Source organism: Gymnoscopelus braueri (genome assembly GCF_963280865.1).
Source record: "Gymnoscopelus braueri genome assembly, chromosome: 24".
NCBI classification, from domain to species: domain Eukaryota; kingdom Metazoa; phylum Chordata; class Actinopteri; order Myctophiformes; family Myctophidae; genus Gymnoscopelus; species Gymnoscopelus braueri.
The window spans coordinates 25,084,199-25,156,287 of record NC_137626.1 but is presented as its reverse complement, the minus strand read 5'-3'; the positions used below and the strand labels follow the sequence as shown (position 1 = coordinate 25,156,287).

Below are 72,089 nucleotides of genomic sequence, written 5' to 3'. Positions count from 1 at the left end.
TCCACTGTAAACTTTGTGTCAAGAGTTTTAGTAGCCTCGATCTCCAGGCTTTTATTGTTTAGTGTTGCTAAAAAATAAAAGCCTGGCCCAGCGCGTCGGTGTACTCGGTATAAGGAAGTGTTTCACTTCCCAACCAACCAGAGTGCAGTGGGCGTCGCTCGTAATGTTGTGTTAACGGGGCGGGGGTTGACGGACAGATCGGTGAACCAATGGGATCAGCCGCAGTCTCTCGCCGGCTCTGTACACCCGCCCCTCTATACACGAAATCAGGAGCGTTGGGGCAGTCTAGAGGTTTAGTGACTCAGGTATTCTTAAGAAACACCAGGTTGTTCACACAGGAGAAAAACCTTTCCACTGTAAACTTTGTAACACGAGTTTCAGTCTGTCATGTAACCTGAAGACACACCTTTGTGTCCACACAGGAGAAAAGCCTTTCCACTGTAAACTTTGTAACACAAGTTTCAGTCAGTCATGTAGCCTGAAGACACACCTTCGTTTCCACACAGGAGAAAAACCTTTCCACTGTAAACTTTGTGACAAGAGTTTCTGTGCGTAAATAGACATCAGCGTATCCACACTGGAGGAAAAAACATTTAATTGTAAACATTGTGACAAGAGTTTCAAGTATGCTGAAGACACACCTTTGAGTACACACAGGAGAAAACCATTTCCACTGTAACATTTTAACAATTCTTTCAGTCAGTCATGTAACCTGAAGTCACGCCGGCGTATCCACCCTGGGTAAAAAACCTTTAATTGTAAACGTTGTGATAAGAGTTTCAATGTTCCAATGAACCTGTAGGCACACCTTCGTATCCACACTGGAGAAAAATCTTTCCCTCGCTCATTTCACCTGAAGAGACACCATCGTGTCCACACAGGGGAAAAACCTTTCCACTGTAAACATTGTGACTAGGGATGTAGTGACTCAGGTTATCACAATAAATACCACCTTGCCCACACAGAAGATAAACATTTTAATTGTAAATATTGTGAGAAGAGTTTCAGTTTGTCACTTAACCTGAAGAGACACCAGTGTGTACTTGCTGTCAAGAAAAAACTTTCCACAATAACCAGTGTTAGTGAGTCAGAAGAATATGAGATAAATTCCATTACGGCTGACTACCCATGTAAATCCTCTGCTTTTGTCAACTTTCTGAACATTTTAGAATGTGTCCCCCCCCCCCCATCCAAAATGTATTATTTTATTTCAATCAATTGTTTGACAGACTTTTTATGTGTGTATATATATAATGTATGTATAATTGTATATTAGTTTAAAATATTTCAGTTTCAGACATGATTTCAAAGATTTTTGTCCAGCACAGCTTAATTTAAGAACAGGACCGAGAAATATGAAAAAGTGTTACAGGTGAATCTTACAGCAGTCACAATGTATCAATGTTCAGATCCATTTTTGATCATTTGTATTTGGTCCAGTTGGTATACTAGTTTTAATTGGATCAGTCCATTTCATGCATAGATAATAACTGAACTCTTTCTTTTGTAATGTTTAATCCCACTGTCCATTTGAAAATACATGGTTCAAATCCTCTTCCCACTTTGTATTAATTTTCAGAATAGGTGAGGAGTGCATTAATGAGACAGATGAATATATATACTGTACATCTTCTACTCTGGCCGTATTATCAATGCCATATTGCAAGACCATATCCATCATTGATAGAGGTAGCAATGACAGAAATATACTAAAGGTCTTACTTTCAATGCTGTTTAGCTACTGTTGCGAACGTTCAGGGCATACTTCCAGCACTGGCCTATATATGGAGATCCCCATAAATGGAGACGATCGACCTACGAAGTCGTCATAGAGACCTAAGACGTGCGATAGATACGGGGTCTGACATCAGCGAACCCTTCTCAGAGACTCCATATATGGAGATGGCCGTCACGGTCCAGGACTGACGTCATGGTCCCATATTTGGGCATAACTGACATGGGCAGCTCCATGTATGGAGATGTCTGACACTATCTGACATCACCGTGGTGACATCAGGGGCACAGCCAGCAGTATAAGGGTGGCTGGATGCCCTGGTTAAGGCAGTGTCCTCGGCGACGCTCGAAGAGCATCTTAACTCTCTCCAGAGTACCAGGAGATTAGCTGGCCTTACAACCCAGTTAATCACGGATTGCATATTCAGGACGACTAGCTGGCCTTACAACCCAGCTAGGCCTTCACAGTGGCTCTTGAGTCCGGTTCTAAACAACCAGCCGATTATCTGTACTACAGCTACAGATATCTAAAAAAATGTGTTTCAGCAATTTCTGAATTAGGCACAGATACCATGTACAGTAACTACCATATGTCAGATGCAGAGTGAAAAAAATAATTCTAAACTGAAGACAAATCCTCAGTGACTGTTGTAGTGAGATTGTAGATAGAAGTGTACTGCTGTGCTATTAGTCTCTCGTAGCCAGACAACTATTCCACAATCTCCGAATGCTATATAGTCTGGAACTACACCTCCCGAAATCCGAGAGAGGAAGCTGGCACTTCCGTTAACGAAAATATATTTGAAAATATCTGTACATTTTATTTTTTAATTTCCATTTCTGCTTGGCATCAAGCTATATTATGCTTAGATGATTTTGATTTATATTAGGATACATTTGCGCGACTGTAAAGACGAAAAGGAAGTGGGGAGAAGGCTTCACATCCGCTTTATATTTTAATCATGATCAGAGCTTCCGAGTCCCAGACTGTATGACCGGAAACATTTGAAAATTGTGAGAGGCAACAGTCTGGCCACGCGAGACTACTGTGCTATTGAACAAGGACATGGTACACTTAATAGAGTGGCTAAAGATGAGGATGTGCAGGAGGACTCTTCAATCTTGTCTGAAGTTTATAACAATTGAACTAGTAGGCTACATGTCATGTTTCATGATTTTTTTGTGTGCTTTGTAAGAAGACCTCTCAGTATTGTGGAGTTTTCTTATTGCAAAGGAAGTTACAAGTTAAGCAGAACTGTCTTGTCTTTATGTTAAACACACTTCTAATCTCAACCGTCATCCCTTTAAAGGTCCCATAAAAATTGTCCCATTAAATTTCACTTTTTCTTAGTTTTTGCATATTTTGGGGTGTTCTGTGGTGTGCATTCTACAAACGATTTGAAATAAAATGTGAACATTCGATTGTATTTTATTTTTCTGGGCTGGTTATATCTTAAAATGTGTACTTGTCAGGCTGTTTGATTTGCTGGCCCTTGTTACCTAACTAGGGTCTCCTTGTAATAATCCCAGCCACTGCAGGTAGAGAATATTTCATTGTAGCACACATTAGGGTTGGCAGTATGGGAGCAGTTACAGAGAAAGCCTGATCACCTTTGGTTTTCAGTCGTGTTTGAGGGACTTTTAGAGGAGCTGTTGAGATAACCACCTGAGTGCCCTGGGGTCAGGGTATGGAGTTAGCAGATCAGTGATAAACTGTAGAGCTTATCCATTTAATAACAAAAAGTAGAACCACTCCTGTGTGTGTGTGTGTGTGTGTGTGTGTGTGTGTGTGTGTGTGTGTGTGTGTGTGTGTGTGTGTGTGTGTGTGTGTGTGTGTGTGTGTGTATATATATATATATATATATATATATATATATATATATATATATAATCTTTAGAATGTATTATAATTGAACACACTTAGTCCAATTAAGACAAAGTATTTCTCTTTGCATGTTATTTCTTCGGCTACTTAACACCCTGCATTTCAAAACAAAAATATAAAAACAACAAATTAAGACACAAAATATTACGGTGTTAATGTCAGATCCCTAGCTAGAAGCAGATGCTCCATGAATGCAGCAGGTTATTGGTGGATACGCAGCTGCTTCAGGCGGGCTCTTTAAATCCTCAGGATTTCCCACCCCTACCACCTGCACTTGACACACAGGTGTTTGAAACAAACGCCTTCATACTTGCAATTAAACAACTTATAATGTAACGTACACAACATGCAAGTACATAAGCGTTGTCAGTGTTGTCCAAAAGTTAAAACTAATACCATAAAGTACATCTGGGACAGTTGAAAGAGAAGTTATCTTCACAGTGAACTGCATTGGGTCATTTTCTTTCCAAAGGGATTTTCAGGTGAGTTAGCTAAACAGCTGTTTAGCATTAACATTTCAAGTGAATTGAATGTGTGTGTGTGTGTGTGTGTGTGTGTGTGTGTGTGTGTGTGTGTGTGTGTGTGTGTGTGTGTGTGTGTGTGTGTGTGTGTGTGTGTGTGTGTGCGCGCGTGTGCGTGTGTGTGTGTGTGTGCACGCGTAAGATAGTGTTTCAGTTGTGGTTATATCTGACTGATTGATTATTTTGAAATTGAAATTATAAGTCTAGTAAGGTGCTCTGGTCTACTTCTAAATAGTAGGCTATGCTAACAATGTTGGATTGTCAGTGTCACTGCGCCAAATATCTTTGTATGAACCTGTATGTTCCTATATGAATAACGAGCATCAGCTCTCTGCTCACAACAATGTGATAAAGTAGAGGGTTCTCAAACATTTTCATGTCAAGGACCCCCAATCTGATAGGCTTCGTATTTTCCCACGGACCCTTCCACTTCCAAATACTTACAAAAAAAAAAAAGTCAACAAGCTACAAGCTCAACAATCAACAAGCTCACTACTATTTTCGAATATCTGAAGTGCCTACAAAATAGGGTTGAAGTGGTTAAATTGTTCCCCATTTTGATGGGGACCCTCTGGAACCCCATCAAGCACCCCTGCCCTGGGGTCCCCTGAACTCACTTTGAGAACCACTGAAGTAGTAGAGGAGTTTAATGACAGATAAAAGGTTTCTGCTGTAAAACCTGTCATAAAATAGACTCTGCTGCCATCTAGTGGAAACTGAAGTCCAGTAGCTCAACAGACCAATCTCTCATTAACCAATAGACCAATTATTTGTTTACCAACATTGAGACTGGATGCACAGGTGATTGTTTCATGCAATCAATTCTCAGCCTGTTGTTTCGGGGTGCGCTGGTTTCAGCACACCCGACCCCCTCTTGTGTGTTGGCTAGTGCTGCGCGCCCTAGAGAGACCTGACAGAATGGGCTTGACGCTTGCGCAGTATGACGCTTGCAACCAGTGTGACGTCGTCTGTTAAGGGGTCTATTAAACCCTACACAGTTGACCGGGGTCCCCCAGAGCAAGTCTTACAACCTGATTAACACAGCTAATTTCTATTTAATTTCTTTCTTCCTTTCTTTTTCGTTCCTCCTTTCTTTCTGATACTCAAGGCTTATGGTGTCCCTCCCAACCTACTCTGGACCATAGGAACCATGTACACGGGTACAAGAGCCATGGTGATGACGCCAGGCGGCATCAGTGAGGAGTTCCGCACTGATGGACAGAATCCACAGAATCCTCTTGATTAAAGTCCTGGATTAAGCACATAGGAAGGCCATCAGTGGGGAGTATGAAGCTTCACCAGTACACCTACAGTAGGTCCTAGGAGGTGTAGACGAATCCCTGCTTTACTCTATCAGACCAAAGACTAAGCTATCTGACCATGTGGAGCAGGCACAGGTGCTCCTGACCAGAGTCGAGACGGAGTGTGCCAAGGTTGGTCTTGTGATAAATGCCAATGAAACCGAGGTTATCACTTATAACACTGAAAGTAAAGTAATTTACTTTAAATACCTGGGCTCATGGGTCTACACAACAGGGTAAGACCTCAAAATGAGGAAATCACTTGAATGAAGGGCATGGACAGCATACGTACAATCATACATCCAACGTCCCCCCACCATATCAAGCTCAACTTCTCAGCGACTGTACTGTTCTCCTTCACGGCTGTGAATGCTGGACCCTATAGCCTATATAGAAATCCCTGGATTGGAGTTACACCAGAATGCAGCCAGGAGAATGAGGCTGGTCTCCACTGCCATCGACACGGGTGAGATATGGGACCCAACACATGGGCATTGATCACAAGGGCGCCCCACGAGGGCGTCCCATATACCTACATGGACGTACTAAAGAAAGATGCTACTGGCAAGCTAGCCAGATGTAAGAAGGATGGAGGAGATGACTGGAGACGCCACTGGAGGGCTCGTCCGTGGATTATCTAGAGAGCGAGGGTCTACGATGAGTTTAGTCCATGAGATCCAATTAAAGTTTGACCCCGGCCATCACTTACACAACTGATGGAGCCAAGAAGAAGACATCTCAGGGTAGGAACAGTTTTTTTTTTCATTCCCTTTTCATTGCTATTGCTGTTGCTGCTGATTGTGTTGAAAGTTGTGTAGGTGATTCAAGCTGTTGTTCTATTGTTGTCATATTGAGTTGTGTACTAATGTTATTCATGAATATGACAACCATATTGGTTGTCCTTTTAGGACTCAATGACTGGGTGGTAAAGCCAATGAAACATTTTCAGTGTTTCTGGCTCTGGAATCAAAGGCTGTCTACAGTGTGTCTGTAGTGTTGTGTCTGTTGTTCAAGGTGTGTGACGGTACAGTATGTGTATACTAGGCTGTGCTGTGTTGTTGTTGCTGGTGTTGAAGGTAGTGAGTTGTGTACACAGTATACGTATACTGGGCTGTGTGTCATTGTTGAAGTTGTGAGATGTGACAGGGTGCAGTATACGTATACAAGGTGGTGAGTTGTGAAAGGGGACAGTATACATATACTAGGTTGTAAATTGTGACAGGGTGGATGTGTTGGTTCATATGATTGGTGTGGTGTCAACACCTCTCTATGTAGGCCTATCCCAGGTCTGCAACCTGCGGCAATGGAGCCACATGTGGCTCTTTAGCCCTTCCCTTGAGGCTCCCTGTAGTTATAGAAAATATATAGAAATTAGCGTTTTTTTATTTGATTTGATTTATCGTTGCTGAAATGTGAGACATTCTTACGTGCTCCAATATTGTAAAAATATGTAGAATAAATAATAACTTTCAACATTTCTGTCAAATTTGCATCAAAGCCTACAACACATTTATTGGCACGGCACCGGCATTAGTGGGCTAAAATAGGTTTTGCGGCTCCAGACAGATGTTGTATTTATTTTTTGGTCCAATATGGCTCTTTTGACTTTAAAGGTTGCAGACCCCTGGCCTATCCCCATGCATGGCCATACTTTCTTTTTCCCCCCCAGAGACTGGTCTTAACGTGATTGGATTTTTTTGGTCTGTTTCTACTACTTTCCATTTGCAGCTACTTTTGTAGTGTGAAGATTGTTTGGCTTTCATGATTGGGTGCTGACTGTGGTTTTGCTGTGGTCTGACAGAGATGTCAGTGGGACGATTCTCTCTCTCTCTCTCTCTCTCTCTCTCTCTCTCTCTCTCTCTCTCTCTCTCTTTCTCTTTCTCTTTCTCTTTCTCTTTCTCTTTCTCTCTCACTCTCACTCACACACACACAGAGGGGTTCTCTGTCTTAAATGGTTATTGACTGCCACCCTGTGGTCAAAACACGGAATGCTTAAATGTCTATTGTGTTACAGTTTTTCACAATTGTTAACACACAAAAAGCGAAGATTCGGCACAATTTTCACAACCTAAATTCATGTACTAATCGCTCGACCCAATTTGGCACTACTTCACACTCCCTTATCTGCATTAGACTCTGACTTTCCTTCTTTACACTCATCACTATCATTACATTATCACCTTGTTGTCCAAACACTACACACAATGTTCAGTTGTTGCACACACTTCTCACATAAAATCTCAAAACATCAATCTACAACACACCTTGTTGTCCAAACACTACACACAATGTTCAGTTGTTGCACACACTTCTCACGTAAAATCTCAAAGCATCAACCTACAACACACAAATAGTAAAATCTCTAAACATTCAGGTCTGGTGAGCAATTTGCACCACCGGGCTGCTCCAGTGCGTGAGTGGTTCCAGGACCACCCACATTTTTCCGTTCTGTACCGTCCACCTTATTCTCCTTTCCTGAATCCCATTGAGGAGTTCTTTTGAGCTTGGAGGTGGAAGGTATACAGTATGAACGGAACCCACAGAGCCGGGTCCCACTGCTCCAGGCTATGGAGGAGGCTTGTGGCGACGTCACTGTTAGGGTGTGAATCTTCTGCTATCTCACGATTTGATTCGATTCCGATTCTTGGGGTCACAATTCCGATTCTTTTCTGATTTTTTCAAAACAAACGATTCTCGATTAGTAAAATATGTTTTCAAATCAAAATCGAAAAATGTCATTATACAAAAATCGTGAAAATCGATTGCAGCCCTAGTCACTGTTGAGGCCTGTCAGGGCTTCATGCGCCACTCGAGGCGTTTCTTCCAACGCTGCTTGGACAGGGAGAACATTGCCTATTATGTGAATGAGGCCCTCTGGCCAGACATGAACCGGAGGCATGATGCCTAAATCATGTAGAGAAATAAAACATTTTTGGCTGCATATTTGTGTTTTGTTTTATGTTTGACTATGCCTACATACACTGAGTCATTTTACAAAATAAATTGTCAATGTCATTCATATGGTGTGTTCCATTTCTATGATTGTGTTTTCAATTTTGCCCTGCAGTGTGCTGTAAATGTTTGGTAGTGTGCAGCACATGCTTATTGTGTGTACTGTAATGAATGGTATGTGTGTGTCATTTGAAAATATGGCTGTGTGTACCAAATGAAAACACGAGTTCCATTTTGTGAACAGTTAAAAGATTTGATGGCAAAGAGTCATCTTGCAAAGGCAGTGTGGGGTTTAGCATTTTGTGTGTGAGGTTTTCAGTTTTGTGTGTGCAGTTTTGAGAAAGCCGTTATTGTTTTGAGAAACGTGTGTTAACAATTGTGAAAAACTGTAAACAGTGAGAATGGTATTTGTGCCCATCAGTGGTTCTGCAAGCGAAAATTATAAGATATAATAATATTCTTTGTGTGTGATATGAGAAGAGAACTGATATTAAGGTCAATGTTTACTCGTTAGAACCCCAACGAGTAAACATTGGGCCCTGGGTTGCCACTAGTTCCGGGTGCCTGACGTAGTGCCCTGCCAGCCTCATCCTTCTCTCTCTGACATTGTCTGTGACCTGTGTAAAGGTCCACATTTCTGAAGTGGTCTGCCTAGTGCCTTTTGTAGCATTCTTGTGCAGACTCCATCCAGGGCCCTTTCCTGTGAGGGTCCAAGTTTCGGCCCCATACAGCAGTACTGACTCCACTGCAGCTGTACAAACTGCCTCCTCTTGAGGTCTTCTCCCATTTTCTGGATTACTGTACCTTATGACAAAGGTGAATGAGATTCTACTGATAACTTGAGGGATTTGTACTGCATGTATGACATTATTTTAGCTTGGAGAGAGTGGGAGGGGTTATTGATATTAAGGTAGGATTAGAGATGAGGTATGAGTGCTTTAAGGTAGGATTAGAGATGAGGTATGAGTGCTTTAAGGTAGGATTAGAGATGAGGTATGAGTGCTTTAAGGTAGGATTAGAGATGAGGTATGAGTGCTTTAAGGTAGGAGTAGAGATGAGGTATTAGTGCTTTAAGGTAGGAGTAGAGGTGTGATTATATGTGAAACTTCAACGTTTCAGTACTTCCTGGTTCTGAAACATTCTCTGTATTTTAGCTCCCCCTGCTGACTTACCACTGCAATAACATTTTGTAGTTTTTTTAATGGTACGACTTACTACTACTAACATCTTTTTAAAAAAGGGGGGGGAAAAATTATATACATCAGCATTTATCAGTAGCTGCCACAGTACCTGTATATTTTGTGTGTGTGTGTGTGTGTGTGTGTGTGTGTGTGTGTGTGTGTGTGTGTGTGTGTGTGTGTGTGTGTGTGTGTGTGTGTGTGTGTGTGTGTGTGTGTGTGTGTGTTTAGTTTATTAAAATAGATACATCTGTATGGTAGATTATGTTAATACAATATAACTTATTTTGTCTCCCTGCTCTTCTATTGAGACATTTAGATCGTGTCAAAGGCCATGTCTCACCTAGACACTGGATCTGACACAAATTTTGACCTGATGGTCAAGATTCAATTAATCCCCCGAGCAAGCAGGTTGGCTCTATTAGCTCAAAGGTAAAAATGACAGCACTTGCGCAGGAAACCGGGTTCAGGGTAGAAGAGGAAAGTTACATAGTGCTGCTTTAAGTTAGTTAACCATTCTTGCAGTAACTTCTAGAGTGACTATTACAGTTAATTCAAAATAAAACCTCAAACTACAGTGATAATCTTGTGAAAATTAATCAGAGGTTTTGGGAGGGGGGGGGGGGGGGGGGTTCTGTTCATGTGTTTTGGTTAAAATTCCTCTTCATGTGTCTAATCCATAGGGTCTATTCTGTGTAAAAAAAATAAAAGAAAAAAGAAATGTAAGGAACATAAAGAAATGAGATAAACCATTAAGTAATTGTTCATTCCAACATAAAACGGATTGACTCCAAGACAAAAAAAAGACAAACACGAATCATGTTTAACATAATTTATATTTATTTTCTTTTGAACAAAATGTTAATAAATGTGTATTTGTTTTTACGTCCAAAAAAGATCATGACTTGTGGGACGCGTTTTATAAATAATTTCATCCAAGTCTTTTTGTAGAAAAAAGAAAGTAAATTAGCAAACTAAAGCATCTCTAGTATGACAATATGACAACAGTATCATAATTTTTTTCTCTATATTTGAACCCTTTTCTCATCTCAAGCATCAGTTTTGTCTTCCTTTTTTTTTCTTCTCTTCAACATCATCTCACGACCTCTTTCGTCTCGTCTTCTTTAACACCCAGCTTAAAGTCCTACCCATGAACTCACACCACTGCTTTTAGACAACAGAAAAATGCAGCAAAAATCTCCAAAGAACCAGACAAAAAAAACAAGGAGGCAAACATAAAACACAGTGAGATTTCAACAGGGAGGGAGCGTGGGGGGGGGGGGGGGGGAGTAAAAGTGTTGGGGCTAAAGTGGGGGGGTCGGGGAGTTAATTTTGAAAGCCCACTTCTTCCGCAGGACATATTTACAACAGAAAGGACAAGGTGACTTGGTGGGGGTTCATCTGCATAGATCCACAGGAATCAGATCGTGAACAGCTGGACACTGGTAGGAGGGGAGGGGAGGGGAGGCGTCGCATACATGAGCATTCTTATTATGGTGCATGGCAATACATCCACAGCTGTCTTCAGATGGAATGTATACGCAGTTCTGTTCTCCTCAACGCCGTCATTCGAAGAAGAAAAGGACATCGCATAATAAGCTTTGAGCAAACCAAAAAGAGAAAAAAAGGGAGGGGTAAGGGGGCACAGGTTGGGGGGGGGGGGGGGGTTGGGGGTGTCAGAGAGGAAAGTATTGGGAATGAGGAGACACCCGTACAGGCCTGCAAGCTGTATCTTGAGAATCCCGAGACACTATGACAGTGGTTCTCAAACTTTTTCATGTCAAGGACCCCACAAATTAATATGTATTTGGCCGCGGACCCCCATACGAGATTTGGGTTGCTAAAATGTTTCAAAAATATTCCAAATTTGTTTGTTTCTTAAATTGTGTTGTGAGCTTGTAGATCTGCTATTTTCAAATAGCCGATGTATTATAAGGTTAAAATGGTAAAGCTGTAATGCTATATTAACACATTTTGCTCGGGGAACCCCTCGGACCCCTTCAAGGACCCCTGGGGCTCTCCGGACCCCACTTTGAGAACCACTGTTGTATGAAGAGCAACTGGGCTTAAAGGCATGTGGAGAAAGATAAACCTGTCAGCATGTTGTGGTTCACCTGTAATAATCAATCCCTATTTTGGTCATTATAATCGAACGTGTTATATATCTAACCTGTTCACACTCGCATCACTTTATCTATCTTTGTTCCCATTCTCTGTACTAATAATTGGTCAAGACAATTGGACCCGTACATGAATTTGACCCATCAATGTACAGTATTTAGACTTCATTAGTTAGTTTGGGGGGTGATTGGACAAACATGATAGAGATATAAGATATTTTCCCCCAGGAAAGTACAGCATACTATCATGCTGTACTTTTTTAATGCGTTATAGCATGTGGCCCTTAATTGGATTTCAGTGATGAAGAAATATGATATGATATACTGATCATCTTTCCTGTTCTAGCTTGGGAATCGGGCCAGTATGTGACATCAGTATATGTATCTGTATCGTACTGTATGTCCCCCTCACAGGCCAGTGGGAATTCTTTCCTCGACCACTGTGTGATCTATCCAGATGTCATTGCCCACTAGTAGCAGCAGCAGCAGTCACACAAAGAAAATTAAGAAAATATGACGAATCAGCCCTTGAAAAAACGCTAACGCTGACACTAACACAGCCCTTTGATAGTCTGTGAAAGCTTGAGGTTAAATCACTACTTGTGGGTTACATAGGAATATGAAAAATATCTAAAATAACCCCAAGCCAACAGAAGTACGATGGTTGATTGATTGATTGATTGATTGATTGATTGATTGATTGATTGATTGATTGATCGATCGATTGGCAAGCTGCTTGCATCGAAGATGCTCCAATCCCCTTCCATTGAAACCAAGGCAGTATATCCTTATGGCAACATGACAACAGCGCGGGCGATTTAGGTTTGACCATTTAGTGGGTGTTCCTCAGCCAAGATCACTACCTGGTCTTTTCTCCTCTCCGATGCTCAGGGGCTGATTGTAGAGCTGACATCACTTTCTGTGCAGCCTTTTTACACGTAGTAAAGAACAGGAGGAGAATGTAGAGGAAGGAGAGAAGAAGACTATGTCTGGCTGAGCAGTGCCTAATTTATGCTGCTATGTTGCTTGACAAAAATAACTTGTTTTGATCAAATAAAACAAAGTCAAGGATCACTGGATTTTCTATTTGGGATGCTTTATATATATATATATATATATATATATATATATATATATATATATATATATATATATATATACATTTATACATACAGTATATATACAGTATAAAACAGCAGAGACAAACACCACGTCTCTGCTCTTTGTAAATGTAAATAATAAGTAAACAAAAATCCAGTGCTGCTTGCATTTCTTTTATATGGATCTTGCACTGTGTCAGTACAAACATCCTATCGTTTTCCACTGATGGCTGAATTCTGTATTCTAAAATATGTCATTTTTGAGGAGCAATATGTCACACATCACACATGTCGGAGCATAATTAAGCACCACTCCCACGAAGCAGTTCTGACCTCTCGCTATATCACAGATCGTGAGCCACCACGAATGCGCAGTGGGCTTCTGTGAGACGGACTGTGCCTCAACACGTGTACTCAGAGGGTGTGTCGGTTATACAGCCTGTCCCTCTTGACAAGGACGGGTGCGTAAGCCTAGTTCGGACCAAGGATTTGCGATGAGTTTCTTTCTCTGTCACCACCAACACCTGCCTTGCTTAATGGAACAACATTAGGAGTTGGCAAGAGTACCGTAAGTATGCCAGACTTAGAGCACTTTAGGTCCAAACATGATGCAGCGGTGCACACACACACACACACATATATATATATATATATATATATATATATATATATATATATATATATATATATATATATATATATATATATGTATATATATATATATATATATATATATATATATATATATATATATATATATATATATATATATATATATATATATATATATATATGTATGTATGTATGTATGTATGTATGTATGGACTGAAATTAAGTCTAGCATGGGATAAGTACAAGCTGAACACTAGACCACAGAAGAATCACATCAATTTTTTTTAGGGTTTTCTTTTTTTTGTCTAGGGAAACAGGACTGAATCATGGGTAAATTCTGGCTAATCGAGATAGGCCTTCAAGCGGCGAGAGCAATTATCACTTTTAAGGTACTAAGACGCTTCTGTATTCCAGGGTGCTGGATGAGAACAGACTGCAGTATCACTGATATGTCAAAATGTTCCTGTGACTGGAACGCGATGCAGCAGGAAAAAAAACTCTTAACAACGAGTGAGAGGGCATACACGTCATCTATGCAACACCCCCAACCCCTCCCTGCCAACATGTACCAGTGATTCTCAACCTTTTTAATTTCAAGAACCCCCAGTTTGATATGCATTCGGTCACGGACCCCCATTTCCTACCTGTCTTATCTCTGGGAACCACAATCTTAAACTGTAAAGTCCTCAATGATAATTTAACTCTGAGAGTGTACACATGGAACCGTAAGGGTCCATTTGGTTCCATTTTTGCACTCTCAGAGTTACAAACCCGTAAGGATCCATTTGGCTCCTAACTCATTTAATTGCCGACCCCCCCTGGAACCCTGTTAAGGACCCCTAGGGGGTGCCCGGACCCCACTTTGAGAATCGGTGCCTTACACTCTATGCATACGTATTCCCCAACAGGAGAGAGGGTGGGAGAGAGAGGGTGGGAGACAGTGTGATATAAAACATTATGGGTGAAATAGAAACGATGAGCGGGTTTCAAGTGGCGAGAGGTCAGTGCTTCTGAGGGGGATGGGGGTGGGGAAGTGTGATTCCTAAAGCCCGACATGTACTTCATCGTCCGGCGGAGTCGCAGCGCCCGAAAATAGCAGCTCCAACAAGCTCAAAACGTGTCACATCCGCGAGCTTGTATAATCGGTTAATTAAGGGCGCGCGACTCCGCCGCACGACAAACTATAAATCCGGCGTCAGACATCTCGGTTTTGGTCCAATGTCCAATCCCAGCATCCCTAGCTTCTGGATACTATATATCCCCTCCCACTTCCTGTGGTTGGATGGTTTCATTGGCGGCAGATTGCGGAGGCGTGTCCAGAATGTCTCGCCGCCAGACGTGTCCCTGGCAGCCATGCGACACTGTAACAGCCATAAAGGAAACATTATTCCTCTTGAAAGACATCATTCTTTACAAGCTTTGTAAAATCTTTGATTTGAACCCTCCCCCTCCCCACCCAACCCTCCCCCCCACCCCGAGGTTCACTCTTCGTTAGAGGCGGCACTCTCCTCCGGCGAGAAAACGGCGAGGGCCGGCGACTCCCCCGCCACCCCTGTGGAATTATGGGAGGCCGTGTGTATGACGATGACAGTGTGTAGGAGGACGAGGGCGAGCAGGCAGATCTTCAGTCGCCCGCCACATAATCGGGGCGTGGCGGCGGAGGTGACCGTGGCCCCCTCCGTGGGTTGGCACGGAGCAGGGGGAGGAGGAGTCCTTTTGTGTGTCCCGCCTGAAGGCTGGTCCACTCTGGCGGCGTCCCATCTGATGTCACAGCACTCCGCCTCGCTCTCCGGCTGCCGATCGCCCAAGAGCCCTGGTGAGGAGAACGGGAATAATAAGGTGCAGTTTGAGGACAGTGGTTCTCAAACAAAGAAGGGACCCCCAAATTGAAACGTATTTGGCCGTGGACCCTCGTTTGAAAGGATTCTGTGCCAGGGCCCCCATAAGAGGAAATTTGTGTTAAAAACATTTTTCAAAATGTTTCAAAAATTGCCAATCTACAAACTCACAATTTGTCACTTTTGACACAATGGCACACCCATTGTGAGCCTGTAGATCGGCTTTAAGTAGCCTAAGTATAAAATTGATTAACTAGGTGAAGTATGTTATTCCATAAAATACTTTCAAGTGGTTAGTTCCTCATTTTCCTGGGGACCCCCTCAAGGACCCCTGGGGGCCCCCTTGACCACATGAGAACCACTGAGGTACAAAGGTAAACGTCTCAGAACAGAGATGCTATGGGTTCACGTGGTTCAGACTCTGCTCTCTGTCCCGACTCTGTCCTTTCCCATAAAGTAGAAATGCCCTAAAATGCCCTTTATGTGATCTTAACATGCTGACGTTTATGTCATCACGTTTGGCCCTGATAATGTCCTGCAGTGAGACGGTCACAACACAACCACCCATAAAGACTGAGCCATTACTTCACCACTTCATGGCTCCTATTTTTCTTATTCCATTTGACCACTTAACCACATAAAAACAAAAACAAAAAATAAATAGCTGCTCTATAAGTTTTTTTCTTTTTGTATTTATTTATTTAGAAGGGGCACTTTTGCTTTTATATTACTTCGATCAGTGGTTCTCAGGGTTCCTTGAGGGGTTTCCAAATTATGGACTCTTACGGGTCTGTAACTCTTATGGGGGGTCTTTGAAATTGAATTGAGCTTGAGAACCACTGACTTAGATAACACAGTGCAGCTTCATCGGGGTGGCCAAGCTTTGTGCAGCATATCTTGTAATCTGGCAGTTGTGCAGAATGAACTGAAGTCCCTATAAAGCCCTCTGGTATTACAATGAACATGGCTTGTGAGATGTCACTGTGTGTGACCTCAAAACACATTCTTCACTAGAAATACTACAGTATATGAGCCTGGACAAACACGCATCTAAACGGCAACTGGTTGTCCAAGGCATTACTCTTTATTAGTATTATTTATTTATTTTCAGTCACATTTAAAATTACTTAAAGGTAGGGTAAGTGATATTTTTGGGTTAAAACAAAAAGTATTTTGGTAAAAGGTTAAAGCACTATATTCTGATTGAAATCATTGCTATAGAGTGTTTGTTCAGTAACAGGAGTCTCCCCGTCTCTCCAGCTCTTTAATAAACAGAAAATACATTTTACGGTAGGTGTCAAAATCTCAGCCAATCAGGAGAAAGTACCAATTTTTAAGCTTCATTTTTATAATGTTCCAGTTCCAATTTTTCCTGCTTATTTCTTAGTGTCATCACTTCCAATTTCACTTGTTTAATCTATATCCTGATTGGGTTCTCTATCCTGATTGGATAAAATTGGAAATGAAACTGAAACGAAAATGCATTTTCTGTTTTATAAAGAGCTGGAGAGACAAAGGAGACTCCTTTTACTGAACAAACACTCTATAGCAATGAGTATTATCAGAATATAGAGCTATTTAACACTTAATTTAATCAAAGAAAATCACTAACCCTACCTTTAAGCCACTTATACCTTCTATACCAGGGGTCTTTAACAGGGGGTCCGGGACCCCTAGGGGGTCCTCAGAGTTACTACAGGGGGGCCGCCAAATATTTGTGTGATATGTTTTTTTTTTACCATAACACTTTAGCTTTAGCAACAAAAAAAAAATCCCTGAAAATAGCAGATCTACAAGCTCACAACGCCTCGCACTGCGAGGCGTTGTGAGCTTGTAGATCTGCTATTTTCCACAATATTTATCTGGGGGGTCCCCAATCCAAAAATGATTACTTTGGGGGTCGCGGCCTGAAAAGGTTGAGAACCACATGCTCTATACTTAGTAAAATGGCCACTTGGTTCTGTACTTCCCTCTACACAAATTCCCTTCACCAAAAATAGCAGATCTACAAGCTTAACAATGTGTTGTGTTGTGAGACCTGCTATGTTTGGCGATTGTCCCCCTCCCCCCAGAATAGGTTCAAGTGGTTAAGGACTGGAGTAGAGGCGCCAACGTTTTCTTGTTATGCACGGTATGGGTTGTCCTGTCTTTCATATACTGTATATAGGCTATCTTTTCTTCTCTCTGTGCGGCTGCATGCAATATTTCCCTCCCGGGGGATCAATAAAGCGTCTACCTAAAGAAAGAGATACTCTGAGTGGAGCAGATTTTAACGTAAGGCAAGGCAGGTGTAGAGCGAGGGGAAAGAAAGAACTGTGATCCCATCTGCCTCCATATAGCACAGGAAACCGTGGGCAGGCCCTTATGACTGATGTTGCTTTGTTGATTCGTTTAAAAAAACCACATCATTATAAATGAGACACGGGATACAATCTATCCACTGTTGTCACAGTGTTCTCAGAATGTGTCCTCGTATAAACCCAGGCATCCCTCACCCGGACCACTATACCTACAGTAAGTAGTACAAGTCATCAGAAAGCACTAACAAAACGGGGAACCTTTGTGCAAGCTTTATCACTTTCTACATTCATATTGTATCGTTGCTGCCGGGTAGAAACCTTGTAACATCGTATTTCAACTGTTTATGTTTTTTTTTTTTTTTTTTTTTACCCATTGAACGCATCTGTCATTTTAGATTTCTTTGGCTAGTCAAAAATATCAGATATACAAGCACAGAGTGCCACGCTATGAGCTTGTAGATCTGCTATTTTTGAAAAAACGTGAAAATGTGAGCAAATCTTTCAATATATATATATTGTTTTTTAAAGCAAACATTTGTAACTCAAATCTTTGCTTCTGAGGGTCCCTGGAACAAAATATAACTTTACAAAAGTTAGCTTTAAATAATACATATTCAAAAATTTGCCCACATTTTCCAAAAATGTTCTAAAGCTCATAGCGCGGCACTCGGTGCCGAGCTATGAGCTTGTAGATCTGCTATTTTTGAATAGCCAAATAAATCAAAAATGACAGAGATGCGTTCCCGGATTGAATGTGTTAAATGAATGGCCTACATTGTCGTATGACGAAGAATGCCTCACAAAAGTTTCAAAAATAGCTGATCTACAAGCTCACGACACGTTTGCGACGTGAAGTCGGTCTGTCTGTGTGGGTTTTATAAATATCTAACCAATGAAAAGTACTAACAAGAGCTTGAGACTACACAATAACTACATTGGATCCATTGGAACACAGGTTATTTTCTTCCATTTCATGAAAGGTAATGGACCCAGACAGCGACGGTATAGATAGAGTTGAAGTGGTTGATGTTGCTTGCATGTTATCATGTTGCTGATCCAGGAAATACACTTTCTTTCCAGTGTTTCACCTTCACCTAAATGCATTAAACTAAATGATATACAGTATTTAGTTTTACCTACCAATCTGTGCTCTGGTTATGTAGCCACATGCTATCGCTTAACCCATTAAAATCAGGAAAGCATCTGTGTAATTTTAGTGGCTATTAAAAAATAGCAGATATACAAGCTCATAGTATGTCTCAAGCTCAAACTTGTAGATCTGCAATTTTTTGAAAAATCTTGAAAATGTGTGAAAATCTTTGAATATATATATATATTTTTTTAATGCATGTTTAACTCAAATCTTTGCTTCTGGGGGTCCCTGGAGCAAAATATTTTGAGATAGCGGCCAAATACATTTAATTTGGGGGGTCCTTGACATGAAAAAGTTTGAGAACCACTGATATAAGCAACATGCGTTTTTTCAGAAAACTGATTTAGAAGACATTCGTAGAATCGGGCCTCAGGTTTTAAGGGGCCAAACCATCACAGAATGAACCAAATTCACAACAACTATCACCTCCGCCTCTCTCTCTCTCTCCCCATACTGACCCGTACAGATGAAGCTGGGACTGCCTCCCTGGATCAGGTCATCGTTGTCGGGCAGGATGTAAGGACAGCTCTGCTGGACCGCCAGACAGTACTGGTGACACGGCACCTTCTTCTGACAGGACGTTTGGCTGGTGGGGAAATACTGAGCACACAGCCAGGGTTTGTAGGCCATCTGAGAGGAAGGGATTGGGGGAGAAGAGCGGAGAGAGAGATGTCATACTGTAGCTCACAAGCCCAGAGAGATGTTATAATGGAGCTCATAAGCCCAGAGAGATGCCATACTGTAGCTCACAAGCCCAGAGAGATGTTATAATGTAGCTCACAAGCCCAGAGAGATGTTATAATGGAGCTCACAAGCCCAGAGAGATGTTATAATGTAGCTCATAAGCCCAGAGAGATGTTATAATGTAGCTAACAAGCCCAGAGAGATGTTATAATGTAGCTCATAAGCCCAGAGAGATGTTATAATGTAGCTCACAAGCCCAGAGAGATGTTATAATGTAGCTCACAAGCCCAGAGAGATGTTATAATGTAGCTCATAAGCCCAGAGAGATGTTATAATGTAGCTCATAAGCCCAGAGAGATGTTATAATGTAGCTCATAAGCCCAGAGAGATGTTATAATGTAGCTAACAAGCCCAGAGAGATGTTATAATGTAGCTCATAAGCCCAGAGAGATGTTATAATGTAGCTCACAAGCCCAGAGAGATGTTATAATGTAGCTCACAAGCCCAGAGAGATGTTATAATGGAGCTCATAAGCCCAGAGAGATGTTATAATGTAGCTCACAAGCCCAGAGAGATGTTATAATGTAGCTCACAAGCCCAGAGAGATGTTATAATGGAGCTCACAAGCCCAGAGAGATGTTATAATGTAGCTCATAAGCCCAGAGAGATGTCATACTGTAGCTCACAAGCCCAGAGAGATGTTATAATGGAGCTCACAATCACAAAGCCAGAGAGATGTTAATGTGTAGCCTGTAAGCAGTGGTGGAAAAAGTACTTTACTTATGTAAAAGTATCAATACTGCATTGTAGACATACTCGGTTAGAAGTAAAAGTCCGGTAATCAAAATTTACTTGAGTAAAAGTACAAAAGTATTGGCAAGAATTTGGCATCAAAATATACTTAAAGTACCAAAAGTAAAAGTACTCATTATGCAGAATGCAGTTATCATATGTCTAAAATGGATAAAACATCTTTTGAAAATAGCAGATCTACAAACTCACTTGTAGATTTTCAAATAGCCAAAGTGTAAATAGGGCTGAAGTGGTAATGTTTTGTAATAATAATCAAAATCTACAAAGTAACTAGTAACTAAATGTTTTCAAATAATTGTAGTGGAGTAAGAGTAAAAGTACTTGAGTACATGTACTCTTTCCACCACTGCCCATAAGCCCGGAGAGATGTGTCATTTAGCTGATAAGCGGATGGAGAGATGTGCTATAATGTGGCTCATAAGCCTAGGCTTCTGGCATTGCAGATTCACTGAGGTGAAATTATTTACAATTTGGCCGCCTGTTTTATATTCACAATGAATTGCAACAACTTGCAACCACTTACAACCATTATCCCCAAAGTTGCATCGGTGTAGATTGGCCTTCAGGCCTATTTTTATGAATAGTTTCAGGCAGTTTTGTGTGTGTGCGTTTCATTGAATTTAATTGAACACTAGTTTGAAACTGCACCGTATAAAAGCTATGCTAAAAGGATGACAGAAAAAGCCCAGGGCTTGTTTCCATTGTGGTCCCTTGTACTCAATTCCTCATCATGACAGACAATACGTTACATATCAACAACAACATATTAAATATTTGCCCATGTGTTGTTTCGTAAATTCTGATACTAATTGTGAATACATTTGAATACATTTAGCAAAAGCCTTTATCCACAGTGTCACACACACACACACACACACACACACACACACACACACACACACACACACACACACACACACACACACACACACACACACACACAGACACCTGCTCACGTGGTATGTTTGGCACACTTTTTCTGTTTCCTCAACACATGATTATGGATTGTTGTCATCAGGCTGAATTGTTGTTCATTTCCCAACATTCAAACCATAGCCAGCCGCCTTCATTTAGGGAGGATTGTTGAACTGTTGTCAAATTCAACTGACATTGGGTTTCAAGTCAAGAGCAGGGGCGGCAGTGGCTCTGGAGGTAGAGCGGCCGCTTGGGAATCAGAAGGTTCCCGATTCGATCCCTGGCTTGACCTGGGTTAGTGTCAAAGTATCCTTGAGCAAGTCACTGTCAGGTTGGTGCCTTGCATGGTTGCCTCCGCCATTTGTGTGTGAATGGGTGAATGAAATTCACATTGTAAAGCGCTTTGGATAAAGGCACGATAGAAATGCACAATTTACATTTTTGCCTGGTAGGCCTATTTTGCTGTATATATCTCTATAAAAATAGATAAAATAATACAAACAGATAAAATATTTGCTGGATGATGGGCCTGTGCATTTGTGAGTGATTTTCTTCCCTATGGTCCTGTCCTGTGTAGAATTTGAGAAATGTGCAGTTGCAGTATATGTCTGGACTGGGCTTGACCATAATTTCCCAACATATTTCAGTACGTTTTTTTGACTTCTGTATCCCCTTTCCCTGCTTTCTGAATCCAAGTACCCCCTTTATCCGACTACTGCATTCTACATAAAAAATATTGACATGAAAAATCTAAAATTTAAGTCAATAAAAAGGGCAAATAAGTATTACTTTATACTCGGTAAAAGTTGTACTAGTCAATGTTGTTGATTTTATTTGGTTTGAAACTTTACAGAGCAGCAGGTTCACACAAAGTTTCTTGATGTTTTATCATTTAATACGACACAGTAAAGGTTTTTCCATTTTCCACTTTCTCTCACCCCCTGTAGTACCTCCGAGTACCCCTAGGAGTACATGTGCCCCCATTTGAGAAACACTGCCTTAGAGCACAACGGAAACACCTCACAGACCAAGTTCAATAAGTACCTGCTTGGTGCCATTGGGAGACGGGTGTCTCTGTGGCAATTGTCAATTTGTAACAAAGGAGATCTGAAACTGTGTCTTCAACATAGTCAGACAAAGGACAATCCCCCACTGCCAAGAAAACTCAATGACTTTAATTTTAAAACTAAATATTCACTATCTGAAGAGAGCCAAGATAACAGAAGGACCGCAGATATGTAACTAAAAACCACTGCAGGATTAGAATAATAATTAGGGTTATTTTTACCTATCCAAAGACGTTTGCTTACAAAGGATTGTTTTTCTGATTTTGAACCACTGAATGCTGAACACCAGAGTGCAGTCCTTTTCTCTGACATAATGTTGTTAATTTAATTGATTCTGTGTAATGCCGCAATGCAACCAATTGTGAGTTTGTAGATCAGCTATTTTCACTTATTTTAAATTGTATTTTTTTTTATTGAAACATTCTGAAATGATTTGGGAAAAAAATCGATTGTAGATTGGCTAAAACATGTTTGCCTCTTTCTTATATTATTTGACAATTTGGCCAATGTTTGGCCAATATAGTTTGTTGATTACTTTTCATGCAGTAATGTTTTTTTATTTTCTTTCTTATTTATTATTTATTTTCTTTCTTATTCTTTCTTAGTATTAAAAAGGTCTTAAAAGTTCTTAAATTGTCACTTCACTGTGATCTGGTGACCCCCCAAAATCATGTGGGGATCCCCCTGGGGGTCCCAACCCACAGGTTGAGAACCACTGGTCTAGAGTGCTACACATGGCGTGTTCAAGGTCATCCCAGGTTCTCCCCCGGAGAGATGAGGCGAGGCGGGGGTCCGCGGCGCTGCCTCATCAATCATTCTGGAGCTATATAACCAAAGGATAGCTGTGGAATAATCTATGATTATGACGGTGGGGTGTTAATGACATGTACCTACTTATGTGGCCTTCTAGCACCATCCAGTGGTGAATGACCGTTTGTTCAGCTAATTGTAGGAGAAGTGACGCACTTCCGGTCTAACGTGAATAATAATAATACTTTCATTAGATTTAGGTAGATTAGCGGCTTAATCCGCACGTAGAAAGTATTGTCCTAGTAGTGGGGTAATTTATGTATTTACTATCTACTTTTCTGTGGGGTATTTAGTTATTTGTTATGCCTGCCAGCGTGACCAAGTGTACTGCGCATGCGTCAACTTCTATAGGACCGGGGCTTTCAGATTAGAAGCTTCAGTAACAAAGCAGAGCCGCGGTGGACAGTTGGTATGTAAACAGAGCTAATTTTACACGACTTAACGTATTTTCTCACATATATATTATACCTTGTGAAGATGTATTTCATGTCGGTAATGATTGTTATGTTCTATGTTTTTATCTCCAGGTTTATAACCTAACTACCGTTGTAACAACCAGTATAGTGTTTAGATAAGAGTGTGATTGTTTGTGTGTGAATGAAACAGAAATAAAACACCAGAAAAGACACTTGTTTGAGTTGTATCCACTGACCACGGCGCTACTACCTTTCCAAAGGGAAATCTACGATTATACAAGGTGTGATTGATTAGATATTTGGACAGTTATAAACCACCGTCGTCTCCGGAGGAGAACGAAAGTGTGGAACAGACGGACGAGGGGAAAGAGGACGCGACGGTCGGACCACTTTCACTCGACGCTGCACGGCGGAGAAGCTGTTAAAGGGAAGTACAATTGTGTTCCTATTGACTACCAGTAGTAAAGAAGGCTGTGAGGGCCAAAAGAAGAGAAAAGCTGTAAGCTAAAAGAAGTAAAAGTGACTGTTTCTGTGGAAGGATCGCTGTGCACTGATGCTAGCCGTGCTAAAGCTAACCAACAGCTGTTGCTTGCTGAAAGAACAGCTGCTGAGCCACTGTTGCTAACAGGATGCTATGCTACAAGCTACATGCTATCATTCTATGGTCTCTTGTTGATGCTACGATACACTGCTACGTACTAGAGAGGATTGTCTCTTGGATGTTTTGCTAGAAGGCTATGCTGAGGATGCTATGCTACACTGCTACATACTAAGGGAGCCCTATCGTGCTATTGTCTCTTGTTGAGATACAACAACACACTGCTGTATGCTAAGGAGGCTGCAGTAGCGCTCGATTGTCTATTGGATGCTTTGCTAGAAGGCTATGCTGAGGATGCTATGCTACAAAGCTACATGCTATCATTCTATTGTCTCGTGTTGATGCAACAACACACTGCTGTATGCTAAGGAGGCTGCAGTAGCTCTCTATTGACTGATGCTATTGACTTTGCTGCTATTTAACTCTTTGCTTCGGGCTGCTAGCTAGTAAACCGTAATCAAGCTATTCCGGGTCCCTATATCTGCGCTGAAAGCTAGTAAAGGGGAGCCATAAGACGGAAAGCAATATGGAGACAATTGAGGAGTTAAAGAAGAAGCTAACTGGTGCATTGGCCTACTGTGAGGAAATAGCAGACCGGATAGATGATGCAATTGATCGTAAGCCAGCCGGGGAACTGGAGAGAGACAGAAGAGCACTCCTGAGTGAGGATGATAGAGTCTTTACGTACCTGAATCAGTATGTGAGGGCCTTAAAAGAGGACGATGAGACTAGAAATGCAACAGCGATTGTCGACACCAAGGCGAAGAGGAAAGCCTGTAACGAAAGATCCTTGGACACGGATCGGAGGGTCCGGGAAAAGCTATGGTCCCGCTTTGCAGGACGGCATATGGACGACCTAAGGGGGGAGTTCGAGGATGCTTTGGGGAAAGTCAAGCTACTTAGCTTGCAGTCAGCATCCAGGGAGGATCGAGAGAGAGAGAGAGATAGACTAAATAGGAGACTAGATGACTATGCTCTAGGAGTAAATGAATGGAAGTACATTGTCCCTGAGCTCAACGTAGCCGAGATTCAGGGAAGGTACAAGATCCAGAAGGAACAAATAGAGGTGCTACTGGTAGACTGGGCCAGGGAAGTTAATGAAGGAAAGAACCATGGCCAAGAGGTCATTGGGAAAGAGGAATCGTTAGTGGTGGTAGACGAGGATCACGACGACCCGCTAAAACATACCACAACCCCAGCCAGCCCGCAAGTGCTCAGCTTTAAGGACCGACCTGCCAGATCCAGTGTCAGTGCCCTCCCTAGCCGCGGATATATGGGGCCACCCGCTCCGACCTCCACACCAGTAAGAGAGGGTGGGTCTCCGCGCTTGTCATTTCCAACCACAGGCATACCACCACAGCAGAGTGACCGCACTGGCGCCACTGATGCATCGCAGGTGGTGTCTGAATCCCACGGTATGTCAGGCATGGCATATGGAGGAGATGGCAGCGCCCAGTACAGGCCTAAAGTAAAGCTGAGGGCCATGAGTCTGCCTAAGTTCTCCGGGGACCGAAGAAGCTATTGGTACTGGCGGGACAATTGGGAGAAAGTCCAGGCGTTGGCAGAACCCTCTGGATTAGAGGTGTGCAAAAAGGCTCACCTACTTGACAGCCTGGATGGGGCACTGAAGACAGAGCTTCGATTAGATACATGCAGAACGTCAATTGATATCTTTAGACTCCTGGATAACCGGTTTGGGAACAAGGGAATAACTGCTCAGATGATCCTGGGGGAACTAGAGGAAATGCCTGCGGTAAAGAACCACCAGCCTAGGAAGGCAATAACCTTAATCCAGACGGTGGAGAGGGCACTGGTGGACCTAGAAGACCTGGGAATGGTGGATAACATGAAGAATCCATTGATGATCAACAAGATAGTAGGGAAGCTTCCCGGGGATATCAAAGAGAGATGGATCACCCTGGAGCAGGATGCCATGAATGGTGTCAACGCAGGGGATCATTTCGATAGTCTCTTGGAGTTTCTGAAAAAGCAGGAGGCGGTCCTCGAAAGGCTAGCAGAGCTGGATCTTGGAACCACCTATACTAATGAGAGGACATCCCAACGAGAGAAGCCGAGAGAGAGACGGCAGGAAAAGCAGTCATTTACCAAGACAGCAGTGAGTGAGATCAAGAGGGAGTTCCGGCGAGAACCGTGCACTATGTGTGGAGATGGAGAACATGGAGGAGAACTATTCCGCTGCCAGGCTTTCAAGAAGGCTAACCTGTCAGTTAAGAAAGCCCAGGTGAAGAAGACAAAAGCGTGTTTCAAGTGCCTGAGTGTTCACGGAGCCGACAGGGCATGTAGACAGAGGTTTCCCTGCCGAAAGGAAGAGTGTGTAGGGCAGTACGCTCCTGCAGACCATCATTACCTCCTCTGTCCCAGCTCAGAAGGAAAAGGGACATCAACCAGAAGGGAAACCAGGTTTGAGAAGAGGAGAGGGCCCCGTGGCCTGACAGAGGAACAGGAAGCCGTCGCAGCCAAGCTTGAAGCTAAGTTGGATCCAAAAGTGATGGAGGAGTTCAAGAAAGCCTTCACTAACAAAGTAACCTCAAAGGTATGCTCCAGGAACAGTCTGGTGGAGAAAAGTGGCTTAAAGGAGCTACCAGTCCTCATGATGCTTGTGGATGTCACAACAAGAGGAGGAGACTATATCGGAGCCCTGATTGACCTCGCCTCTGACACAAACTATATCACGCACCGAGCCGCTAAAAGACTCGGACTGACTGGAGAACCAATCACGCTGGTGGTTTATGGAGTTGGGAAGATGGAGGCAAGGGTCGACACGAGGAGATATCTCGTGGCAATCAAAGTATGGACCCCAAGAGGAACCTTAAAATCCCACGAGATGATCTGCTACGGCTTAGATGACATCGCCAAAGTGGATCGAGTGGTTGAATCAGAAGAACTGGAGCAGTTCTTCCCAGGGGTCAGGCCAGGAGAATTGGCCCGTCCCGAGAAGATTGAACTTCTCATCAGCACTCGCGAAGGCCGACTAGCACCGCAGAGACTGCATAGAATCGGTGATCTAGTGCTGTGGGATGGTCCACTGGGCAAGACCGTGAGCGGTGTACATCCGGACCTCTTTGAAGAGGTGGAGGTGACAACACGCTATTCATTAACACACTTTGCTCGTTCCATGAGGACGGCAGCCATTAAGGTGGAGGAACACCTTTTAAACGTCCTGAAGCCTGTGGACAATGTGAAGGAACACCCTTTGAACGTCCCAAAGCCTGTGGACAATGTGAAGGAACACCCTTTAAATGTCCCAAAGCCTGTGGACAATGTGAGAAAGGCAAATACCGCTACAAGTACTACCGATGCCCTAAGCTGGTGGAAGATGGACAGCATTGGAGCAGCATGTAACCCTGCATGCGGAGGCTGTCTTTGCGGGAAGTGCTCTCCGGGAGGAAAGGAGATGACGCTGGTTGAAGAAAGGGAGATGGAGCGTATCAAAGCAGGCTTGACCTTCAAGGAGAGGGATGAGCACAGTGGAGAGCCCCACTGGGATGCAAAGTACCCCTGGAAGGAGGATCCGGCATCACTCCCCAACAACCGCAAAGTAGTGGAAGCAACGTTCCTAAGAACAGAGAAGCGCCTCGGAAAAGATCCCAAGTGGAAAGAAGCCTACACCAGGCAGATCCACGAAATGATTGAAAGAGGAGCAGCGGTGAAGTTGACAAAGTCCATGATGGAAGAGTGGCCTGGAGCAGTGTGGTGGGTGAGTCATCTGACAGCCCCCAATCCCCATTCAGTTACCACACCAGTGCGTATCGTCTGGGACAGCAGCCAAGAATACAGGGGAGTGAGCCTGAACAACATCCTGATAAAGGGTCCAGACGTGCTAAACCCCATCCGGGCAGTATTACTCAGATTCCGGGAGGGAGAGTTTGCTGCTATCGGCGACATCAAAAAGATGTACAATTCAGTGTGGCTGGAAGAGCAAGAAGTCCATCTTCACCGATTCCTGTGGAGAGACTCACCACAGGACAAGATTGAAGACTATGCCATTGTACGGGTGAACATGGGAGATAAGCCGGCCGGATGCATAGCGCAAGTGGCTATGAGGGAGACTGCTAATCTTCCTCAGTTCTCCCACCTTGCGGATGAAAGAAGTGTCATTCAGGAGAACAGCTACGTGGATGACATCTTTGCATCACACAATGACCCAAGCAGACTTGAAGAGATCCTGAAGGGGGTCAAAACTATACTGACGACAGGAGGCTTCCACCTAAAGCCCTGGATCCGGTCTGGGCAAAGTGGGAGGATTGATGCTTCAGAATCCAAGCCTGAGACACTGATCCTGCCTAACCAGCTCAAAGAAGAAGACAACAAGGCATTGGGAGTTGGTTACCTCGTCCGTGACGACAAGCTCTTTGTCATGGTATCCATCAACTTCTCTAGGAGAAAGGGGAAGATGAGGACTGGAGAAGACCTGAGCGAAGAGGAAGTTGTGGAGATGACGCCAAACCCATTGTCACGTCGGGTGCTACTAAGCCAAGTTGCTGGACTGTACGACCCTCTAGGTCTCGCAACCCCAATGAAGCAAAAGGGAGTGATTCTTGTGAGGAGAGCCTTCCAGGAGGCCGGCAACCTGACAAAAGACACCTGGGATGAACCACTATCTGATGACCTCCGTGGAAAAGCAGTGGAGCTATTCAAGGAGTATACAAGACTGAGCAGCATCACGTTTCACAGGAGCATCACGCCCTCCGGCTGGAGGGGAAAGCCATGGGGTATCACGTTTTCGGATGGAAGCAGTGAGTCCTATGGAGCTGTCCTGTACCTAAGGTGGAGGACATCTGATGGTGTAGTCACCCGACTGGTAGAGTCAAAGGCAAAACTAGCCCCTCTTGACCAGAAGGGCGACGCGGTCAAGGCCGAGATCTGTGGAGCTGTGTTCGCCTCTCGTCTAAAGGGCTACGTGCTGAAGCATGGAAGATTGGAAGTGGAGAGATGGTTCCATTTTGTGGATAGCCAGACGGTGCTAGGGGCCATCCAAAGAGAAAGCTACGGGTTCCAGACGTTCTTTGCTAATCGAGTCGGGGAGATCCAGAAGGCTGGCCCCGTGGAAGACTGGTGGTGGATACCTGGAACACTAAACGTCGCTGACTTAGTGACAAGGAGCGGCTGCACCCCTGAACTGCTCAAAGAGAGCTCTGTATGGCAAAATGGTCCTGACTTCCTGGCCGATCCTGAAGAAGAATGGCCCATGAAATCCGCCTCCGAAGTAGTGGCTGCTGCTAGAGACGTCGTGAGCAAGCTCCAAAGAAAGTCCTTCTCAGCTGTAACTACAAGAGCACAGGCCAAGCTGATGGCTCCCCCTGTAAGTCATGAGAAGAAAAAGACAGAAGATGGAGTGCCACAAAAATCTTCAGACACAACAGCCTTTCCCTCGGAGGAGAGCAAAGTCCCCCAAAAGCTCTGGGGCGCTGCGCTTGTGGACCAAGTCGACCCAAGAAAATACAGCACGCTGATCAAACTCTGCAATGTGATCGGCTTCGTCAGAAGGGCTGTGAAGTTCTGGTTGCAGCGGAAGAAGAAAACCTGCACACCAGTAAAGTGGGAGGCCTTGACAGTGACTGAACGTCAAGCCGCTTTCGAAGAACTAAGCCTGGCAGCTCAAAAAGGAGTGAAGTTTCCTGAAACTACTCTGAACAGGCTTGTAGTCCGTGAGGAGAAAACTTCTAAACTGTTACTGTGCCACGGCCGAGTCCAGACCATGACTGAAGGACGGACCGGCGTGCCCTTAATTCCCTACGGGGAGTGGGTTAGCATTCTTCTGGCAGAAGAAGCCCACCGGGCCAACCATGAGGGAGTAGCTGGAACCCTCTTACGAATGAGGAAGAAGGCTTGGATTGTGCAAGGACCAAGAGTTGCTCGGAAAGTGATCGACTCCTGCATTCACTGCCGGAAGAACAGGGCAAAGATGTGCCAGCAAGTTATGAGCGACCTCCCGCCGGAGCGTACAACGCCAGCTGCACCATTTGAATACACAACGTTGGATCTCTTCGGCCCTTACACCATCAGAGATGCAGTGAAGAAGAGGACTAGCAAGAAAGCCTGGGGCATTGTCTACTGCTGCATGGCATCAAGAGCGGTGCATGCCGACATCGTAGAAGACCTATCAACAGAAGGTTTCCTGAAAGCATTTCAACGCTTCACTGCCCTGAGGGGCCATCCTAAGAAGCTCTGGTCTGACCAGGGGACCAATTTTGTTGGAGCTAAGCCAGTACTGGAAGAACTTTACAAGTTCCTGGCAAGTGTCGACAAAGAGAAAGTCCAAAAGAGAGCTGCCGAGAGTGGGACAGATTGGACTTGGGTATTCCACCCAGCTGACTCGCCACACCGGAATGGCGCAGCAGAAGCCGCTGTTCATGTGATGAAAAGAGCAATGAGCAGCGTGGGAGAAGAAGGAAACATGACAGCACTAGAGTTCCAAACCCTTCTGTACCTGGCCGCCAACCTGGCAAATGAGAGGCCTATCGGCGCTTTGACCCAGCTGCAAGACGGGAGCGTTGAGGTCATCTCCCCCAACTCCCTCCTGCTGGGGCGTGCGGGACCCAGTGGCGACCCCGGAGGGTTCGAATCCACTGTCTACCCATTCGTCCGTTTGAGAGCGATCCAGATCGAGGTGGACAAGTTCTGGAAGCGGTGGAGCCAGCTGGCGGGTCCAGGACTCTTCATCCGGAAGAAGTGGCACACCCCTGCCAGGGACGTCGCCGTCGGAGATCTGGTATGGCTCGCTGACCAGAACGCACTCAGGGGCCGTTTCAGACTGGGTCGGGTCGTGGAGGCGTTTCCTGATGAGAAAGGTGTCGTCCGGGACGTGAAGGTGAGGACCTGCCACAGCCTTCCTGCCTGCACCAGCCCTTCCAAGAGTGACCAGCTCGTCGCAAGTTGCCCATCCACCATCCTCCACCGGGACGTTAGGAGGCTGGTGGTTCTTCTACCAGTGGAAGAGCAGTAAAAGAAGAAAAGATTCCCCACCGCCATCCTCCCTGGAGGTTGGCGGTGTGTTTCGGTAAGGCCAGTTCCATGCCGGTGCAACTTGGTACAGCTGTGACTGGACATGGCCGGGATCTAAGCCCACCTCTGAGTGGGCTTGGACCCTTGTCTGTATGTTTAGTTGGCAGTTGTGCTTTGTTGCATCTGTAAGGGCTGCGCTTAAAGGATTGTATGCAGCATCAAGGACCACGAGAGGGAACCTACCATTTCGTAACGTATTTTACACCTTTTACAGACAATGTTTTGCGTTTTTTGCGCTTTTTACAGACAATGTTTTGCGCCTTTTTACGAACAATGTTGACGGCCTAGTGCCCATTTTTTCTTGCCGAAAGACCTTTCAAACGCAAAGACTTTAAGTGGGTAGTGGGTGGTGGTCCTCTTGGGTCTTAAAGCCAGAGGACCAAGTGGGAGGTGTGGAATAATCTATGATTATGACGGTGGGGTGTTAATGACATGTACCTACTTATGTGGCCTTCTAGCACCATCCAGTGGTGAATGACCGTTTGTTCAGCTAATTGTAGGAGAAGTGACGCACTTCCGGTCTAACGTGAATAATAATAATACTTTCATTAGATTTAGGTAGATTAGCGGCTTAATCCGCACGTAGAAAGTATTGTCCTAGTAGTGGGGTAATTTATGTATTTACTATCTACTTTTCTGTGGGGTATTTAGTTATTTGTTATGCCTGCCAGCGTGACCAAGTGTACTGCGCATGCGTCAACTTCTATAGGACCGGGGCTTTCAGATTAGAAGCTTCAGTAACAAAGCAGAGCCGCGGTGGACAGTTGGTATGTAAACAGAGCTAATTTTACACGACTTAACGTATTTTCTCACATATATATTATACCTTGTGAAGATGTATTTCATGTCGGTAATGATTGTTATGTTCTATGTTTTTATCTCCAGGTTTATAACCTAACTACCGTTGTAACAACCAGTATAGTGTTTAGATAAGAGTGTGATTGTTTGTGTGTGAATGAAACAGAAATAAAACACCAGAAAAGACACTTGTTTGAGTTGTATCCACTGACCACGGCGCTACTACCTTTCCAAAGGGAAATCTACGATTATACAAGGTGTGATTGATTAGATATTTGGACAATAGCAACGAGATCATTTGCTCCCTTATTAGACTTGAAGTAGGAGGTTGAATGGTCCATTCAGCACAGAGCGGGCAGGCTCCAGGGGCGCTTGATACAGCCAGTGGTGTAAGAAGTATTCAGTTTATTTTTTTACTTAAGTAAAAGTAGCAATATCACAACGTAGAAATACTCTGTAAGAAGTAAAAGTCCTGTATTCAAAATGTTGCTTGAGTAAAAAGGCAAAGGTATTGGCATAAAAAAATACATACATTACCAAAGTACTCTAACATAACCATAAACAAATCCGATACACCCATATATAGGCTATAGACCACGGCCACGTCATTATGACACAGACATAATCATATACTGTACAAACACGATACACCCGTATATAGGCATAAATGTAGATCCAGTTGTCCAGAGCCACAGATCCGACCGCTATGTGCATGTGCATGTTTGGGACCGACTTCAAACTCGGCACGCGCATCGGCAAGGACTTTTGAGTAGTTCGGATAAGCGGTTGTGCAGAACTGCTGATCCGACCGATATGTCCATGTATAGGAACCTCTGTAATCTAAATCTGCAAAGTAGCCTAACTAGTAAGGGGGTCAAATAACTGTAGTGGAGTAAAAAGTACAATGCTTGCCAGTTGCCTCTGAGATGTGGTGAAGTAGAAAGTATTAAAAACAATGATACTCAATAAACTAAAAGTACCTCACAACTGTATACAGTACTTGAGTAAATGTAGGCTACTTTCCATCATTGAGCGCTTGATACAGACACAGTAGCGTTCATATTATTCACACACAGATCTTCAGTAACAACACCCAGCAGTGATCAAAACGGAGATCTCAGCGTCGGTACCACTAAGCCCGAACGACACCATAATGCATTTTAGGCTTTAGCAGAGGAGGTGAACCGTTCCTTCCGGGGAGGGTGAACCCACTTACTCGTTTTAGCTTATACAACATTTTACGCTGCTGATTTAGAATGAAAATATATTTATAAATATATTTATATATATTAAATATATTATTGAAAATAGTGTAGCTTGTGAGCTTGTAGATCGTCTTTTTTATTTTTTACATTTTGAAAAATAAATGACAAATCTTCTCTTATGGGGGTTTCTGTCACAACATCTTTTCAGATGGTGGTCTGTGGTTTAACACGTATCAATTTGGGGGTCCTTGACATGAAAATGTTTGAGAACAACTGAGTTAGATACTGGTCACCGGTAAAGGGCCAATGTGGCATCTTGACCCTAACCCTTTCAGTTGGAAACTAGGGCTGGACAATTAACCAAAAATATATCAAAACCGAATATCAAAAAAAAAAAATAGAACCAATAACCGACATAATCTTGCTCATGTAGGTTAATCAAATAATCAAGAAGCAGGTGTTTTTCTATATTTCTTATCTTAACGAATCAACAGGAAAAACTATTCTATTTAGATTTTTTATAAACGACTAAATTGATTAGTCTGATTAACCACTATACTTCGTTGTACAATGGTGGCGTACAAAATAGTGATTGTGAGCTTACAGATCTGCTATTTTAATCGCACATTTATCGTAATCGTTATAAGAAAGCTTTCTCCAAGATTACATGGTAAATTAAAAGTCTAAGCAAACTTAAATGGAATATTCTCCTGTTTTGGGCAGCATAGTGAGAGGATGTAAGTTCCTTACAATCAGAAAGATTTCCAGCGCCAATGTCCTTCAGGCACTTTTTATTGAGTTGGCATGGGCAGCACACAGAACAACGAACGCAGTTGGCCACACAGCCTTCTTCATTGCAATCTTTATAAGAAAAGCTTTCTCAAAGATTGCAAAGGAAAAACCTTTCAATGCAAACTTCAATGGAATATTGTCCTGATATAACCGCATAAACTGAGCTGTAATTATTGCCTTCCCAAATGTAGTGGAGTACAATACTTCACCAGTGAAAGCAGATGTACTGATTGTACTAAATTAGAGTAATGAGAATACTTTTACTATTAGCTCAGTGGTAAAAAATAAATAAAAGATCAGCACTTGCGCAGGAGATCCAGGTTTAAATCCAGGGTAGAACAGAAAAGTGACGTAGTACAGCTTTAAGTACAGTACTTAAAGGAGCATTTCACCCCTGGAAGAACTTACAGTCACTCAATGTTAATAATATTTGTAGTAGATAACAGTAGAATTTTTTTTAATTTGCACCCTATGGCCAGAAAAATATAGAAGTCTGTGTGTTTGACTGGGGTTTGACTGGACTGCTGCATTACTACAATGACCATAATGCTTTGGGGCACTGCCCTTCCTTGTGGGGAGGGGAGGCTGCATGGGGGTGTGGTCTACATTGTAGTCAGGAAATAAGGTGAGATAAAGAGACTATGAGTCAAATGACTCATAGTCTCTGAGGATATGGATACAAATCTAAAAATACAGATAAAACACAAAAAACACACCAGGATCATGTTTATGGGTCCTAGACCTAGATAAAAATAGGGGTTTGATGCAAAATCTGCGAAATGTCCCTTTAATAAATATATTTTGTTACTTTCCAGCACTGTTTACAGTGTAGCTCAGAAGCGGAGAGATGTGTTATAATGTAGCTCATAAGCATAAGTACTTGGTTCATTGTTTACCTGGTATCCTATAGTTTCAATGTAGAGACTGTTATTGCGACAGTACTGTCTATTGTTAGGACAGGTTCTTGGTTTTCCTGGGATCCTAGTTTCTTGAGGTACAACACTGTCTCTCTGCATGCTATGTATGTGATTACCTTGCTTATTGTAAGTCGCTCTGGACAAGAGCATCTGCTAAATGCCTAAATTGTAAATTGTGAGCCAAACAGAAAACAATCACCCCACATTTAATCCAGTGACATGTTTTGTAGTCAGCAACAGCTGATTATTTGCTGATAGTGTGATTGCTGTGCAAGATATGGTCCCTATGGGGCCTAAAAACTACCTGCCAGGATTGGGGGTTTGTACAACCATGCAAGAAAAGATGTACACTGGTTTACCCACAGGGGTCCTTTAAGGTGTTCCAGGAGTCCCCAGTGAATGTTGTTTATATAGCATCAGTTTAACCACTTTAAGATAATGTACATCAGTTATGTGAAAATAGCCAATCTACAGACTCACAATGCGTTGCGATGTGACATGTTCTGAGCTTGTAGATCTCCTATTTTCAAAAGATCTTGACAAAGTTTGAAAAAATATTTTAACACAAATCTTGTTTGGGGGTCCCTGCCTGGCACAAAATATTTTCAGATAGGGCCCGGGGTCTGCGGCCAAATACATATTAATTTGTGGGTCCTTGACATGAAAATGTTTGAGAACCTCTCTGGCTCAGTATAAATTAGTCTTTAATGAAACTGTGTTAATGCATTTAGACACAGCATGGCTGAGGAGTTGTCTTCTAATCCTGTGGTATATATATATATATATATATATATATATATATATATATACACACAAAGGTATTTCTATTTGATTGTATTTTTTTAAAATTAATAATTAAAATTAATTACCTTTAAGCCGAATTTATGGTTAATTGCATGCCGAAAATAGCACATCTATAAGCTAACAACGTGTTGCGTTATAACACGTTTTGAGCTTGTAGACAGCGCACGCAGCTAAATATATCAAGCCCTTATCAGTCAATATTTTATTTCAAGCATTTCCCAACACTACGCCTATAAGTTCACATTTTGTCTTACATTTGACAGACTTCTGAAATATTATTTAAACATATTTCTTTATCAATTTAACAAAGGTACTATATATCTTTTTGAAACATTTTCTACACATTTTCCCATGGACCACCTGTAATTATGCCATGGACTACTAGTGGTCTGTGGACCACTGGTTGAGAAACAGTGCTCTCATCACTGACATCACAGCGAGGAGAGAACTTAAGGCCCTGACAGATACAACGCGTCATTGACGCGCGTCTGTGGCACTCACGTCAGTCACGCTTTGTACCTGTCAGGGCCTTTACACATTTCCACATCCACTCAGAAAGAATAGGCTACCTCTGACACAAAGCTAGACCTTACTTAGAGCCCGTGGCGGAAAGTAACTAAGTACATTTACTCAAGTACAGTACTTAAGCAAATTTTTTAGGTATTTGAGTATTTACATTAAATACTCTGAGGCAAATATTGTACTTTTTAGACCATAACAATAATTTGAAAACTTAAGTTACACGTTACTTTGTAGATAGAGATTATTGCAACATACATTAACCAATTAATCCCTATTTTATACTTAGTACATTCGAAAATAGGAAATCTACAAGCTGCTCATAACGCTATTTTCCTAAAAGTTGGTAAAAGTAACATTTTGAATACAGGACTTTTACTTGTAGTGAGCACACTCAGAAGCGTGCTCACTCTCGACAGACACAAGGTATTGGTCTTGGCAACGGTATTGTTAACTTCAGCACCACAGACAGCTCACATAGTGGGATGTTAACTTCAGCACCACAGACAGCTCACATAGTGGGATGTTAACTTCAGCACCACGGACAGCTCACATAGTGGGATGTTAACTTCAGCACCACGGACAGCTCACAGACTTATCCGAGTCTTCTGTTCAAAAGGAGTACGGGGACTTACAGTATGTTCTTAGATGACTAAGCCTAATAGTGAGCCATTTTGTGTCTAGACGGACCGATTCCTGTGTTTCACCCAGGTCCGCCCTTTATAATCGACACAGCTGGTCTACATTGCCATTCACACTGAAGAAGGCTTGACGTCGAAACACGCCCGTATTTTTCCTGTGCCTTTTTTATAAATTAAAATGTACCAGAAGGACTTTGGAGCGCTGACAATTCTCTGTCTTATATTTATAAAATCCACAGACACCTTTAATCACTTTCAAAAGTTTAAAAGAATTGCAAAAATAGCAGATCTGCAAGCTCACAACACGCTGCTATTGTTGCTTTGTTTGCGTGACACTGTTGTACAATGAAGTACAATCAATCAATCAATCAATCAATTCACAAAAAAACAAAAAGTTGAAATATGGAGATACATATCGTCGCCCGACAGCGACGATATGTAACGTTGAACATAATGATACTGTAGTTTCGCCTTTTAATGGATGCATAACTATAGGGAAATAACAATCAGTCCCCAGCCACTTGTCACTGCCATGACAAACTATTAGCGCCAACCATGTAATTACAGCGTAGAAAACCCCTGTAATGTTTACCTTTAACACAACTTACAGCATTCACCACCGCTCACAAAACCCCTTCATCATTCCACACAGGCTGTGATGTAACCAGCCTATTATCATGTGCTATTAGAGCAGCGTGGGGAGCCTTTGAGTTGCTAATGTACCAACTGCACCAAAATTGTGTGACAAATTTCAAGCCTTGTGCGAAATACAGAGTCTGGAATTTGGCCGCTATGCTGTAGCACACTGTGGCTTCAGAATTGTTGGTCATTTTACATAGGGGTGGTGCAAGGGGGTTCCAAAGAGGTCACACACAGTACTGTTTGTCATTTTACATAGGGGTGGTGCTAGGGGCGGTCAATATTCAGTTGACCTTTCCTACAAAAAAGAAATATATATTTATTTTAACAAAATAAAAATTGCAAACATTTTGCGATGCATTCTATGCTTGTGGATCCGCAATTTCCCCTAAAAACAATTATGCCGATTATGCAAAGATAATTGCGGTTATCTTCAAACATCACGATTAGGCGATGATGTAATAATTGTGACCGGCCTACTAGGGATGCCGTTCAAAAGGGCACCAAAATAAAAGCATCCCAGTCACCGACAGGAAATCTGGGTGCTCCTGAAAATGTGTGCAGGCAGTTGCCAAGGTAACAGCTTTTTTCTGCCTTTCATTAGAGCTCAATGGGTAGTGCCCCGATCTCCTCTAGCTTTCTCTATCTGTGCATGCATGCAAGTGGGTGAGTGTAGTGAATATTATCCAACTGTGTGTGTGTGTGTGTGTGTGTGTGTGTGTGTGTGTGTGTGTGTGTGTGTGTGTGTGTGTGTGTGTGTGTGTGTGTGTGTGTGTGTGTGTGTGCGCGTGCGTGTGCGTGTGTGTGTGCGTGCGTGTGCGTGCGCATGGTGTACTTATATTACTATACTTGTGAGGACCAAATGTCCCCACAAGTATAGTAGAACTTGAGGCATATACATGCATGGTCTTCACAAGATAAATGGTTGTTTTATGGTTCAAATCTTTTTACAGGTAGGCTTAGGAAAGGATTCAGGTTGGGGTTAGGATTAGACATTGGTTAGGGATAGTTAAGCCTGATTTATACTTGGAAAATAGGCAATCTACAAGCTCACAACGTGTCGAGCTGCAACGGCTTTTCTGGGTAAAAAAATTTAAAAGAATTTAAAACACGAAAAAAACTGTAGAAATGGCAATGATGAAATTGCTGTCCTAAAATGTTAATGTCCTCAGACGTATGGTAATACGTGTGTGTGTGTGCGTGCGTGTGTGTGTGTGTGTGTGCATGTGCGTGTGCCTGTGCGCGTGCGTGTGCGTGTGCGTGTGCGCGCGTGTGCGTGTGTGTGTGTGTGTGTGTGTGTGCGTGTGCGTGTGTGTGTGTGTTCAGTGTGAGAAGGGAAGCGTTTAAGAGCAAATTGAGTTAGCCAGGAAGCAGGCCTGCAGTTTGATTTGATCAGTCTGTGTGATCAGTGTGAATGGGGAACCTTCAATCACCGTACCGCTTGATCTGCTTCAAACATTGTCATGAGGCATGGGGACATGAGGATGTAGTGACATAGGGACAGGAGGATGTAGTGACATGGGGACATGAGGATGTAGTGACATAGGGACATGAGGACTTTTCAGTGTTATTTTCAGTGTGATTTTGTGAGCCCTGGAGTATCCAGTCAACCAAGTATACACTAAGGATTTAATGTGCACACAGATATAATAGTGGAGCTTTGACTCCACAAGGGAAGCCGAACGTAAATGTATTGCTAAAGTGTGCAAAACATTTGGTACAGCCGCCTAAATATTGATTGGAGGCCCTTTTCCATGTCTCTTTAACAGAAGTTAACACTGTCCTTCAAATGTCCATTCTCTTTGAGTAGAGAGATTGACAGCTTTTTCCTGTGTTATCATTATACATAACAAATGATCTTTTCAGCTTTTCTGCTCTCTTACGGTATAAAAGCTTCTTGCATACAGATTTTATGCTAACACACTGAGCCATTTAAAATCTATTTATTTTGTTCCAAAACCGTCATAATGTATTTTATAATATAAAATAAAGGATGATGGTTTTGGAACAAAATGAATACACATAATGTATTTATTTTCTGCATTTGTGTTTCTAAGGTCTTAAGCTCTAGCCTTGAATCTTTTCTCCCTAGTCTCGTTCCAGACAGCTTAGTGTAAAGTCACCAAACATTAAACTACTCCCCTGGAAATATTCACAGTAAGTCCAGACAAGTACAGACAACACTAAAGTGAAAACATTTTGTGCTGTGAAAGCGTTAGCAACTTAGCATCTCCAAAATAAATGTAGCTGCCAACAGCTTAGTCTAAAGTCAATCGATCAATCGATCGGTCTATCTATCTATTTAAAATAAATTGAATAAACTTGAGTACAGTTAGATGAAGGACAAAGTCACACAAAGTACAATTACAGCTGAGACCAGTTCACAATAGCTTATAATACATAACATATTGGTGCACGGTGGTCATTCCTCTCTCACATTCCACAACCAAGTACTGGTTCAAAGCCACCCCCCCCCCTCCTCCTTCAGCTTTACTCTGGCACCCGTACAAGCTCTCCTCCATTCTTTTTCCCACACCTGTCACATCAGACATAAAGGAGTGTGGGAGAGCGTGACAGCAGTCTTGGAGGACACACCGTGCTACAGAGAACCTCAGTGGAATCTCCCCAGTCCATCTGCTGAAGTCCTATCAGTGTTGCCAGATGGGAAATGTTTAATTGTTGTATTTTTAAGGAAAACTATCGTACACAGCTAAAAAAGGTTAAACACAGGTGTAAATATGTAATTTCACAAAATTGGTGTATTTATTGTAAGAAATTACCTTGTATGAAACGCCAATTTGAGAAAAACACACCATATATGATGTGTGGAAGCAGGCACCGCCCTGGACCTTACTCAATTAAAAGCCTGGAACTAGACTAGAAAGACACGACCAGTGTTTTTAATGCCTCCCAGTACAGATCTAGGGTCAGATTTACTGATTTACTGACTTATTGTGAAAAGCCAAACCGTATCCTGGCCTTTGTCTGACATGGCTAAAATATCGCACATTATTGATCGTACAGAGGATGAAATTATCGTACAAAAACGTTCATTATCATACATCTGGGAACACTGGCCCTCATTTATCAACAGAGCATATAAACCGGCGTATATTTTTCCATATATTTGGCCGTACACCAACGTCGAAGTCACATTTATCAACGAATCCTATACAGCCGATCCTAGCGTACATTGGGTCGGAGCCTTGATAAATGTCACGGCTGAAACCGAGCGTCATTTAAATAACACACCCTTAAATATTCTGGAAACACCCCGATTTTATGACATGAAGAACCAGTATGCGACCAAAAAAAGCATGTTTCGCCGGCTCGCCTCGCACACGCACATGCCTCTCTCTCTCTCTCTCTCACACACACACACACACACGCGCCCAACTGTGTCTTTCATGTAATCCGTAGCGGTAGGCTACAATCTTTGTCACGTAGGCTTGTAGCCTACATGAATGACATATTATGATACCAATCACATCGCCATTAATGGAATACGTTTGCATATTAATTTATTTACCCCATACCGAGCAGTGCGCGTTCGAGTTACACTGAAATAAAGCAGTCAGACTCGGGCAGGCTGCAGTGATTCCGTGCCACCACGTTAATAAGAGATTGGAGCGTCGGGTTTATATCCTTAACCCAGCCACAGGGACGCTGGAAGTCATTTATGCCAAGGGGGGCTGGGCTTGGCGGGGATTTTTTTTTCACATGTATCCCACGATTTTTTTCCCATTTTTCACGTTTTTTCACCTTTTTCAACAAATATTTTATTCCCCAAAGTTAAATACATCATTGTTTTAATATATAAGTGTGTATATAGACTTTTAAAATGATATATATTTGTTTAATAAAAAAATAAAATAAATAAAATAAAAAATAAAATAAATTTTCAATTTTTTTTCTTTCTCTTCCCCACCACCAGGGGTGCTGCAGCACCCTCAGCACCCCACTTCCCGCGTCCCTGCCCAGCCAGGTTGTAGTCTTCATAGTCTGGGAGGCTTCGGCTCAAAGCCTGGACAGCAGGGGCGCGGCCACTGATTTCTGATTCAAATCAACAGCCAATGAAGAAAAGGGGGCGGGATCCACATGCAGTGGGTCTTACATGTAAATAGGAGCGACGGGAAGCAATTTCCCCTTGAGAAATTGCGGCCGCCATTGTTGTGTACTGCTGTTTGCCTCTCGTCTGACTTTTTAGACGAGTAGACCGGTAAGAGGCGTGTCCGCTCAGATTCTGAGCGTAAGTTACATCCCGCCCAGAAATACCAGGGCTTTGGCCCAGAAGTTCCTCGCCGCTCCCGTTTGTATGCAGGCGAAAAACTTCTGGGAACTCAGATTATAGTCTTCATAACTCTCTATGACATAACTCCATACCATACTAGGACAAGCTACTGTAAGTTTGTACACCTCACTGTCCATGAAAAGATGGTCGGGAGTCCCGAAAATGCGCTCGCAGAAGCGCTCGTATATTTTGAAACTAGCAGATCTACAAGCTGACAACGCGGCGCGATGCGACCCGTTGTGAGCTTGCAGATCTGCTATTTTCAAATAGCCAATGCAGCCAGATCTGCAAGCTTAACAGAATGACTGTTAAAGCAGTTTGTTTAAATTACTTTATAAAATGTTATATTTTCACAGCGATTATTTTATAGTGTAGATATACATTTAGGAGTGGATTATGTGTCCAGATGCCTGTCAGACAGTCAGACAATGCTGCTCCGCAGGTCTACAATGGAATAAACGGGCGCAGCCAAAGTCAACAACTGGTCTCCACCAGACGTGAGATCTCAGCGTACGGTAGGATGAAGCCAACGTCAGGATATATTGATAAATGCCGAAAGTTGCGGTGATCTCGCCGTACGCCCATTATTTGGTCTGCACCGCGTTGATAAATGAGGGCCACTGAGTCCAATTTAAAAATAGTTGGAACGTACCAGTGATAAAGGACTAAACAAATACATTTGAGTGTATCAACTATAATTTTAACAAATCTGTGTTTTTACGGTGTGGCCTAAGACCAAACTGACTAGAACTGGGGTGTCTGTACAGTATGTCTGTCTGTATGTGTTTGTCTGTCCACTCATCACATCATGCTGGTACATGCATGTCAGGAAACGCAACAAATGCCTGGTGAAGTGAAAGTGAAACTCATCAAGAGTGTGAAATAAAGCATCGCAGTTCCCGCCCCTTCCGGGTTCCACCGCAAAAAACTCAATGCATTTTTCCCATTGACATTTCGAAAAATATTTATATCAATTAATTTAAGCCTAGAATCAAGCCATCCAGGGTCCTGGTGAATCATGACCATAAAACGTTTGATTCTGTGATTATTTTTTTTTGAAAACGGCAAAACAAAGGGTATTTATTAAATATAGTATATCATATAATTAAATATAAAATAAAAGAAATCACAGAAAAAAACGTTTTATGGTCATGATTCACCAGGACCCTGGATGGCTTGATTCTAGGCTTAAATTAATTGATATAAATATTTTTCGAAATGTCAATGGGAAAAATGCATTGAGTTTTTCCTTCCGGCACCAGGAAAAACCAGGAAGTGGGCGGGAACTGCGATGCTCTATTGTGGTCGTAGTTGGTCATTTTATGGAAGAAAAACAAAACAATTGTTCTTTTGAGGCACTTTTGTAAATATATGTGAAGTATTTATAAAGGTTATTATTTCTATTTGGTTAAAAGAGACAGACCATCTACACACTAGGACATAACACAAGCAGCCAGTCTGTATGGTGCGGCTTCACCACTGAACACTGCATTGTGAATTTGTGGGGAGCCACTCCTTTCACAAACTGCACAGATAGCAACTTACCATCAGTAGCTAAAGATTGAAATTGCAAAAGTATTCTTTACACAAATTGCTTTTAATCCCTATGACTAATAACGGCCATCAATAGAAGAAGAGCAGGGACAGAAATGGAAACACGACGCTGGTGTTACTTCTACGCATGAACTGGTCTGCAGAACCACGAAGGAAGCCCTGAACCACAGGCCAAACGTCACCTACAGTAACACTGCTTTGTTTGCCTTTTGGATGCCTTTTTTTCCTCTCACGCCTGCTTAAATAGTCGACAAGGTAAAACATTTTGGCTTGTATGTGATTTAACAAGATGCAGGGGACAGGAGTTAAAGCCTGGGATTTATCTCTTTTGGTCAGACAATATTTTTGGCCTCCTGCACTCTGTACACATTACCATAGACAGCATGGGGAGGCTTTATTCAGATAGTACAGTAGAGTGTGACAGGAAACAGGGAAAGAGAGACAATGAGGGACACGCAGAAAAGGCCGTCCGGTTCGGGAATCAAACCCACGACTCGCTGTCAGGCTACATTAGAGACTATTTTTGCCGGTGCCTTACACATTATCCCTAAACTTCTTTGCCTTTTTTTTTTACAATTTTACAAATACAAATAGCAAGCTCACAACGTGTCAATGTAGATCGGCTAGTTGAACTATTTGAAAATGTTTTTAAAAATAGTAAAAAATGGCAAAGAAGTTTAGGCACCGGCGAAAATATGGCCCCTTATGTGGTACTGTATGCACCATCGGTGCCCCCAGACAGCAGCCCCCTTAATAGGGGAACCGTAAGTGGGGAAACCCCATAATGATTCAAAGGACCGAGACATAGACAGGGGCCCTGGAACATGCCAGAGACAACCCGCTAAAATGTTGCCGTCTGTATTTGTCAATGGAAAGAACCCCTTTTTGTTACTTGAATGTGTGCCTTCATCCAGTTCTTTGTGTTCCAAATGTTTAAATCAGTGATCCTCAAAATGGGGTCCAGTCCAGGCCCAGGGACCCTCAGGGTTCCTCGGGGGGAACCAAATGGACCCTCAGAATGATGGACCCTCAGAATTATGGAGGTCCTTGAAATTAAATAGTGTGAGAACCGCTGGTTTAAATTATTATGATTATTTTTAAAGATATTTTGGGGGCTTTTCTGCCTTTATTTTATAGTGTATAGTGGAGATGGACATGAAACAGGGAGAGAGAGATGGGGAGAGACATGCAGCAAAGATCGTCGGGAACGGGACTCGAACCCACGATGCGCTGTCAGGCTACATTAGAGCCTAAATTGTTTTAAAAGATGCACTGTGTAGCATTGTGCTGCTTGTAGTCAGTAAAAAACAACATGCAAAGAGCTGTGTTTTCAAGTGACATCATTCCCATAACCGGAAGGGATAGCTGCGTGTTTCTATAAAGTGACATCAATCCAGTAATGAGGAGGGATGCGGTGGCTGTTTAGATCCCATAACCCAGGGGGACGGGTGAATTGTAATTGTCTATTTGGTTGTTAAACAACTGCTACAAATTCTAAAATTATACTCAATCATTACTGATGGCCTAGCTGCTAGGCCATCAGTAATGATTGAGTATAATTTTAGGATTTGTTACTGCTAGTTCAAGGGATCAATCATCAAATCCTGCTCAGTATACATTTAAGCTAAAAAAAAAATTTAAACTGCAAAAACAACTGCAAACTCAATTATTGCTTATGCTCGTATTCGGTACTGGCGAGTACTCAAAAACAAGGCACTCATACTCGGTCAAGAAAGTATAATAGAGTTTAAGTGGTTAACTAATATTGTCAGGGGGCCCGGGAGCCTATAGGTGTCAGGGGGGCCCGGGATATGTAGCCACGCTCCTGTCCCTTTGGGCTGGACGTCAAGAGGTGTTTAGTTGTCTTGAAACAAGAAGTTGTCCCTCTCTGCCCTTTCTGTGTGAAAAAGATATTCCTCCAAATGCTGCAGCTTACAATATATCCCCCTCAGTGTTATCTCAAGTTCATCATTCAACATAAAATGCAGTTTCCATATTAAGCACATTTATCGTGGTGATTAATTGTCTTGTCCTACATTACTTTCCTAAAGTTTTTAATATCATAATTCTCATTCTCATACTGTACCAGCAACAGCATGTCGTAAAAAAAGGAGAGCCATAAACTAGTCCAGTTCATTTATTAATGAATAAATTACCATCCTATCCTGATGCATACTGTACGTACAGTGCAATCTACGGGTGGGTATGTGCCAACTTTCAACTCCTACTTAAACCCTTATAATACCGTATCTCTTACTGACGGAACAGTGATAAAGCAAGCGTGGCTGTGAAGTGCAATGACATGACTATAAAAAGCCTATATGAGTCAGCGACAGCGTGTGATGATCCCAGATAGAAAGTGAGTGGCACGGATCATCAGCGCTCACACAAACCATGGCTCACACTACCTCAGCTATTTCCAAACGTGCTTTAGATCCATTTTTAGCGAGAGGTGATGGTCTTTTTTTTTGGTCACTGCAATGCTACTGTAGTGGGTGTGTGCCAAACATAAAGATTACTTTTGTGATATTGCGTCCATCACATTGGCAAAACGCCTTTTGTGTACACGTTTTAAGAACGTGAACCCTAGAGTCCTTATTCTGAGGCGAACAATCAGGGAAAATGGCAGATCTACAAGCTCATACACATGTCGCAATGCGAGGCATCGTGAGCTTGTACATCGTGAGCTTGTAGATAGATATACTGTAGACCCCTGGTCAAAGTGAACCCACTTAAGTGTTTAAGTATACCATTGTAATTAATGAATATCCTTGTTCATTGGTATCATTGGTCCTTTAACCCAAGCTTTTCTGGATCAGGGCCCACTTGTAAATCTCAAAAGTGCTTGCGGCCCACCCATCTGACCACTTAATACGGCTGGAACTACTGTAACATAGCATGTTCCTATTTATCTGTATCACAATGAAAATAAAAAGCTTTTCAAGGTTTTAAAGAAAAGTACCGTGACCTTTTCTTTTACATTATTATGATTTATTTTAATTAATGTCGTGTTATCATTACAATCTTCATGTTTTGACAACTTATTTGCAATATCCTTGCAATATCCTCACGGCCCACCCACCAGTGGGGCCCCGGCTCGCAGGCTGGGAACCACTGCTTTAATGATTCCTCTTTGACCTCTCCCTACTCTTTGATCCCCATCTCCTCACAAATGACTGAAGTGCATTTACAGTAATTGGTGGGATCAATGAGACATCATAGCCTTTACCTGGATTCACCCCATCAGGCTATTTTACATCAATGCAGCCTTTCTGCATTTGGTCCACTGAGTGATGTGCACGCACACACACGCACGCACACACACACACACACACACACACACACACACACACACACACACACACACACACACACACACACACACACACACACACACACACACACACACACACACACACACACACACACACACACACACACACACACACACACACACACACACCACATGCTTGTATTACTATACTTGTGAGGACATCAAAACGGCAATTTTATGAATGCCATTTGTAAACTAAATGCCATTTGCCATTTTTAACCCTAAATAGCAGACCTGCACGCATCAAGCTTGTAGATCAGCTATCTTTGGTGTGTCACCTCAGTATAAATCACGCATAACTGTAACTCCAACCCTTAAACCTCATCTCTAATGTCTAATCCTGACCCTAACCCCTGTGTTCGAAAAATAAACAAACCACCCCGGCGATTTTACTCATATTTATATGAAGCATCGACTGAAGGTGAAAATGTACAAATTTACAAATTTACCCAAAAAATGTATCAAATATGAATATTTGTATAAACGATGCAGAGCCACCCCCCTGACAGAAACGCCCGGATGATTTGTTTATTTTTGGAACACAGTTCTTATATGACGTGATCTAAGATTCCCCTATGGGGATTTCAACACAAAAGAATAACGCAGCGACCCAGGGGGATAGCGCCCTCTAGCGGCAGTGACGTCAGACTTCGGTGCTCTATTGCAGGAGCGGTATTGCAGCAGCAGTATTGCAGGTGCGGTACTGCGGTCACTGTACCGCACTGTTGTGACGAAAAGAGAGCTCAGCAAGAAAGTAAATCTTTGTTCCTACTCTTACTGTAGCTATGGTCATGAAGTGTGGGTCATGACCATATCCCTTAGGGAAAGAGTAAGAAGTTCAGTCACCCGGGAGAGACTCAGAGTAGGGCCGCTGTCCCTTCATGTGGAAGATGCCTCCCGAGCGTCTCCCTTTGGTCCTCGCTGCACGTCCCACTGGGAGGAGGACCCCTGGCAGACCAAGGGCCAGATGGGGGCATCTCCCCGCTGGCCTTGGAACGCCTCAGGATCCCCCAGGATGAAGTGGCTAATGTTGCCCGGGAAAGGGAAGTCTGGAGCTCTCTGCCTGCGACCCGGCTCCAGACAAGCGGTTGACGATGGATGTATGGAAGAACGGATGCTGCACGTTACCCAGTGCATGTACTATTATCAGAATGGCAGAAACCTTGTATCGCCATCGCGGCCTAGCCTGGAATCCAGCCTGATTCGCTACGTTCATCTTTTTCTCACTTCGCTACTCAGTCTGGCCAGGGTCCTATTTGTATTTCCATTACGTATAGGCAAGTCAGGAAGTGACTCGGATTTTTACATTGGACACTGGTCCCGCCCCTCCTACAGACCAATCAGAAGCCACGGGCTGTCTTCTCCCGTTAGGGCACGGAGATAGGAGGCTTTCCAGACTGTGAAGCGAAGTGAGAGAAAAACGGCGAACGTAGCAAGCAGGCTGGATCCCAGGCTAATCGTGGCCCACCTAACTTTTTTTTGGCCATTTTCTCCTTTCTTTTCTTTTCATAAATGAATACCCTATATTATACTGCACTTTGTCGTACGACATTGTTTCAGACAAGTTGCAAAACTGTTGAACAGTTTCCTGAAAACATGGTCATGGATGTGTTTGCCAGGGTTTGTTGTCAGTTTCTGAATGTGTTGGATTTACAAAACAGGCTTATTAGATTACCTGTTTCACTGTTGTGAGCAGCCATGCAAATGGCAGGAACAAAGATTTGAAATATGGAAATATGAAGGTATTTCCGAGCCCCCGCTTTGATAACACACAGAATGAGCCACGCTATGAGCTCAGTTTACTGCAGTGGTTCCCAATTTTTTTTTCCAGTTCCATTCCAAGGACCCCCAATAGCCCATAGCCTCGGTCAGCAGCCCCCACGATTGTGAAATGGCTTTTAAGAAGAAAAGAAAAAACTGGAAAAGCTAAATGTGTCACATTGCGGTGTGTTGTGAGCTTGCAGATATGATACTGTTGCTATTTTCAAAAGATTTTGGGAAAATAATGACATGCCCCCGCAACTGGCACATGCAGCCTCCACTTTGAAAAGCTGTGTCCTACTGGACAAGAGTCAGCTCTGCAGGCCTCTTTTCCCGGTTCAGGGGAATTCATTTACAAGTGAAGGAGAGCTGCTACATAGGCCAGTGTGGCTCGCTGTTTCCCACTGTGTCTTAACCCATTCAATCCGGGAACGCATCTACAAAATGTCTTCTAAATCCTAACAGTTTTCTGAAAAACGCATGTTGCTATATCAGCGGTGCTCAAACTTTTTCACGTCAAAGACCACCCAAAAGGATATGTATTTGGCCGCGGACCCCCCCCCCCCCCATCTCAAAATATTTTGTTTGTTGTATGTATATTCGAAGATTTGCACACATTTCACGATACTTCAAAAAAATGCAGATCATTGCTATGAGCTATGTGCTATGAACTTGTAGATCTGCTATTTTTGAAAAGCCCAAAGAAATCTAAAATGACACAGATGCGTTCCCGGGCTTAATGGCTTAATACCCACTGACTGCAGGGGCCTGACCTAAGACCAGGACATATAGACTAAAAAACCCCATGAGATGTCGCTACCGAAACTCGAATGCAGCAAAATGCCATGTGGGGGTTTTGATACTGTGACACTGTGGAGTTAAACCAAATTGGACCACGCTAAGCCATGCGCTACGCCGCTACTTTATTGTAAGAATTTCCGTTATCTGCACACCACCAAGTGCACTCCAGTAATGTGTGATCTGATAAGCCAGACGAGCTAAATCCATCACTTTTGTATGACTGTATGTCCGTCTATGTATGTACTGTATGTACGTCCGCATGTACAGTATGTATAGGTATCCTCAAAAGTAGACCAATCACAGCTCATGCTGCCATGGTCATGACATCACAAAACAGAACTACCCTTGGCCATGAAAGCCTGAAGTGCCTGATGAAGGAGAAGTGAAAGTAAAACTCATGTAGAGCGTTGGTCGTCGTTGAAAATGTACGCATGTAATTTCTCTGCAAATCTCTTACACCAACATTGTTCACTTTTTGTTATTAGTATTAGTATTTATAAATATTGCTATTTCCAATTGGCCTAAACCACCACCACTCACCACAGTCGACAAGAATAGTATAGTATAGTGTGACTTAGACTTTGTACAGGCTGTAAATGCACACATACAGTTACACGGAGTAACTATAAATAGATGAAGACTAGGCAGGGAGGCCATGCCGTTATTTGACTGCATGTCTTGTTTTACCCTGTCACCTCGTGTCACTGGAGACGTGGGTGGTCTTTCATTATCCAAACCACAGAATAATTGACATGTCCTCATATTACCCTATTACCATAGCTAGGCCAAGTCCAACCTCTGTTGTGACAGCTTTGGAGATCAAACTAAGGCATAATTTTTTCACAACATAATGATTTAGAAAATTCTACTTCAAAACTATATTCAAGCCTACCCATTTTCCCAATCAATACATTTTTAGCAACAGATAAAATACATTTTGAGTGACAATAATTTTGTCCAAAATATATTTTCAAATATATATCACTTGGCCAAGTTTAGTACATTTTGAAATTGTTCTTCTTAGCAATTCTTGCAAAACATACATGAAACACTATATATTTGTATTGGGAGTTAGCATATGTTGCACAAAAGCACAGACCTTGCTATGGTATCATGACTTGTACTCCATTTCATGACATCTGCTGCCTGTCAGCCCCTGGCTTTTTAAACATTTATTTCTTGTATTTCTAGAAGACGTATTTCAAGTATGTTTGTTCTATTAAATGTCCCCCTGCAGTGTGAAGTGACATATTGTACTTTATACACTAATTAGTGTGCGTGCCCTTCGTTTAGCTGCTGTCACCTGTCAACCTTCTGAATATGTCGCCCGCATCCACCCTCAAAATTGTGAAATGAAGCTCAATATTGAGTTCATGAAGAAAGGAACAACATTTGTTTTATCATGAGATTTGGCATCTGATTTTGGTCTGGATTTGAACGTTACAAAGAGATTACTTTTCTACTCGTCTCCCCCAGGCAGTGGGTATTCACAAACGTCTAGTACTCGGGAGTTGGAATTCAAGGGGAATCTGTTATGATTTAAGTTCCAATTAAAAAGTAACAAGATATGTTTTTTATGCTGAGAAATATCTTAAATAATAATCTAATAATCTAAAATTAAGATCTCTGTGCTTTTATCTACCCTTATTTACACAAATTCTCTATCAAACGTAACTTCTGTCCTTTTAGAAATAGCACAGCAATTTCTAGACCCACTTCTACAGGAACAAAAGAATATACTATACAGGAATACATGCAGCTTCGAGTGCCGGCTTCTGGAGACACTAATAGTACAGTAACAGTACAGGAATTACGGCTGTCCCCCCACCGGAAGTTCGCTTGTGTCTCTTCCAAACTATCGCTGCTTTTCACTTGCTTCACTGCTGACAGAATGAACTTGAAGCTGGGCTGAATGCAGAAACAATGCGGAACGTCTGACCAACGTCGCACCAATCACAGTATAGCCGAACTAGTTTGGTGAGTCACAACATCTGTGAGGCACCGAAACACCCGAAATCTGTTCTGAGATCGGCCACCTGAACCTCTGAATGACGTCATATTGTAGTCTGTACCCAGCCAAACTGAACAAATGTTGCCTCTTCTGGCGTAGTATGCATAATTAAGGCTTAAGAAAGACTAAAATAGGGATGGAGCTTTAATGGAGCATTACTTTCTCAGTCTCAGGAGAGTGTTTTACTTTGCACTTTGAGGCCTGGGCATGAGTCAGTTTCAATTCTTAGTCTGTTGTGCCAAATAAAGGTAATAGCCATCAAAGATGAGCAAAAACCAAATCACCATAGCAGGTTACATTAAATTACTCTTTGTGGACAGATTGAGGCCTAGTCACAGACTGCCCTTTCTCCTCTACTTCCTGCTCTTTTGTATTAATAATTTGGCCTCTTTCCATTTTGATTTGCATTTCATTCCGTCAGGAATGTGTGAGGAGGACATTGTTGAAGCGTTATTATTGCTGCCTGGGCCATGAGGAATGTCCAGATTCAAACCATGACTGCTTTTTCAATATCTAAACAAGCTAAGCTTGTGCGCTAAGCTTGTGTGCCGGTGCGCAACATGATGCGTAACCAAGCATAAATTCCGCATTAAACTCACTGTGGTGGCAGCAGTAGACACACCCAAAATATGTTTCCAGTACAAAGCCACACAGTGACAGAATGGATCAAAGTTAAAAAAAATATGCACCAACACTTTCATCAGGGTGCATTGACTATTTATTCATACAGTACTTCCAGTGTTTACAGTTTCACAATAAATAAATATTTAAAATATATATATATATGCCTAATGTTCTCTATTAAATCTCTGTTGAGCAAGTGAAGACAGTGTATCTCTCCTCAAAGTATTATGTGTCTACTCCACCAACGCACTTCACAGAGATTTGTTTCAGGTGTGCAAGACACTTGTAATAGCCTATGAGAAATACAAAAAAAATGATATAAGGATTGCACGCTCCTAGTAAATTAATATGCACAACACAGGGGTGTGGTGAAGAGGGGTACTGATCAGCTTGGGTTCACTGCACCAGGATACATCACGCCTCTGAGTGACCCGATGACAGAAGCTGCACATAGAATAGCCCTTTGAACAAATGGGCTTGTTGGACATGGCATCAGATCACTCTCTATGTCTGCACAGACAATACTCAGGTCTGCTGACTGACATTTCATTATACAGGGAGAGACACCCTCCTCAATCATCCTAATGGGGGGCGGGAGGCTTAACACGGATCCTACTCCAGCATAACCTGTTATCTATTAGTCCACATGTATGTATTGTACGTATGTCCACCTGCTGTGGTAAGGGTTTTAAAGATCTGGGTGACATCGAAAGAAAATATACATTACATAAAGGAAAATTGCACATTTTTTCAACATCATTTCCATATATTTGTCCTCAGTAACGCTCACCATTGGACATTCCACTCTCTGTTTCAGAGGTGGATTGTGGAGTTCCAAAATTGCCAACCGATGACATCAACTGTGGTAATTTCAAACAAGAAGTTTTTCATGCAACACTAATGATTTTATATTTCAGTGTGCTAACCTTCCAAGAAGAGAAAGACTCTAGTTCCCATTGGATTGGAATACCCAGCAATGTTGTCATTAGCAGGCAAGTTCTGAACTATCCACAGCCCACCTCTGACACACAGAGCAAGAAATGGTACCATCTCATAATAGCATTAGTCAAGACCAATTATATGAAGATATGGTTGAAAATAGCTGACTCGTTTCTTTAAGAACAATGGAGTCAGCTAAACAACATAAAGGGATTTTCACACGGGAAGCGACTGGCGCTAGAAATAAATATTCCAACGAGAGGCGAGTACTCAGGTAGGGTGACATTGGGCAATCTGACAGGCGTAAGGACAACGGGGCGCAATCCCATGAAATTGTCACGTTCGTGCTCGTCTCATACACACACGCCCACGTCAAGATTTGAATTGTGTTGAACTTTTTTGTGACGCGTAGAAACGCATCTATTCACATGAGAAGCACAGTGCTACCCTGTGGATCCAACACGGTGCAGTGTCTCTCCCGGTATGAGAAGCCTCAAACAGTGTCAGGTATGCCCGGAGGGACGGTGAATCCCCTTCATCAGCAAGGGGGGAGGTTGATGTCCCATTGCTCTGAGAGTTGAAGGGTTGTTCGTATAGGACAAAAAACAAAATGTTTATTGTTAAAAGTGAAAGCTCCTTTCATATTTGAATGCATGCATGTTTGTTCAGTAACAATAACAAACATGCATGGTGTCTGCCCAGGTCTTTAGTAAATAGAAAATAAATCAGGCGGCTCACCAATTTCCTCCAATCAGGAGAGAAAACCCCACAAAGCTCATTTATCAGCTTGTGTTCCAGTTCCAATTTTTCGGCTCATTTGTTTTGTTTCTGAAAATGTATTTTCTGTTTACTAAAGAGCTGGAGAGATATGGGGAGACCCCTGTTACTGAACAAACACTATAGCAACGATTGCTATGGGAATATAGCACTTATTTGAACAACAACAGCAAAAGAAGTTTTCTCTTACAGCACATTTAACTACATTTGCACACTCACTGAGTTATAAATGGTTAAATTAACCATTTTACTGTTTGTGCTATAAAAAAAAACATACACATTCCTACAGGGAATTGTTGCCGTATTGCACCAACATGATGTCAGTTTTCAGAGTGCTGTATTTGTGTGAGACAGAAAACAAACCCCTTCCCTCTGTTTAGGAATCCCAAGCGATGAATGTTTTTGCAGTAATTCGCTTTTTGATGATGATGTTGTGGTTGGCTCATGATTGTGCAAAGGAAATCTCTGGTTGTTTTGGTTTCCATGTACAATTAGCGCCATGGAGTGCACTCACACAGTGTTTATGTCCACGTTTAATATTGTAGAAAGTCTCTTTCAACGGGCTGTGTGCAATTTGTTGGCACTCTGTTGTACTGCATGTTATCTGTACGTAGCCTACTGTATATGTATGTACTATGTCATTGTGCTTTTAGCAGCAGATACTGTATGTGCCCATAACTAATTTCCCCTCGAGATAATCAAGTCTATTAGTGCTTCTCCAACATTTTAATTTCAGCACCCCCATAACTCTCAGAGTTACAGACCTGCGTGGATCCATTTGCAACCCCCTCGAGGAACCCTGAGGGTCCCTGGACTCCACTGGTCTATCCTATCCTATCCTAGTATGCCTAATAGACCACTGTCCATTCATAAAAGGCTGTCGTCCTGGAGTGGGCCAGGCTTCCCTCTCCAAGGTGCAGCCTCCACGTGCACTGCACAAACACACCAAGGCAGGATTATGTGCGTGTGAGCCCGTTTCCATTCACGGCTCACGTGTAGGACTGCAACTATTGATAATTTTCTTAGCGATTATTCTATCGATTACCTTTTAATAAAAAGATCTTAAAGCAATTAAGCCTTAATTTTGTATGTTTGAATTTTCTTTTCCAACCCCCCCCCCCCCTTTATTATTTTATAGTATTATTTTGTATAATTGGTTAGTTTTAACTGTTGCATAGGCCTGTCACAATTATGACATAATCGCCTAATCGCAATTATTTGGGATAATCGCAATTATTCTTTGCATAATCATCATTATTTATTTTTTTCACTATTAAATCATTTACAAAAAAAAACGTCAAACTTATATAGCGCTTTTCATAGTACCCAAAGTCGCTTTACAAAACAAATCAAAAATAAACAACTTTAATAGGAGAGAAATATTTAAAAGGCTAAGAATTGAGCAAAGACAAAAACATTAAGATAAAACTAAAATGCACAATTAATGTTTATTTTTAAGCATAGGCCTAAAGTAATTAAATATGTGTTATTTGTCATATCTGCCCTGTGCAACCTTTGTTTACGAAGGCTAAAACGCCAGTGCTCAACGCCAGAAACACAATAAAATCGTTAATCGCAATTATTTGAGTCACAATTAATCGGCAAGCGAAAGTTCCATAATGGCGACAGCCCTACCGTTGCACCACGTCCTACGTGTACAATCCACCCGTCCACGTATCCCTGGCGATGCGAGGCACGACGTGCTGCAGAGATCTGTGGTTCGCTAATAACACGGATGCCCAGTGAGACGGCGCACACACTCACACACAACGCTCTAATGTGAGTTGCAAATAAAAGGCGAAAGAGAGGGAGAGGGAATGAATCCAAGCTATAGCACAATACCAGTATGGCAGCCAATTCCACTCCATCATTACAGAGATGGTGACTAGAATAACTGCCGGCAGCACTAGAGCTGTTGCCAAAGACCCATTCCAAATCTGAATCATTTACAAAATTGGAACTTATAAAAGTACTGTATAGGTGTAGAAAGACGGAGCCAAGCAGCAAATATATGGTATACTGTGTACATTTAGTGTTAGCGTATAGCAGATCCCCCTTTGTTTGGTGCTGCGGAGCCAAACTGTAGCATACAAATAAGTTCAATTTAACGGAGGGGCTCTAAACTCTTATTGAATGTGCTGAACAAATGTGTTGCATTCAATAAGTGTTGCGAGCCCTCCATTACAAAAAGGGTACACGCCTTGCTTGCACAGTACAGAACCACATCTGAATACTCGATATTTTACCTCAGGGTATAGACATTATACATTGTCAACAGACCATAACAAATATTTTTTAAATAACCACAAAGCGAAAATGTATGCATATGATATACTGTATAAACAGATGCATCCTAGATAGATTGCTCACTGGAAAGGTGCACTGCAAAATGAACTTGTGCATAAATAAAGCATGTTCAATTTCATCTTGGGCAGGCAATAGTAAATGAAAAAATAATAAGAGTGTGCCCAAGTGGCGGTTTACAATGTCCCAGACATCTAATAACATACTGCATAATTTCTTTAGACTTAGCGAGAGGGATTATGGGGATACCTTCACTTCACAAGTACGTGAACGCAAGCGACAACGCCTTGCGCGGCCGGGCACAAACGTGTGTCCCCAGTGAACATGCAGAACATACATGCACCGGTGGAGTTAATAAACCCGCTTAGAGTTACATTTGAAACTGTAGCCTGCTATATTATGAAAGAGAAAGCAGAAGAGAGCACAAGTCAAAGGAGACGGCTTCATTATGTCATGTCATGCTTGCATTGCATTGCGATTTTCCAGTGACGGATTCCAGAACGTGTGAAATCGATCTTCAGTAGTAGTAGCATGAAGCGTCCGTGTTCATATATTTGCATGTGGGCTGTGCTTCAGTTTCCTGAACTTTTCCAATCTACAAACAGAAACCAATTAGGCCAGAGGTCTTCAACAGGGGGTCCGCGACCCCTAGGGGGTCCGCGGAGGTACTGCAGGGGGTCCGCAAAATTGTTGTTTGATTTAAAAAATATTTGTTTTTAAAAACTTATTTTTATTTTTATTTTTTCAAAAAATGACAATTTGTCTTTAAACATAACATGACATATTTGAATAGCTTAGTATTGAATGCACAATAACATGGTATGTTTATACATATTTTGAAGAGAAAGGACAACAAGGTCCTTTTGCACACCTACTGGGACAACCTGTGCGTAGGAGCAGGCAACCATTTTTTCATGTGTATACATATAAAACAGAATTTTATACATAAATATACGATATATATATGTGGTAGCCTACCCCCTACCCTAGGAGGTAGGTAGGGGGTCCCTGCTCCATCACCCCATCAGTTTGGGGGTCCCTGGCCTGAAAAGGTTGAAGACCCCTGAATTAGGCCATAGAACCCTTCATCTGAGTTCAAACGTTAACCCCCCCCGACCCCCTTATTTGGGAAGGTGTTTGTTGTTGTGATGATACGGTATGTATGACTTAAGCACTTAAATCCTCTCGACTTAGTAAGCTGCACCCGAGTTGGCAGTGGCACTGTACTTTGCTCTCCGTCTGCACCAAATCTCTCTAGCGTTGTGAGCTTGTAGATAGCTATTTTGGGCTAATGTTCCCCCCAGAATATGGATGGCAGGGTTCAACTGGGAAAAGATATCGTAAGGCATTTCTGGTTTCATTACAGTAGACACTGTGCTCTGGACAGAGACAGTGACGGGTCAGGTTGAAATGTGGCACAGTCAGATCATGAGCCGGACTGAAACCCAAGACATTGAGATTACATTATGTGTAGCTGGCTGACCCAGCAGGGTGCCCTAGATATAGCACAAAATTACTCTGTACCGTACGCAGCAACATGATCGTCAGGGGAGTGGAACCTGGGAGCAAAATAGTCAGTCTTATTCATTCTTCGACTGTGCGAAAAGCTGGCTAATAAAGTATATTGTATCTATTTGAAATATTCGTTACATATTTGTTTTTGCAGGGGCATCTACTGGCAGCTACTGCTACTCTTGACAACGGAGATGTGCTTATACTTACTAGAATGGTGCATTGAATAGAGTTCAAATCTCCAGGCCTTTTGCCCTAATACCTCTCTCAGTCTTTCTCTTTGACTTCAGACAGCTCAGACTGAGTTGAATGTGTGCAGACACTAACCTCAGGGGTCTATACTTGGTCCTACCCTCCTTTTTTCCCCCTCTACACCACATCTCTTCACAGAAATAGCCGATCTAGATCCTGGCGAATTGCCGAATGTTTGCCTTTTATAACATGCCCAGAATAGGGACGCTAGGGTTCATGTGGTTAAGACTCTGAAAGAGTAGCGCAGCAGATTACCAGTTATACTTGGTCTCTACCAGTGTTGGGGTAATGTAGTGAGCTAAGCTACCTGAAATTACCCTCCAGATAAATGCAGCAAGCTAAGCTACAGAAACATAGTTTACTACATCTACACTATTTTTGTCCAACATTGAACCACTTAATTCAAGTCAATTTCAATCTCAAACAAACAAATAGTCAGCCAAATTCAGTTCAAATGTTTATCAAACAATAAGCTTTGCTCTCTGCTCTCACAACTCCAAAACAATTTGGCAAAGAAGAAAAGTTAATGTGCGTGCGTGTGTGCATGAGTCGTGCGTGCGTGCGTGCGTGCGTGCGTGCGTGCGTGCATACAGTATGAAAACTCCATGGAAACAAGTATCTGCCACTGCATATCAAAGTGTCTGTCCTCCCCACTAAAGGATGAGATGGCCATACTGAACAGTTGCTCTGTAGTCACAGGCATCAGCCCAAGGACTGGTACAGTCACCGTCATACTGATGTGCTTCTGTCCACTACACATACAGTACAGGTCCATAGCGGCGGCATCACTTTCTGACCCTTAGCGGTTTCATTTCACAACACAGCAGAAAGCTCTGCTGCGCTTAGCTTGTGCAGACACTACCACACACCTCAATTAAAGAGCTTTGCTACTGAAAAGCTTTTTGATTCAGGGGAAACACACACAATCGCAAGTTCAAGCATGAGCTTTCTACCGCTGTCTGCTCCAGTCTATGAGCCAGGCCGAACTAAATAGACTGATTTCAATTATGTTGTGGAAGACATGGTTCCTATATCAACAGTCAAGTCTGTTGTGTTTAGACTACTACTGTACTTTTTATCATAGTGATAATAACTACAATGATAGATTACATTTTAGACTTGTCTTGTCTCACACTGTGCAAGGAGGCGGGGGGGGGGGTCATGTTTATAAATTAATTGGTGATGATATCATGTCACCTTGCACCAGGCCAGCGAACTTCAACTTCTGCAATTGTCTAGCCCCGTGACATCCCATAAGCGAGATGGACAGGAGCATTGTATTTGGCTATTTGGTAGCAGGGTGCTTATCGCATAGCCTCCCTCAAATCACCATGTTCACACTTATGACATCTCTCACATAATCATAATCATAATCATCATCATCACAGCAGGTCCAAATAATAATGCCAGCGTGTTGTCATCGCTGTACTGAGCAGTGCATTCACCTGCATTGTTCAGAAGCTGCCCACTATCAAACGAAGGACATGTGAACAAGGAGGTCTTGCTACAAATCAATAGGGATCCTGGTATCACTGCCACCCATGTTTCAGGGCGAGAGGAGCAGAGATCAATGCAGATGTGTGCGGTTGACAAGGATCAACATTAGCTAAGATTAGGGATTCAATTGGCATGGGTGGCAATAGTAAACTACAGTATGGGCAGAGCCTTTCAGAATCAGAATCAGAATCAGAATCAGGTTTATTGTCACATCACAGGTTTACAAGGTAAAAAAGTGGGTGAAATTTGTTTTTGTACATCGTTCCCATCGCAACGTTAATTTCCATAGAAAGAAGAGGGGGGGGGGAGAAGAAGAGGGGTGGGGGGCAGGTGGGAAGGAGATCAAAAACAAGAGAACAACAGAAGGCCAGACAGTGTGTAATGTATAAATATTATACACTACAGCACTAAAAGCAGAGTTTGATTAAGTCGCTGTGCTGTACAGTTACCCAAGAAAGTAATGTATTACTCAATACTTGTTACTTTTTTCAAAAATTATAATATTATTACTAATATTATCCCCAATAGGTAGTTACATCGTTAATCGCAATTATTTGTGTGTCAAGTAAAATGTCATGATTTTGACAGCCCTACCTCTAGTAGACCATCTGTATATCCCAACAAAGGTAGACCAATCTAACTAAACATTTCAGCTGATGCTGCTATACACCAATCACAGTCACCACAAAAGTAGACCAATCGCAGCAAACTACACAGTCCAACTGACACTAATCTGTCATCGTGCTTCCTCTCGCGACACATTACTGATACACCGGCAGTCCGGCACCAAGTATTACTATTACAACACACAGTTGTTCTATGTTATCGATATGCCCGGACTCGCGACACAAGAACACTGCATGAGAGCAGCACACAGCTACTGACAGTCCTTTCAGTCAGGTAGTTGCAAACATCCTGCACTATTTTAATAAGATAAACACAGCAGAAAAAGATGGGGAACCGACAGACTGGCATGGATTAATTACAATCCTTGCTGTCTCCTTTCCATTTCCTTGCATCTCCGTTCTTGTAATAATTATGCGTGCTCACCATAATGTTGCTCTGCGCTCCATTATGATTTGGATTGTGATCTAAGATCATGATAAATGGAACATGATACTGTGATATTGTCGCACCAAGCACCAAGTCCAACTCTGTCTGTTATTCCCTGTGTTTACTTTTGTTAGGCTGCACCATGGGCAGCAATCATAAAGCTTGCAGCTTTGTAATGTGGCGGCTGCCTCTTGGTTTCACTGCAGGGGTCAAAAAAGTACCTTGATAATAATAAATTGCTTAAACTGCTTAAGCGTAGTTATAACCGGCTACACATTTCTTAACGGTTACTAGTTTAACGGTTAACCATTAACATTCCGGCACTATGCAATTTGTTTTACATTGTTTCATGTATGATTGGCCAGTTTGTGATGCCCAATGAAGAATCTGAAAAGGCTTCATGTCAATTCTGTGAATAAATACATAACTCCTGCTTTCTACCCTTTTAGGGGTATTTGTTCTTCTTAAGTTAAACAGATAAGACATTTCCTGCAATATATCGATCATCGCAGATATCGTGTATTGTTATATCATTGTTGTGGAGGGCCAAATATCTTCACTGTATCGTATCGTGAGTTACTCGTATCGTTCCACCCCCAAATTAAAACCGGGAAAGCATCTGTGTCATTTTAGATTTTTGCGTTGGCTATTCAAAAATAGCAGATATACAAGCTCACAGCGTGTCACTTCGTGCCGCGCTGCGAGCTTGTACATCTTCTATTTTTGAACATTTTTGAAGAATTGACTTGAAAGTTTTCGAATAATTTTGAATTACGAAAAAGTTAAAGAACTACTGATTTAGAATGCATTTGTAGTATCGGCCTCAGGTCTTGCTGGGTTAGTCTCTATTTAATTTTTAGTTCATTTTCAATATTTCAAAAGTGGGTCCTTGAAACTGGTTTAGGACATCATGTTTACTCCTCTGTGACTCAGAGTGTAATATAAGTAGACCACTAAATATAATCACTAAGATGCTTTTGAGAAAGCTACATTTATGATGCCTTGGCTCAATTTTGATTTTGAAACCTTTGCTACTGGTAAATAGCTTTTCATATGTATGCACATCTATTAGTGCCATTGGGGTTGGGTAGCGGTCACATCTGGCTCATGACGTGTGTCACATCATTCTCTGTTTCCTGCCAGTCAACATTTATATTGGACAGGAGAACAGGAAATTCTCCTGTCCAATATAAAGCAAATAAAGCTAATGTCCTATACTATATATAGAAACCATTTAGTCAACCAATTATCCTTAACCACTTAAACCCTATCATCCTTATTCTGGAGGGGAACATTTGCCAAAACACATAAATCTATGCTATTTTGGGGCTAATAGATTTGGTGTAGAGCCGTGGTTCTCAAAGTGGGGTCCAGGGACCCTCCAAATGGACCTTTAACAGGTCTGAACTCTTAGAGTTATGGGGGTCCTTGAAATTAAGTTTGAGGACCACTGGTGTAGAGGGAAAAAAGAGCAGAACAAGTGTAGAGCCAACTCGGGTCAGGTTTACTAAGTATAGAGGGTTTAAGTGTTAAAGATGACTAGAATTGCTTGTCTTGAGTCAATAGATACTCCTGGTCGAATATTACTCCACTGCTCAGTTGCTCAGTCAAATTTGTACTTGAGTTCTGGAGTACTTGCTTTTAAAAGTAAGTACTCCAGAACTCAGGTAAGTATTCAAAAGTACCCATTACAAAGTGCATTTTCTTTTCTAATATTAATGCATTGCTGTATTCATATTTAGACATTTTCCAGATACTCAGAAAAATGTACTTTAAGTACAGTATCCAAGTAAATGTACAAAGTACTTCGTTACTGTCCACCACTGGTGACCTGGGTTCACTTGTCCTGGCCCGGGGCCAGCGATCATGTGTGAGGCAGGCTGAGTTCACAGAGCGCCAGAGGGATCTGGCTGGGCCCCGGTATGGAGAAACAGCAATAATGTCCATGTTGAACGCGTGCTGTTTCACCTCAGGCTATAGGGAGATCAAAGCACCACCTGGGTACCACAAAGGTCTCTCCCGCACAACAAAGGCTACCCTCCATGTCAAACCTCGAGCGGGAAAATGTCAAAGACCTTTCTATCACTCTCTGGGGCAGCACACGTATAGCCTAGGAATTGATATCGTGGACATTGTGATTATGGGGGTAGATGTGCTGTCCGGTCAGCTGCCAGTGTACCTCCTTGTTTTAGAGAACAACTTTATTTTTATTGTTGACATCTTTGTTCTGTGACTTGTTGGTTTTGTGTGTACTGTAGACTAGCCATATTTTATTTACAGATAACTACTTAAGCTGGAGCCAAAACACACGCACGCACACGCTACACACACACACACACACACACACACACACACACACACACAAACAAACACACGTATGCACGCACGCACGCACGCACACACACACACACACACACACACACACACACACACACACACACACACACACACACACATTCCAACTTTTCCAGGCTTTTTAAAGGCAGGTAGCCATTATCTCAACAGGGAGTCAACGTTATCGTTTCGCTTCCGTTATCTCTGTAGTGCCGCTAGAGCACCATACAGGACTTGTCCAAACCTATAATCGAGAAGGTGATATGCTGTAGAAGGGTCGTTGTGGGGGAAATTAGCTGCTTGACTAAATGACTGTTTTCGCTCCAAATGCCAAGAGGCAGCCTACGAACATATGCATGTCTTGACCTGTTTGTGTTTGTGACTGTGTTTAACCATATGAACCCTAGCAGCCGTATTCTGAACTGAACACTTAGTAAAGATAGACAAGCAAGGCGACACGTTGTGAAGCTAGCTCAGGATAAAACATACACACACACAAACAAAATGTGTCATTGTGAAGCCAGAATATGAGTGTGCAGATTAGATTTTTGATGAGTTAAGCCAAATCATTACTCACCAAATGTATGTTGAAGGGGCTTATTGTGTATTATGTGATATGTTAGATGTATGTATATTGTTTTGTTTATGTTGTCTTCGTGTTGCAAATGGTGCTACAGATGATACACAATACATTTCAGTATCAGGAGCAGCAGCTATACTCCTTTTGTGTTGATGGAATATAAATTACCGGTAAGCTTAAGACCGAATGAAAAGTCAATACTATTTTTAATCCTGGACAGAAACCTCTTTAAATATGTTGTGAAATGAAGCGATGCAGACAATGTAGCACATTCAATTTACTTCAGATGGTGAATTCCTCAATGCTGACTCTCAATCATAAGGCCTGACATTCTGTGACTGCAGTCAGACTTGGATCATTGTTTCTTTTTCACTGGCTCTCATTCACTCTCATATCACCATTTTCTATGTAACATAATGAACATAAGCAATATTTTCTTTTGCACGGACGAGAAGATTTGACAAACAAGATATAATGCAAACAGCAGAGAAAGATAGTACCATGTTAAAATACTGCTCCTCATGCAGTAATTATTTGGCAAAGTCATACATTGTAATTGCTTTGGAATGTTGCATATGCAAAGTATGCTCATACAGACTGCAAAATTATGCATGTTGCCCACACAAGAATTTATGACTGGACTGTATAATTATCCCGTCAAACAATTATCACAGCCATACAACAACTATAATTCCATGTCAGTATACTAGCAACGTGTGTGTGTGTGTGTGTGTGTGTGTGTGTGTGTGTGTGTGTGTGTGTGTGTGTGTGTGTGTGTGTGTGTGTGTGTGTGTGTGTGTGTGTGCGTGCGTGCGTGCGTGCGTGCGTGCGTGCGTGCGTGCGTGCGTGCGTGCGTGCGTGCGTGCGTGCGTGCGTGCGTGCGTGCGTGCGTGCGTGCGTGCGTGCGTGCGTGTGTGTGCGTGTGCGTGCGTGCGCGTGTTAATGGTGATGTGACTTCTGCAGCCGAAGGATGAATATTTTAAAGGCCCAGGCCTTTGTCAGGGCCAAGCCACAGCAATGAAAGAAGAAAGTATAGCCTTTTGAGGTAAACGGTCAAAAGCAAAAGCCTTTCTGCAGTCGAAACGAAGGATATAGACATGGCAAATGGTCTCTGTGCCTTCTGTGCGTGTCATTATGTTCTATTCTGTATAAGAACGCAGATGGCCTAATTCGATTCATGTTCTGACACCTCCATGTATGACTGTTCTTCCCTGTAACTGGTTGGTGAATGGTCCCCATCTGGGATTGGCCAAGGCATCTGTGAATGGAGCTTGATTCAGCACCACGGACAGCTCTAGGTCTAAACGCTTCCATAAAGACGTTCTCACTAACGAAATAAACTAGACAATAGAACGTTCTTTAGTGTAAGAATCCATTAATATGCCCCATGTTTATAACACAGTTTGGAAACAAACTGAGATCATGCCACGGCTATTAAATCACGAGGCTATTGTAGGTCAGTTAACCCCTTAAGCCCAATTCAGAAATGTTCAATATAGCCAATCTACAAGTTCACAACATGTCGCAGTGCTACTGGCTGTGATCTTGTAGATCTGCTATTTTTGAAAACATTTGGGAATGTACTAGTGTATTTTCTGTTATTGTTGGCAAAGCTGTCGTTGAAAACAGAAGATCGACAAGCTCACAACGAGCTTGTCGATCTGCTATTTTCAACAAAAGCCTTCCCCACAATAAGGATGCTGGGGTTGAAGTGGTTACGCATTACAAGACCTGTATGGTAGCATGATAGAAAAACAACGGCTGTGCCTGCACTTTAATTCTTTGTCTGAAGTATAGCCCAATACTGCTGTAAGCATCTGGACAACAACGAGGCATGGCTGTGGAAGGCCTACACACAGGCTGTAATGAGCAAACACATGGGGGGAAAAAGAGCTTTCCAGCACATTAGGCAGGGAAAGCACCTCTCCACTTTAATGAAATGCACTCGACGTGAAGTGCTGCGGCCATGTCGAACACCTGCGACAAGGCACGCTGACGTATGAACGTGGCTCGAAAGTTGTATGCAATTACTGATAACAGCCTGGTGCTGCTGCTATAAGGCTTATTGTTCCTCCTCCTACACCGTGGGCATCATTAGGATTCTTATGCGTTCTGGGTGTAATTGGGTTATCGATAGCTATGCAGAGTGGACCTAGGGGCCTATACATTTTCATATAGCTATAGGCCTGTCAATGTCAAAGGATATACGGGACGCCCCGTCACCTATAGGCTACACAGTCGAGGGCTTTGAAAGCCAATAGCTGTCGCTTCCATGTCCACACCAGAATGGTTGCCAGAAGGCTCGCCCCAAAACACGCTCGCCCCCATTTTTCCGCAGACCGCTCGCCCCCAGCGGTTCTTGTATTCTTTGTATTTACTAAGGATAAGGTTAGAAATAAGTTTAGGGCTAGGCATAGTTTTACTGAAGGTAAGATTAAGAATAAGGTTAGGTTTAGGCATAGTTTTACTGAAGGTAAGATTAGGAATAAGTTTAGGTTTAGGTATAGTTTTACTGAGGTAACGTTTAGGAACAAGGTTAGGTTTAGTTAGGTATAGTTTACTGAGGTTACATTTAGTAATACGGTTAGGTTTAGGTATAGTTTACTGAGGTTACGTTTAGGAATACCAGGTGGCGACCGTTCAGAGGTTGCCGGATTTGCCCCGGGGCGACTGTGTTTTGGGGCGAGCGTTTTGGTATTCATTAGAATAGGCTCCTGCAGGGGCCTATAAGCACAATGTGGAGATGAATGAACATGAGGCCTCTCTGCCTGGAGCCTGGAGTCTCCTTGAATCTGTCATCCCGTCTCCATGGCGACAGGAGGAGGAAGAGCATCTATTCTGGCCCAAATCAACAGATGGAGAGAAGATCCCCTGGCTTTAAAAAAAAAAAGAGAAATAGCCATTTTATTCTTACCTTGCACTGCTCCATGCACGTCCTCACCGAATACGCGTCCGTCTCGTATTTCAGAGTCATGAGCTCAAAGTCCTCATATTTCTCCTGGGCGTGCGTGTCGTACCGCTGGTACGCCTGCACGCACAGGCTGCACCGGCTGTCGTCGCCCGTGTCGCCGCCGACCAGCACGTCCAGGCTGCAGTTCAGATTGTCCGGACTCGTCGAGCCGTTAAACAAATCCAGTAGCGAGTAGGAGTTACAAAAGGAAAGGTACAAATCACTCATATTTACAGTGGTCCGCGGCCCCTCTTCTCTGTCTCTGGAAAGGCCCTTGCACAAAGTGTCGGCGTCTCCAAAAGTAAAGCAGTCTTTAGATAAACTATCGTGGTGATGACAAGTTTCAAGTCGCCATAAATGTTTGGTAGAATTTCCTATAAAAATATCATTTCCTCTGAGGCTGCTGTGTGCTGAACGGGTTTGGGGGGGTGATGCTGGATGGATGCCCATGGTGTCGCTGGAGGAGGATGAGAACTTGTCGCGGTGGTGCTTGGCCTCGGCGCAGAACCACAGGTGATCAGAGAGGAGGATGGTGAGGAACAGGAGCGACGCCAAGGACAGTCGCCATCTCTGGGTCCTCTCCGAGTCGGTGAATGGCTTCTCGTTCTCGCGGGGTTCGAGCCAGATCTGGAAGCCGCCGTCGTCTTGCTGTTGCCAACACGTCCAAACAGCCCTGGTCATATTTTGGGGGGAAGGGGCTTCGCCGGCCGACTCCACCGCGGGGGCTCCTCTCCTGATGCCACAACGGTCATTGACGTGAGGAGGTCCACTTTGCGTTGTTCTCCTCTTAAACACCGGGCTGGGGGTTGTCCTGGCGTACCTCCGCGACGATCGGCGATTCCCATTAAATTAATGTGCCGGTGGAGAAATCATCATATGCCGCAAACCATCACGGGCCGCATCCTCCTCCATGGCTCTCCTCCGGTGCTGAAGATGCTATTCTTTAGCAACATAGTCTCGCCTCCTTATAGCAGCACCTCCTCTATAGCCTCCTCTCTCTTCTTTAGCCCCGTGCAGCTGCTCCTCTGCGTATATTTCGCACACACACTCCACCACACTGTGCATTTACATTTTCCCCGGCTCCGGTCGTGCTGGTGGTGGGACGATGATCAGGGCCCGGACGTGTTTCTTCAACATGGCTGAGGTTTCGCACGGCAGATGGCCTGGGATGTGGTGTGTGTGTGTGTGTTTTTTTTTTTATGCCCACACTGTCATCATCATCCTGGCTGCTCCCGGATCAAGTTGCTGCCGACGCCATGTTCGTCGCCCGGAGACGCGCGGGTCTGTGCAGGAGCTTGTTGCGCCGGCCGTGCGCGCCGCGGAGCGTCAGCTGTAGCGCCGTGACGGTAACCGGAAGACTCGCCCCGAAACACGCTCGCCCCCCATTTCTTTCGCGGACCGCTCGGCCCCAGCGGTTCTTGTATTCTTGTATTTGTTTTACTGAGGATAAGGTTAGAGATAGGTTAGGTTTTGGCACCGTTTTACTGAGGTTACCTTTAGGAATAAAGTTAGGTTCAGGCATATAGTTTACTGAGGTTACATTTAGGAATAAGGTTAGGTTTTAGGCATATAGTTTACTGAGGTTACATTTAGGAATAAGGTTAGGTTTTAGGCATAATTTTAGTTTACTGAGATTACGTTTAGGAATAGCAGGTGGCGACCGTTCCGAGATCGGGAACGGTCGATAGGGTTAGGCATAGTTTTACTGAGGTTAAGTTAAGGAATAAGGTTAGGTTTTGGCACCGTTTTACTGAGGTTACCTTTAGGAATAAAGTTAGGTTCAGGCATATAGTTTAATGAGGTTACATTTAGGAATAAGGTTAGGTTTTAGGCATAATTATAGTTTACTGAGATTACGTTTAGGAATAGCAGGTGGCGACCGTTCCGAGATCGCCGGATTTGCTACGGGGCGACTGTGTTTTGGGGCGAGCGTTTTGGTATTCCGGCTCACACACTGTGCGCGTCAGCCTCATGCACGCGCGCGTGCGCGCACATACACACACACCCACACACACACACACACACACACACACACACACACACACACACACACACACACACACACACACACACACACACACACACCTGATTTCGTCTATGGAAATTATCGGAAGCAGACGAAAGTAAAATAAGCTGTAGGGCTTTACCCTATTCCTGTAGCCTATTTTCTGTTGTAAGTCCATCTGCTGCTATTCCGATGTAATTATATTTTCTGTAAAAAATAATAGTATTAATAGTATTATTATTCAAAAGAATCAGTCCTCAATGGTTCATGGTTGAGACAACTCATTTCAAATCTTTAATCTTTCGTCTTTTTGACGCAGAATTGAGTGAGTGATCTGAGCTGTCCATGGTGCTGAAAGTAAAATACCAATACTACCTCATTGTGTGTGTGTGTGTGTGTGTGTGTGTGTGTGTGTGTGTGTGTGTGTGTGTGTGTGTGTGTGTGTGTGTGTGTGTGTGTGTGTGTGTGTGTGTGTGTGTGTGTGTGTGTGTGTGTGTGTGTGTGCGCGCGCGCACGCACATGCGCATGAATTTGAGAAACAGAACATGTGAGGACCATTTTCCTGGTCCTCACAAAATTAATAGGCTACTTTTTAGATGTAGTACTAGGTTAGGTTAATGTTAGGAGTAGAGTTATCCCTATTTTATTATGTCTCACAACAAAAAATTGCCGATCGACAAGCTGTACATCATGTTGATGTTACTATTTTCCAATGGCTTCCTAAAATGTTTATGTCCCCACAAGTATAGTAATGCAAACCTGTGCGTGTGTGCTTGCGCACATAAAAAAAAGTGCTGTAAAATGTAATCTATTAGCTGTGACCAGGTCATAAAAGTAACTTTTCTTATCAACTGGCACACGGTGGCTTGATAGATTCAAAAGGTCACCAGCAGCCAATTTAATTAATAATGTGTTTTTATTATAGGAAAAAAATGAATGAAGGTAAGGTAGAGGTAAAACTTTATTCATAAAATATGCGACTTTCAAACTAGGAGTTTCAGGGTACTGGGCAATGAAAAGCAATGAAAAAAGCACGAAAATAAAAACAGAATAACAGTAAAATGGGATCAATGAACATCATTCAGAACCTACTCTAGTGTACAACCATTATTTACCAGAAATTAAAGGTAGTGAAAGTGATTTTTTTTTTTTTGTGAAAAGGTGAAAGCTCCATATTCTGATAGTAATCATTGCTATAGAGTGTTTGTTAACGTTCAGTAACTGGGGTCTCCACTCTCCAGGTCTCTCCAACTCTTTAATATACAGAAAATAATTCTTCAGGTGGGTTACCAGTTTCGTCCAATCGGGAGTACCTATTTATCAGCTTCATTGTTTATATAGTGTTCCAGTTCAAATTTTGTGTGCTTATTTATTTGCGTCATCACTTCCAATTTCACTTGTTCATCCCGTATACTGTATGAGTTCTCTCTTGGTTTGAAAGAGAGAAATTGGTTGAAATTGGTATCCTGACCTTTTCATGCGTTTTCTGTTCACTGAAGAGCTGGAGAGACGGGGAGACCCCTGTTTCTGAACAAACACTCTATAGCAATGATTATTGATTATTATCATAATATAGAGCTATTTAACACTTGTTTTAACAAAATAAAATTGCTTACTGCGCCTTTAACTAATAGTACCCATTTCAAGCCAATGCTGAGCCACAAGGACTAGGGTTTTATAAGCTGCAGAGTCAGACCAGGTCAGAGTGGTGTTGAAGAGGATTACATCACAGGTTCTCAAACTTTTCAATTTCAAGGACCCCCATAACTCTCAGAGTTACAGACCTGTAAAGGGTCCATTTGGAACACCCTCAAGGAACCCAGACGGTCCCTGGACCCCACTTTGAGAACCACTGGATTAGATCTATGGTTGATTCTGATTCCATTCATTCATCGAGGTTTGGTTGTGCTAATTTGCTCCCTAATGAATAGACCCTGCAGTTCTAAAACTGGGGCTTTTCGTTTATTTCACTTGAGTGTTGGTACTACTTGACTTTCACTCCACTACATTACAAAGACCAATATAGTACTTTTGACTCCACTACATTTCTAGGAAGGGAAAGGGATATTATGAATTAACCACTTAAGCCCTATAAAGATCTGCTATTTTCACGATTTTGTTTAATCTGGAAAACCTCAAAATTTCAATACAGCTATGCTGCATTGGTATTAAAAATAAATTTAACTTTGTAATTTGTACTTTTGAATATTCAGTACTTTAACTCAAGTACGAATAAGTCAACAACTTTCACCTGCAGTTGAGTAATAATTGATCAGGAGGGGTATCTATATATAGTTTTGATTCTATAGACCGAATCATCATGACATCACCACACCCAGAAATGTATTTCCGGGTAGGTAACGCTGGTAGCATTACATTGGAGCAGTATTATTTGATTAACTTTATTTCTGGAAGAACACGACACTGATGCTATAATACTGACTATTATAAATATATTATTTTGTTATAAATATCCACAGGTTGACCAACTAGACAAAGGTAATGTTCTGGACATTGTATTTTATGATGTGAAAACGTCCATATACATTCTACCTGCTTAATATCCATTTGTTTACAAACATTTAAACATTTCTGATCTGGTTTATACTTTGACTCAAACACTTGGGTTTGGTACTTTGTCCACTACTGGCAGTAACTAGTACATGTACTCAAGTACTGTGAGAATCTCTGTGCATCTGCAACATCAGGACTTTATACATGCCGACCACCCACTCATAACCTGCAAACATGGCTGATAAACCAGACATGAAGGAGATCTCTGGATTTGACAAGGCCCAGTTGAAGAAGACTGAGCCGCAAAAGAAAAACGTCTTGCCCACCAAAGAAGTCATTGAACAGGAGAAGGCAGCAGAATCACAAAGATCTCCTCTATGCACTGCACTGTACTGTCCACGAGCATTGCCTTTACTTGCCTCCTGAAGTACAATTTTGAGGTATTTTTGGGCGGTGAAACCGCCCCTATAAGTGAGGTTTGGATATTTGTACAATAAATCCTGCGCTGTGATTGGCCAAAAATGTACCCCGCCTAACCCTGCACCGTGATTGGCCAATCACAGTCTATTCAGGACTGTGATTGGCCAGTGTCACATGACACATGTGCATAGCCCTATATAAGAAACCATAACTTTAAAAAAAACATATATTAGTTTTTTTAAAGTTATGGTTTCTTCCATCATAAAGAGTGTTTCAATAAATTTATTTATTTTTTGTACATGATTGGTTGACTCCATTCAGTATTGTGATTAGCTAGCAAGACACCGCCCACTTCACACAGGATGTGATTTTACTTTACTGGAGTATTTCCAATTTTATGTACTTTTACTTCTACTCCACTACATCTCAGAGGAAAATATTGTACCTTTACTCCACTACAATTATATGAAAACTTTAGTTACTAGTTGCTTTGTAGATTTAGATTATTATTACAAAACATTACCCATACATCAGCCCTATACTGGCCATTTAAAAATAGTGCAACAATGCATCGTGATGCATCGTGATGTGACGCATTGTGAGCTTGTAGATCTGCTATTTTCAAACTGTTTTTATACATTTTATACATTTGGAAAACTTGTGAAATGGTACATCCTGCATAATGAGTACTTTATACTTTTGGTACTTTAAGTACATTTTCATACCAATATTGTTGTACTTTTTACTCAAGTAAATTTTGAATTCCAGACTTTTACTTGTAACAGAGTATTACTACATTGCAGTAATGATACTTTTACAAGTAAAAAAAATAAGTACTTTTTCTACCACTGACTACTGGCTGTTCCCAAACCATTTGTTTCTGTCTGTTGTGTGTCTCTGCAACGGTCTAGTCCCTCCACTGACCCAGACCAGTCTAATTAGGGCATTTATCCCATTAGGAAATGGCATTTCTGCAATGCTAGCTTTCAATGACTATTAGCAAAGCTGTGGCTAGATTCTTATGACTCATTATCTGCTCTTTTAAGTGCTCTGCTGTGGATTCCTTTTCAGGGGCCACGGTGACAGCAACAAAACACATCATGTGCGTCGTATGCACCCTGCCACCGCGCTTTACAAGTTCACTAGTTGAGTTTGCACTCATTAAAGCCTGAATTATACTTGGTTGTGTGCCGGTGTTGCGCGTCGGAAATAACTTTCGACACGCGAAAATAACTTTC

At 42.5% G+C, this 72,089-nt stretch overlaps 1 protein-coding gene across 1 annotated transcript; it reads right to left on the bottom strand.

Moving 5' to 3' along the window:
• Positions 1-14,884: 14,884 nt before the first annotated feature.
• LOC308080536 (NALCN channel auxiliary factor 1-like) lies at positions 14,885-66,593 on the bottom strand (the record flags this gene model as incomplete). Its single annotated transcript, XM_080422432.1, has 3 exons — positions 14,885-15,216; positions 19,153-19,324; positions 65,877-66,593. The coding sequence occupies 3 exons, from the start codon at positions 66,591-66,593 to the stop codon at positions 14,885-14,887; spliced, it is 1,221 nt and encodes a 406-aa protein (XP_080278558.1).
• Between the last annotated feature and the right edge of the window lie 5,496 nt (positions 66,594-72,089).